Source organism: Zootoca vivipara, chromosome 9 (assembly GCF_963506605.1).
Source record: "Zootoca vivipara chromosome 9, rZooViv1.1, whole genome shotgun sequence".
NCBI lineage: Eukaryota > Metazoa > Chordata > Lepidosauria > Squamata > Lacertidae > Zootoca > Zootoca vivipara.
The window spans coordinates 66,708,507-66,780,595 of NC_083284.1; positions in this window are offsets into that span (position 1 = coordinate 66,708,507).

A 72,089-nucleotide genomic window follows, 5' to 3' on the forward strand; every position below is an offset into this window, starting at 1 on the left:
GAGGTATTGGGCAAGACAGATCAAGTCACATACCAGGGTTGGGGGGAATGACCTGAGGCCAGCAGTGATAACACCTGTAGGAAAAGTGTTATCTTGAGAAATGAATAAAATGATTAGAAATGGTTGGAAATGAGCATGCTCAGGGCCTGAGTTCTTGGGAGTGATTCCAAGATGGAGTCCAAACTAGAAACTGTGCAACATAAGCTGAAATTTTTAATAAAAAGTTGCTGTTCCCTTTGCTGGTGTAGCCTGTGTGTGTTACCAATTACAGATTCTGGTCCTGTTAGAATTTTTACCCTATTGCTTTACCGAAATTTCTCTGTATTTTTATCTTGTTCATGTTCTCATATTTCCTTTCTGTCTTCTGAATCCCATCACTTTCATTAGATGCTCTGCACATGTTCACATGTTCAGAAATGTGGGAATGCACCATAATGATAACTCGCAAAATGTCATCTGGTTCCCACTTTAGAAAACACACACACACACACAAAAGCAAATGCTTTAAGGAATATTTTTATTTTTATTTTCTGCTCACATAATTACAGTCTTTCCTTTGTTTTAGCATGTCCCGTATATGAATTTAAACCCATGACAACTGATTTGCACAAGCATTTCATCCCCTAATGTTACAGTCATCAAGCAACAAACATTGTGGGAACAAAACCACAGTATTCTAAGTTGTGAGTTGTTCTAGTTGATGGCCTACAGTTTCCCTCACCCATGCTGCCTGCGGCTGATGAGGGGAGTTGGCTTCCAATGTCTAGAGAGTCACTACTTCCTGGCTTCAGCATTAAGAACCAGCCAAGCACGTGTTGTGTGAATAGGCCCATAATATTCATAAATGCCTATTATTCGCCGCCACCTCGTCTCAAGGGCTACAGCTAATGCTGGAGGGTTGGGAAGGATCCCATTTAGGGGATATTTATTACTAAATGGCACCCTGATTTGCACAGACTATAATTCCTATGGTCGTATGGACAGAATTATTATTATTATTATTATTATTATTATTATTATTATTATTATTTATACCCCGCCCATCTGGCCGGGTTCCCCCAGCCACTCTGGGCGGCTTCCAACAAAATATTAAAATACAGAAATCCATAAAACATTAAAAAGGTTCCCTAAACAGGGCTGCCTTAAGATGCCTTCTAAAGATCTGGTAATTGCTGTTCTCTTTGACCTCTGGTGGGAGGGTAGTGGGTGCCACTACCGAGAAGGCCCTCTGCCTGGTTCCCTGTAACTTGGCTTCTTGTAGTGAGGGAACCGCCAGAAGGCCCTTGGCGCTGGACCTCAGTGTCCGGGCAGAACGATGGGGGTGGAATGAACCTCTCCGCCTGCAATCTGCTGTGTAGCTTCTTTCTTCCTCCCACACATGCAAATCCCTGATGTTGCTCATCTCAGAATTCTCCAGCCGCAAGCATGAAATCTGATGCCTTCTACCTTCCCATTTTCGAACAGTTTGTTGACAAAGACCTTTTTTCTGTATTATTTGAAACACCAAGATTTTGCTGCGTATCTTATTAGCTTTGTGCTCCATAAAGTGGAAACCCGGTACTGCCTCCTCGCTGAGCTTTTATTTTGGTCCCCATCACCTCCACATGTGGGACGAAGAGAGCAAGTTTATTAATAGAGGGAAGTTATTTGACTTAGCACCACACATCTTTACAACAATGATTTTGATTAGGTACTGTGTCATGCCTATGCTTTTGAATAAACTCACAAAATGGGAACAAAAAAAATCCAGTAAGTTGTTAATTAATTGTCAGGATTTTACAGTGATTTAATAGATTCTCCATTAACTTCCCATTAACAGAAGTCTACTTCACATTAATCTTACAGTGAAAAATGCTAGCATTGGGCTAATATGTATGATCCTCTTCCCGATGTTTCCAGTGTAAATATTTTTGGCAGTCACACTGGGCTGAAACTTCCCCCTGCCTGGATCAATGCAGGCAATCAATTAATGGCAAAACCCAGGCATAGTTGGTGATTATGACACCGTGAAACAACCCCCGAGAGTTGCTGCAAGAGCTCCTATTCTGAAACAGTGCACCCTGATCTTCTGGTTCAGGACCACAAGCTGTTCTCCCATCTATTGCAATGTGGCCAGAGCAGCTTCTGCACAGCCTGGAGGGTGTGTTTTTCAATGTGTGGTGCTGTGGTCTAAACCACTGTGCCTCTTGGGCTTGCCAATCAGAAGGTCGGCAGTTCGAATCCCCGTGATGGAGCGATCTCCTGTTGCTCTGTCCCAGCTTCTGCCAACCTAGCAATTTGAAAGCACGCCAGTGCAAGTAGATAAATAGGTTAGCCCAGAGATGGAAGGAAGGAGAAGTACCAACAAAAGAAGAATGGCAGGCGAAATTGATGGAGTATGCAGAGATGGTGATACTGATGGGGAAGATCAGAAACCAAGAAGATCAAGTATTTTTAAAAGACTGGAGTAAATTCTTTATTTATTTAAAAGACCCCTGACGACAGTTGAAATCATTGGCAGGGATGTAATGACACTTGTAATGTGGAATTAACTATGGTAACTATGGATATATAACAGATGGATAATGGTAAAAGTTGCAGAAAATCTAATCTTAAATATGGAACCCATGGAGGGATGGAAGGAGGTCCGAAGGTTCAAAAGAGCCTTTTACGTAAATAGGTACCGCTGCGGCGGGAAAGTAAACGGCGTGTCTATGAGCTCTGGTTTCCATCATGGTATTCCATTTTGCCAGAAGCAGCTTAGTCCTGCTGGCCACATGACCTGGGAAGCTGTCTGCTGACAAACACTGGCTCCCTCAGCCTGAAAGCGAGATGAGTGCCGCAACTCCATAGTCGCCTTTGACTGGACTTAACCATCAAGGGGTCCTTTAACTTTAACTTATATCTGAGATTTGGCAAAGGCATGAAGCCATAGAGGTGACAGCACAGGGCAGGTCGGCACTACACAGCAGGTTTGTGGATTGTGTTCCTATGTATTAACATGTTCATTGTTTCCCTTTGCCTATTCCATGGATAAGAGGACTGGCCTAGATCTGCCTGCAAATTCACCACCAAATTTGACTATTTCACACTTAGAAATGCAAGGAAATCAAGAGCTTTTGCCTTGTTGCACTGACAACCCCATCAAAGTAGATACGTCACAACAGGACTAGCAAGGGGAACACTTGAGAGGGGACGCATTCATTTTCAAATTAATAGATTTCTGGCAGTACTGTGTGGTTACTGACAACAATGGTGACTTTTTAAAAAAGCCCATCAAATTATCTTAGCAAAACAAGTCATACACCTCAATAAGTAACCGAGGCTTCAAACAAGCTGAACAATTTGATGACTTTTTTTTTTAGGAGACTTGTGCTTTATGTGCCATATAGTACATGTAAATGATATGCTTCTTTTCGGTGCTGCATGTAAAAAAGAAAACCAATCCACTCATATGGATGTCTCATTATCATCTTCCATGTTCACAGCCTACATTGAAAAGGAGGGCTCTTGAAGACCAGGAACTTTGATTGCTGAGAGAAGAGGATTGTGTAATATGATAATCTTGGTCAAGAAATCATCAACTTCAGGTTTACAGCTTTAGATAAGTTTCTGAGGGCTACTGTCATAAAGTTTCCCACCTGAGGTTAACCACAATAATGGAAAGTTGTGGGAGTCAGGTAATAAGACAGCTGTAGGAAATTAAAAACAAAGAGCAAAGGAGGGGGGGAATGGGAAGATGAGTCTGAGGAGAATGTCAGAGTAAATAACAAGGAACAATGCAGAGAGATACAGGGGGGGTCAGGTAATTCAAATGTGAAAAGATGAAAGTTAATTCAAAATAGCTAAATACAGAATAGTGACAGGTTTCTAGGGGGGAAAGGATATCAAACAATTGTGTGTGTCATTGAACATAAGGAATCACAAGGTAAAAAAGAGATTCTAAAAGATAATTTGGTTGCATGGCATTAAAAATGAATGGTAAGTAATAAGAAGAGAAAAGCAAAATATGTGTCTAACGTTCAAAACAAAGGAACATTAGGAACCAAGTAGGGCAAAAAGAACTCGGTACAATTTATTAATATCAACAAAATCTCAACAAAATCCCACAGATCACAAACTAACTACAAAGAGAAACAAAAGGAGGAAAAAATCCGCATGTAACTTTGGGGGTAAATATTAAGAAGACTGCAAATTCAGATGGGGATAAAGTGAATTTTTTACCCTCCTCAGCCCTCCACTCCTAACAATTACAAATGCTCCTGAGTTCAGGGAGATATTGTATAGAAGATTTTAAAATGTTTTGTTAGTGGTGGAACAGTGAAGTTGCTATTCTTCAAGTTCCGGGTTCCTTTTCCAGATGTGTAGCAAAGAATCCAGTGCATGGATAGCTCACTTAGCTAGAGCATGGTGCTGAAAAGGTTGCCTCTTCAATCGTATTATGGGACATCTGCATATTCCTGCATTTCAGGGCTTGGACTAGATGATCATCAGGGTCCCTTTCAACGCTACAGTTCTATGAATGGGAAGGTGATGTACCTTGTCTGTAGTAAAAGGTAAAGGTAAAGGATAAATGACCCCTGGACGGTTAAGTCCAGTCAAAGGCAACTATGGGGTTGAGGTGCTCATCTCGTTTTCAGACTCGTTTGTCCACAGACAGCTTTCCGGGTCATGTGGCCAGCACGACTAAACCGCTTCTGGCACACAGGGGACTGTGACAAGTGCCAGAGTGCATGGAAACACTGTTTACCTTCCCACTGCAGCAGTACCTATTTATCTACTTGTACTGGCGTGCTTTGAAACTGCTAGGTTGACAGGAGCTGGGACAGAGAAATGGGAGCTCACCCTGTCATGCGGATTTGAACTGCCAACCTTCCATTCGGCAAGCCCAAGAGGCTCGGTGGTTTAGACCACAGCACATGTGTGAACCCTAAGGTTCAAAACTGCAAGTTTCATAATATTGAACTGTTGGTTACTGTATATGTGTCAGGAGTATCGTGCTTTGCTAGTATTTAACTAAAAGAAAAACACACACTTTATGCTTTTAAATCAGTGCAGGACAGGCCGTTGAAGGCAGTGTTAAAGAATGCAACCTCCATATAGATCCAGCACGATGTGCAATGGGTGTGGGGAAGGAACTTGGATAATGAGAAGGAGGATGTACACAAAAAAGTGTTGCTTTTTCCCTTGCATGGGAAGGTATGCAGCTGAAATACGACTAAGATAAGAGGGTGAAATACGAGATAAAATTACGCTGAGAAAGCAATTTAGGCCCTAGGCCTTTCCAGCCTACCGTACTACAGTTGGCATGGCAAGGTCTGTCTAGAGCAGGCATTCAAAAGTATAAATCCCAGAGATATTCACTAGCAGACAGTTGAGCTGACCTTCACAGTCTGCTTCCCAGTCTCCCTCAGGGCACTGCCACTGCTAAATGAGTTACTGAAGAGCAGAGGGAGAGCGCAGTGCCAGGGAGTGTTCCTCCAGCAGATTGTACGATGCTACAGGATATTAACCGGAAGAGTGGGAGAATGGTGGCTGTCAGATGTGGAAGCGAATGTTATTTATTCATTCATTTGTATTCCACCTACTCTGTGGGGCTTGCGGCAGATTACATTATTTTTATTTATCCCATTTCTCCCCCCAGCCACACTCCGAGGAGTTCAGGCCGGTATACATTTCGGTTTTCCTATTTCGAGAGACAATGGCTAGCCCAAGATCACCCGCTGAGCTTTGTGACCAAGGAGAGTTTGAACTCGTGTGTCTTCCCAAAATTTGTCCCCAATACCATGTTGTTAAATGTACTGCATTGTTGCGACTTTTGAGATACATTGCAGTGCCACAATAACTCAAACTTGAAACAAGCAGTAACAAAAGTTATAGTCTTCTAAAAAATATCCTCTAATCACCACTGCTGGGTCTACAACAGCCTCCCAAAGACTGGAAAAGTCACTATTGATCAAAAACTATTAATAAAAAGTTACTACAGTGGTACTTCGGTTTATGAACTTAATTCGTTCCAGAAGTCTGTTCTTAAACCAAAGCCATTCTTAAACCAAGGCGTGCTTTCCCTAATGAGCCTCCCGCCGCTGGTGCCCTTCCACCTTTCGGCTTCCGTTCGTAGACCGAGGTAAAGTTCACTAACTGGAACACTACTTCCGGTTTTGTGGAGTTCAGTTCGTACAGTGGTACCTCTGGTTATGAACTTAATTCGTTCCGGAGGTCTGTTCTTAACCTGAAACTGTTCTTAACCTGAGGTACCACTTTAGCTAATGAGGCCTCCCACTGCCGCCACGCCACTGGCACACGATTTCTGTTCTCATCCTGAGGTAAAGTTCTTAAGCCGAGGTACTACTTCCGGGTTAGCAGAGTCTGTAACCCAAAGTGTTTGTAACCTGAGGTGTTTGTAACTCGAGGTACTACTGTATACCAAATAGTTCGTGAACAGAGCTGTTCTTAAACCGAGGTACCACTGTACTATTAAATTTATGGGAATTGCATACAAAAATATGTTCCTTGGTCTACACAGCCCTGAGATACTACCATGTTTCTACTCCCGTTCAGAAAATTCAAATAGTAAATTCTGTTTATTACACTTACTTGCTGCTCTCCTTCCCAGCACAGTTTTGATTTGATTCCCCATTCCCAGTCTCCCATCGAGACACTTTATGGGTCTAGTCTATTCCACTTCAGAAGCAGAAGTGCAACATGCTGTACTCTCAGTTCACTGTGCCAGCTCACCTCTTGGAAATGTCCTCAGCTGGACCATATCCATTCCCCAATATCCCTGCCAGCTAGTAATTAGAGGTTTGCAGAGCCAATTCAATCCAATGACGAGGTTAACACAGCTGCCAATGCTAATTGTGGTAGCAGAAATTCCAAGGCAGCAATCCTTTGTAATGTCTTTGAATTGAGGTCAACACATGTCAGCAAAATGTGGTGTTGGTGGAGGTGGTGGTGGTGGTAGAGGTGGGCATTTATACAGGTTGCTGCTTGCTCCGATTGAGCTTTAAAGAGCAGGTTTTCATGGGGAAATCTCTGGGCCAAAAATAAGGATGCTCGACATGGGGCTTTAAAGTACAGACCATGCCTGAAAAGAGCAGAGGAATGGTAAGTGTAGATAAGCCTTCGGTGTACCTGGGCAGTTATCTTTGTTCCAGTATTTGTCATACTCTTACATTGAACCTTGTTTGCCATTTTGTTGCCTATTTACTTGTTACTCTATCATCATCATCATCATCTAATTCACCCAATCTGAATCGTGCATACGGGGCTTTTGGAGCTCGTGGCAGTCTGCTTGATTTTTCACTGCCATGTATAATTCAGTGTTCTCAGCATGACCAGAGGTGCTTCCAGAACAGAGGCCCCTTGAGTTCCCCAGTCGTTGCTCTTTGGCTATAGACTCCAAGCAAAATTACAGTTGAATTTCTGTACTTCAAGAAGCACTTCAAGGGACATGATTCTCTCTCTCTCTCTCTCTCTCTCTCTCTCTCTCTCTCTCTCTCTCTCTCTCTCTCTCTCTCTCTCTCTCTCTGTTTGCATCCTACTGCACTCCATTCATATGTGTGCACACGTAGAAATATAGTTTAGCACACATTGAAAGGAAGCCACTGGAGGGGAATGGTGTCAGGTGGAATGTTAGCAGTGAAAATTTGTTGAAATAGATATGTGGTGGCATGGCTACCCTCTAAACACATCATCTCACACATCAGAACCATGCTTGTAATAAAAAAAAATATGATGGAAGAGTAGTTCCACAGCAGTGTGGAAACTGTGCCACTGTTTGATCCCCTCCCCCCAAACAAAGGGAAATAAAAAGAAACAGAGGAGAATTATTTGTTGATGACAATATGTAGGTGTCCCATTAAAAGTGAGTGAACACTTTTAGTGCTGAAATTCCAAGGAAGCAGAAAAGACTTTTTATGTATGCGATGACAGCTGCATGGATGGTGGTAGCCCAGAGATGGAAAGAAGATAAAGTCCCTAAAAGAGAAGAATGACAAATTTAATTGTTGGACTATGTCACAATGGCAAAGCTGACCTGAAAGCTCAGGAACCAGGAAGACCAAAACTTTAAAAAGGAATGGGGAAAATGTAGAATTTTCCTGTAAGCAGTTGAAAACACTAGCAGGACTAAAATAACGCTTTGAATGTAACCAGAACTATGGACATAATTGAATTATTATTATTATTATTATTATTATTATTATTATTATTATTATTATTAAAATGGATTATTGAAAAAAGATGCAGTAGAAAAGGTTTGACAACAGAATCCATGGAGGGGAAGTCCAGAGATTCGGAAGAATATTTTAACTGTGGGTGTGTTGTGGTATTATTATACAACAACAACAATCTTTATTACGGTCCATAGACCCATCAATTTGTTACAAAGTGATACCCAATAAGGACATCCTGCTTTCGGGTTTCAAAAACATTTTGTTCAAACTTAGAGTTGGAATCATTGATTCTTGCAACCACCGATAGAAACTTCGCCGCCGCTAATGTTCTAGCATTTGACCGGTCTTCCAATAGTAACTTGATATAATACTCCTCCGATTTTCCTGGGATCAGGGCTAGCAAGGGTAAAATTAATTCAGCCCTAGGTATTATTATAATTTTAAATTTGTAAAACCAAATAAAAATTATTTCAGAAAAAAGGAAGATGCAAAAAAAAAGTGAGTTAACAAAAGATGGGCATTACACAGTAAACACTGAGTGCTGAAGCAACCCATATTAAACAATGGTCCTCCCATGCCTCATCAAGGACTAACTGGTTCATCCTTTCTCATGTACCTGCACCCACAAGAGTATCTTACATCCGGGTCCTTAAGGAAAGGCTTGTTGGATGCTCAACTCTCGAAAGGGGGCTAGCTTTTAGCAAGCCCTGAGTAAGTGAAGCCAATACATTTTAGAGAAAATTACTGGAGAGACTGTTCTATGTATAAGGACAGGATGGCAGAAAGCACAAGTATGAAGAAGACAAATGGAGCAGTCAAAAGGTTCTCATCTGGGAAGGATGTAGGGCAGAGATTAAAAGCTCAGCAGCAGGAATGGTATTAAGCCCCATTGTTTTGTGTCTAGGTCAGTCCGTGTCCTATTGTTCATGTGGAACATTCTTTTTGCAATAATCAAAGTTCTCTTTAGGTATTTGTTTTGTTTTGTTTTCATGTTCAGTGCTCAACTAATTCCGAAACGTTAAAACCTTCCGTTCTGTATTCTTTATTTCAAAGGATATTGTGTACAGTACTACATTCCTTGGTGACAGCAACAATAGATTAGGGCAATTCTGCTCTAGTTGCTGAAGCTGACAATAATAAGTTGACTTAGGGACTGCTCCAGGCTTTTGGCATATATATATATTTTCTGCTGGGAACCATATCAAATGAGGGTTAAGAGTGCTTTTGGCCCCAAGCTGGGATATCTCAGTGTCACAAGGAGCCTTTGGGAAGGAATTGTCTGAGGGACTGAAAACAAATACATATATTAGGCAACACTTGAGTGGGGAGTCACAATCCCCCTTCAAGGGTCTAAAATATAGGCATATGGGCATATGGACTCTACAGTGAAGTCCCAGCAATCATACAAGAAACAAACTTTTCAATGACCTAGATTAATACATCATTTCCAATTCTGCATGTGACTGCCCAGCTTCTATGTGAGCCCTTATGGCAGGGAGCCATTGCATACATCAGCCCAGCAGCATGGAGGAAAATGCTACCCCCCCCCCAAAAAAAAAACCACTGGCTGGATACAGTTGGCCATTTATCAAATGGTGATTGCTTTAAAATGTCCCTGGTTTTCAAAGCAGATGTGGCTGTTTGGTCATTTTTGGTTCTCCATGTGAATGAGACCTGTTGATAGTGATTAACTGTCACTATCCACTGCATAGTGAGGGGTTTCTGTGCAATGTAGTTTCCACATAGGAGTTGGCATCCCATCATAGGTGTGCCTGGAATGAACTAGTTTGGTTTAATGAAGTTCCCTGAATAAGTTGAAAAATCTCTGGCGTTCACCTGCAAGGGGTAGCCCTAACTACCAGGTGAACATAACATGAGTTAAGTTCATTTTGAATGATTTCTAGTTCATCTTCATTCTCTCGCATGTACTTTTTTTTAAGCTTTAGACCAGTAGTTCCCAATTAGTGGTCTCCAGACTCCAGGGGCAATGACTCTGAAATGAAAATGAAATGGATAGAGGAATAATATGACTCAGAAGAAACCCAGTTCCCACCGCCCAGGTATTTATTTATTTTTGGGTGCCATTGCAGCATCCCTCAGGCTCTCGCACAATTAGCTAGAAGTATGGAATTGAGTTTAGGTACAGCCAGATAATAGGATGCGAGTGGCGCTGTGGTGTAAACCACTGAGTCTTGGGCTTGCCGATCAGAAGATTGGCGTTTCGAATCCCCACGATGGGGTGAGCTCCCATTGTTTGGTCCCAGCTCCTGCCAACCTAGCGGTTTGAAAGCATGTCAAAGTGCAAGCAGATAAATAGGTACCGCTCTGGCGGGAAGGTAAATGGCGTTTCCATGCGCTGATCTGCTTTTGCCAGAAGCAGCTTAGTCATGCTGGCCACATGACCTGGAAAAACTGTCTGCGGACAAACATCGCCTCCCTCAGCCAGGAAGGCGAGATGAGCGCCGCAACCCCAGAGTCATTTGTGACTGGACTTAACTGTCAGGGGTCCTTTACCTTTACAGCCACAGATATTTCTGGTCTACCTGTGTGTGAATTCTTCTACTTTCTGTCTTCTCCTGCCCTCCCAGTGGCAGAGCAGAGCACATACACAACCTTCAGATATGGCTGTTTTGGTAGCCTTGAGGGGAAAGCGGGGGTGGGGGGTGTTAGTCTATATGAAACTCATTGCACTATTTCAGCTACGCACAATGATAATCCAGCTTCCCTCAGCCTGGTGCCTTCCAAATAGTTTGGACCTCCACACACATAATCCCTGGCTATTGGTCATGTTGGTCATAGTTGATGGGAGTTGTGGTCCAAACCATTAGGAGAGCACTGGGCTGGGGAGCAGTAACAATTCTGTTAGTCACTGCCATTCGTAGCAAATATTTACTAGGCTTTTATCCGGAAAACCATCCCTGCATATGAAAAGCATGTAAAGTGAAGTGCTATATGCATCTGGGAAAGCAGTATTACTGATGGTGATAATTTTGTACTGTATCTTGAAAGAGAAGGTTAATTTGAGATGCAATTTCTATCTCAGCAAATCTGTCATAGTATCACTTATAACATAAAAATGCAAGGAAAACAATGCCATTTTTCAAGACATCCATTTACATAAGAAGCCCTGCCCCAGCAGGAGCTCCTTCCAGAGGAATGTTTTTAAAAATTAAGTCTGCCACCTCCTTGAACATTTTTATAGCAGCTCGTTTCACAAAAGAAGCCAAATAATAAGGCAATCATTTACTTATTAACATTTCCATAGGCATCAAAAATTCAACAAGGTTCCCGGCTTTAAAGGAGTGTGCTGAGGGGGGAGAAAAACCTAGAAAGTTGACATCACAAAAAAACATTATACAATGAGATACAAATAATTAGTGACTTCTCTGCTGAATAATGCAGTAGAAGTCACCATTAAAGTGACAGAAGAACGGGGAGATGTAATGAGAGATGATTTGTATTAGCAATGTCCGTTTCATATTAGTCATTCTGCTAGCCAATTAATGAATTTTATATATGTGCTATTAAAGGAACAACATCGCTGCCATAATTCATGAATGTCACAGAAAGTCATTAACGTGGTCGATCCGTTATAAGGAAGCAACGTTAGCTCCTTCATAACAGAAGGCATGTTGTACAGGCCCAGCACATCATTTACCAGGGAAACATAAGGATACATGATTGCAAAGATTCGTCAGTTGGGGAATTGGGAAATGTATTATGTATGTCCTGCCTAAAACCAGGCAAGGGGGCAGGTACTCACAACGGGAAGGTGCTGCGGAGAACACACTGATGGTGATGAAAAATGAATCATTTTCAGCCTCTTTCTGGACATTATAGTCACTTGCTTTTACAGCAAAGTTCCCCACGTAGTACCACATTGTTTCCTGGTTGTTTTTTTGGCCTGCCAGTTGCGGGAAAAAGAAAAAAGGCCAGGAATGGCTTCCACTTGGGAGAATTAGCCAATGCTGAAATGTGCATTTGATGGCCTTTTGCAAAACAACAACAACAACACAGTTTTAAAACCTACCAGTAATGCATGCCTCTGTCCATCATTCATTCCCATCTGCTCGATCTGATGCCTCTCTTTCTTCTTACAAGGGATGGTTAAATCTTTCCATTTTGCTTTCTCTGCATTTCTCACTCCTTAAATTCAGTTCTCCACATTTTCCACATCTGTTTGCATTTTTTTCAAGGCTTCACTAAAGCTCACCAGTCCATTTCTCCTAATGTACACATAAATGCATATGGATTTCCCTAATGTACGCATTTTTGCAAAGCAATTTCCCCTAATGTAATGCATTTTGTCTGCTGTTTAAATGGATATATGTGTATTTATGCACATGTCCCCCTATGATATGCATTTTCGTACACATTACTTGACCAGAGCACTGTGCTGCAAAATGATGGGTGTTTCAGTTCTTAGATTGCTTTGGGAAATTGCAAAATTAATTAGGTTCACCTTTAAATGTGAATTGAATCAAATTTCTTACCCTTCCTTACACAGCTCTTTCCAAAAATAGAAAAAGCATTTGGGTGCTTTTGTGGCCAACTTGTTTAAAGGGTATGATAATAAGCTATAGAAGCAGAGTAATATTATTTCAAATAAGTACTAATGGCCAAGGAATTGATAGTTGATAATCTTTTTGCTGATTAGCCCTGGCCCTTGAAACTGAACCCAGCATCAAGATTTGGCAGGATTATTTTTAGTACTGGGATTTTAAACATCTACATTTTAAAAAATGAGAATGAAATATTTCTTTGTTGTTGCTATTGCTGTTGTTGAGAGCCAACAAAAGGAACTCCTGGAATACGATCCATATCTATCCACAGTAGGCCTAGTGCAGGAGATGCTTCTCCCTGGTATAATTGCATGCTGCTCCACAAGCATGTTTTTCAAGGAACTCATGGGAAAGACCAATGGGATGATCATTTCCTATATCACCCAACTAAAGTGGTGTTTGTGAAGCAAAGAAGGGTGTCACAGCTTCCATCTCACCCTCTCCCCGTATTGTCGTTTATAGGAGTCCCATGGACTGCAAGAAGATCAAACCTATCCATTCTGAAGGAAATCAGCCCAGAACGCTCACTGGAAGAACATATCGTGAAGCTGAGGCTCCAATACTTTGGCCACCTCATGAGAAGAGAAAACTCCCTGGAAAAGACCCTGATGTTGGGAAAGACTGAGAGCACTAGGAGAAGGGGATGACAGAGGACGAGATGGTTGGACAGTGTTCTCGAAGCTACGAACATGAGTTTGACCAAACTGCGGGAGGCAGTGGAATACAGGAGTGCCTGGCGTGCTCTGGTCCATGGGGTCACGAAGAGTCAGACACGACTAAACAACTAAACAACAACAACAACAGGAATGATCAGATTTTCCCCTTTTGATTTTTCTTGTTGGCTTCCGGCTACGTTTTGCTTTGCATGCAATTCTTCCTGCATTTCTGTCTAACTTGGTTTCTTCCTAAATTTAGTTGCAGAATTAGCACATACACATTTGCTGCCACTTTCACTTTCTGCAGTTCTTTTTTTCTTATATGTTGCTGCTGGTGCACAGTGCAAGAGCAGTCACGTTGCTGAAACAGGCTCCCTCTGAAGGTGGTGGACTCTCTTCCTTGGAGGTTTTTAAGCCGAGGTTGGATGGCCACCTGTCTTGGATGCTTTAGTTGAGACTCGTGCAGTTTAGGGGGTTGGAGTAGATCAGAGACGTCCAATTCCCAAGAGACTGCAATCTACTCCCAGAACAAAAAAGTGGCAGTGATCTACCCTTTTCTTTAGGGGTTCAGGCCAAAGTAGTTGAACTTTTTTAGGGGGCAAGGTCCGAGTTGTGGAGCTTTTTCTGGCGGGGGAGGCGTGAAGCAGAGGTGATTATTTTAAGACGGGAGCGCCAAAAATCGCTCACCGTTACAAAAGCCGGACAGTGCTAACTCCGACTTCTGTTTTAGCGATTCGGCGCAACTGGAGGAAACAGTGTGGGGGCGGGGGCGGATGCATTCATTTTACAGCTCATCTTCCCAAGAGAACGGAAATGAGCTAGCGATCTATCACCCGGGGGTCGACCTGTCGTTTGCGGTCGACCGGTTGGACATTTGAAATCAGATGAAAACACCCATCAATGGAGGGTGTGTCCTCATCTGCCGGTGGTCATATGCCAAAAGTGCATTCGTCACTTCCTTCTTCATTCATCTGGGGGCATGTGCAGGGTGGAAAAAGCAAGACCAATTTAATCAATAGGAGGTTTTTCCAAATGTGTGTCAATTAACTACACACAGCCTTGTAGATGGCAGGATCTAGAATCAATCTAGCTTGAAACAGCATGTTGAGGAGGAGCGTAAATGACTCCAGATTAGTGTGCACACAGCCTGAGAACTGCAACAACATTCAGTGTGGATGTAAGCCCTTCTATCTATATGAACAAGAGTCCCTTTGAAATGTGTGCACAGACTTCCCTACCGTATGTCATACACCGTGGAACATTTTGTAGGACAAACCCTTTTTCTGGAGGGGCAGGGATGTTTGGGAGTCACTGGTTATTGGATTTAAAATTAATATGGCAATCCAACAGGGCAATAAGTGGGACTTACTTCCAAGTAAATATGCAAAGGATTAAGCTGCACTTCTAATTGAATTTCCTCGAAAATACTGGCATGTAAGGCAACAGTTATATGCACACTCCCTTGAAAGCAAGCCCCAAGTACATATACCACCTGTTTTTATTCCTCACAGATGTAAGCCCCCTTCACTCTAATCATGCAGGACCAATGACTTTCCCCAAATGTTGCTTACACAGGACACTGCAATAATGATTTTCTAATGAAGATTGTCAATCAACTTGCCATCCCAGCAATATTCAGCAAGAGGATATTCAGGACTCCGGTTCATATCTGGAGCTTTACAAAAAAGCAGGAAGCAATCATCGGAAAGCGAATGTGCTGGCAAAGCTTTGTACTGATGGCAGCGATGCTTTCTCTGTGCCAAACTGCTAAATTTATCCTCTGATCCACCCTTGCTGGCTTCTCATTTGAGGGTGGGAGATCCAAATCTCTTCTAGTGCTCCATGTAAAGGTACGTGTTAAAGCCACATCTCTGATAGAACACTTTAAAAACACATTTAAATATAAAACACTGTCTGGATTTAGATGCATTTTTTTTCTCCCCTGTGTGCATGAAATTCAGCATATTTCAGGCTATTTTAATTCATTTCCAACTTCCTTCTCTTTCTTAGTTTAAAGCCATCATTTGTGTTTTTAACTCAACGAAAGGTTGCTGAACATTAGCATCCATATGGATTTCATTCTCCCTGCCTCATCATTTTCTTGTTTCCGCCCATGGCTTAGCTGCTGGAGTTTAAGAACAGCCAGCTTTAAAGTCTGTGACTGACACATTTATGGTTTTGTGTTTTTTTTTTTTTTTTTGCTTACTTTAAAGCTTCCTCCCCCTTCCTCCCACCCTCCATCCTAACTTTTTCCTTCCCTAATATTCTTTCCTGCCCGTAATCACAAAGCTACATAAGCTCTTTTGTGGTTTAAATAAATATTGTCAACTTTTTAAAGCTCAACATGGTGTATTCTTCTTCAAAGGTAGCTATTAGGCATATAAAAAAGAAGTCTGCTTGGTTTTTAGGATCATTTTGAGAGCATTATTCCTGGTGCCGATATTCAAATGGGAAAAAGGAAATCCATTAAAGCTGTCAAAGAATTTTGCCCCATCTATAATTAAGTATAACCCTCCTGTGTTTAAATAGCACTGCAGTTGTGACACCTAACACAGAGAACCTCTCCATATGTGGAATTATTTGACATTCTACCCTCTATTCACAACCTTTGAGAAAGAAAGGGAAACCGAGAGATGCTGTGTGAGCAAAAAAGAGAATTGTTCACAGCTATTGCAGCAGGACAGCTAATTATGAAAACATATTTTTAAAAGTCTATGAAATGTGCTTGGATACACAGTGCACATCCATTATGATGGAAGCTTTGGTGCCCTGGAAATTAATTTTATTCCAAAAGGCAGATGGTAAAAGCAACATCTATAGTGGCGCTGTGGTCTAAACTACAGAGCCTATTGGGTTTGCTGATCGGAAGGTTGGCAGTTCAAATCCATGCAATGGGGGTAAGCTCCCATTGCTCTGTCCCAGCTCCTGACAACCAAGCAGTTCAAAAGCACACCAGTGCAAGTAGATAAATAGGTACTACTGCGGCAGGAAGGTGAACAGCATTTCTGTGAGATCTGGTTTCCCGTCACAGTGTTCCGTTGCACCAGAAGTGGTTTAGTCCATAGCTGCCAAGTTATCCCTTTTTTAAAGGGATTTTCCATTATGCTGAATAGGCTTCCTCGCGAGAAAAGGGAAAACTTGGCAGCTATGGTTTAGTCATGCTGGCCACATGACCCGGAAAGCTGTCTGTGAACAAATGCCGGCTCCCTTGACCTGAAGTGAGATGAGCTCCACAACCCCATAGTCACCCTTGACCATAGCTGCCAAGTTTTCGCTTTTCTCGCGAGGAAGCCTATTCAGCATAAGGGAAAATCCCTGTAAAAAAGGGATAACTTGGCAGCTATGCCCTTGACTGGACTTAACCATCTAGGGGTCCCTGCAATCTATGGCAAATGTATGCTAGTTTTGGGCCCCATGTAATCAGCTGGCCAGGGTTGAGTTTGCACATTTGAAATGAAATGCACCATATGCCATATATTTGGGGATTTGCCTCATTTCATTCACATTTTCGCAAATGTTGAAAAGTGCCTCTTTTTATCAGCATTCACAGCAAGCATTCTCAGGTTGCAACATTTTCCCTCTGTCGATAGCTACTACTAGCTTAACTATGCTCTGTCTCCACAATTTGAGACAGTAATGCTTCTGAATACCAGTTGCTGGAAGCCACAGAAGGGGGAAAGGTTCTTGTGCTCATGTTCTGCTCCTTAGTTTCCCACAGGCAACCAGAGGAAGTTTAAGGAGATGACAGAAATCACTGGCTTAAAGCTGACCAAAAGTCCAGAGGTAGCATTATTATCAATTTACGATGGGATAGAAGGTTCTCAGGCTATGAAGAACTTGCTCACAAATTTATTGACAGCTGCACAAATTATGATAGCTAGGAAGTGGAAGGGGCAAGCGGAATCTAAAATGGAAGAATGGTATAAAGAGCTGTGGGATATAGCTATTAATGATAAATCAACACATGCCATTAAGGTAAGATGGGGAATATGCAGGAGAAATAATTTTGAGGAGATATGAAGGGTGTTTGTAGAATTTGTACTATTAAAATGGGAAGGGGTCAAACCATCACAAGAGGGGTTGAAATTTTGGGAGGTTGGATAGTTACAATGGAATGATTTCAGTGGTGAGGTGCACATTTTTATTCTTATTTATTTATGACTAGCTGGCCTGGCCACACATTGCTGTGGCTCATCCCTGTGACTGCCCCCATCCTGTTCCGACCCATGCCCTATTCTGCCCCCTCCTCCCCCACCCCCGGCTCATCCCTGTGATTCCCCCCACTCTGTCCCGACCCATGACCTATTCTGTCCTGTCCCCCCCAGCCCCGGCTCATCCCTGTGAGTGGCCACACCCTGTCCTGAACCATGACCTATCCCACCCCCTTGGCCCAGTCTGCAAAGCTGAGCCGAGATGCTGTGGAGAAGGAAGTTTTCCTAGCTGCAGTACCAGTGTAGCTGTCACTAGAGGGTGCTGTTTTGCAACCTCTCCTGTGCTCCCAGCATCCCTGGCTGTCTGAGTTTTGTGTTCGGGAACAGTGGGTTTTACCTGCTTTACCTGCCATAGGTGTGACATCTATCTACGCAAACAGTATGCAAACCCTCGAACATCCTCTTCAACAGTCTGAAAAACCATCTATCAAATTGAATATCTGGTGCACTTTGAACACTTAACTCCAAATGAAAGAAAAATTACTTTTTTATTAGTTTCTGTCACAATAATAATAAAACTTGACAGCGTTGATCATAGGGATGTTTCACACTGCAGAGGTAATGTGTTCTTTAAAAGATAAAATAACAATTTTCTCAAACCACAGATTTCCCACATACACACACACTTCTATCCAAACAAGACATTTTGGAGATGTTTCTGGGCTGCCTTTTCAGAGTGTGTGAGGGGCCTACAGGAAGAAAGGAAAACCTCAAAAGCCCTAGTGCACACAGAGAAAGCTAGATTTCAGGAATAGCAATAACTACCGAAGTTATCAACACAGGACTGGTTCTTGGGAAAAATTGTGCCTGCTGGCATGTACAGTGGCCCACTTGTATTAGATAGAAGGACATGAGTGGCGCTGTGGTCTAAACCACTGACCCTCTTCGGCTTGCCGATCGGAAGGTCTGTGGTTCGAATTCCCACGAAGGGGTGAGCTCCCATTGCTCTGTCCCAGCTCCTGCCAGCCTAGCAGTTCAAAAGCATGCCAGTGCAAGTAGATAAATAGGTACCGCTGTGGTGGGAAGGTAAACAGCGTTTCCATGTGCTCTGGTTTCCGTCACGGTGTCCCGTTGCACCAGAAGCGGTTTATTCATGCTGGCCACATGACCTGGAAAGCCGGCTCCCTGTGCCTGAAAGCAAGATGAGTGCCACAACCCCATCATCGCCTTTGACTGGATATAACCATCCAGGGGTCCTTTACCCTTTTTATTCGCTAGAGCAAATATAATTCCCCAGTGCAATGGAACTCGTGAGCTGGCAATGAGATATAAATGAGGAATAACCAAATGTGGACATCTTCCCTTTCCCTAAATACCACAATTCTTGGCTTGGGATATTCCCCACAAATGCCAAGAGCCTTAAATTATGGAAGTGTTGGGAGTGCATCTGGAAACGTGGCAAAGATATGGGCAAGTCCTTCCTTAGTGAACAGCTACTTTGTACCCAAACACAGTCTTCTGGGATTATCTTTACAGACTGGTGGCATCTTCCCAGGGCTTCAGACGAGTGGATTTCCTAACTGCCCTTGGGGATGCCAAGTAGCGGACCTGGAACCTTCCGCATGCAAACAATTTGCTCTCTGACTGTGCTGCGAGCAATCGCTGATTTTCACTTAATTTTGCTGAAGCTCTGCGAGGGAATCTGGCAGCCCTGCCTGGCGAAAACAGCTGGCTTCTGGTTCTCCGTGTTTGACTCGCTGGCATCCATAAAAACAGATGTGATTACTGGAGATGGCAGGCTATCAATGAAATGAGCGCAAATCCAAAATTATAGGATTGCATATAAATGATAGGACTGATGAGTAAAATTGGTATTTAGCAGCACTCTGGGGGGGAAGGGGCATTAAATATTTAGGGTTCTTAGCAGAACCAGATAACAAGATGTAGGGACGGCTGCCAACCTGGAAGGTTTTAAAAAGGGATTAGACAAATACAGGGGGTGAGAGGGGACAAGGCTATCCATTGCAATCAGTATTGGCTGTATATTGTCTCCAGTAAATCTCATTGGGAACAAGAGCGGGAGAAGGTTATTGTGCTGATGTTCTGCACAAGTGCTTCTCATTGGCATCTTGTTGGTCACTGTGAGAACAGAATGCTAGAATTTATTGATTGATTGATTGATTGATTGAATGAATGATTGATTGATATACCACCCTATACCCAGGGGTCTCAGGGCAGTTCACAGAATAAAATCAAGATATAAAACCACAAAGTACATAATAATAATAAAAAATAACAACCCAATAACGCCCCCTCCTCCAAAACAACAACAAAAACACATTTTAAAAGGGCATAGGATGTAAATCAGATCAGCCAAAGGCCTGGTTAAAAAGGGACGCTTTTGCCTGGCACCTAAAGGTGTGTAATGAAGGTGCCAGGTGAACTTCCCTGGGGAGAGCCTTCCACAGACAGGGAGCCACTGCAGAGAAGGCCCATCCTCGTGTTGCCACCCTCCAGACCTCTCTAAAAGGAGGCACATGAAGGAGGACCTCGGAAGATGATCTTGGGGTCTGGGTAGGTTCATATGGAAAGAGGCAGTCCTTGAGGTATTGCGACCCTGAACCATTTAAGGCTTTATAGGTCAAAAACAGCCCTTTGAATTGGGCTTGGAAACTAATTGGTAGCCAGCGCAGTTGGCTCAATGTAATATGCTCAAACCGTCTTGAGCAACCTGGCCGCTGAATTCTACACCAGCTGAAGTTTCCCAACTGTCTTCAGACTAGGAAGGCCTGTGGTCTGACTGATCCAAAAATTAGTCATGTCCCGTGCTATTTTTCTAGAAAAAGAGGTGCTGGAACTCACCATGAACTCACCCTTGTTCTCTTGTAATGCAAATGGCACCACCCGAGATGCGCCGGAACTGAGTTGCAAAGAGTTCTGGCTGGGGGAAAAGGCCTGTTCATGTCCATGATCCACAAGTCCTGCTGGTTTCAGTAGAACATCTTCAATCTTGCATGGTCCCCAATCATCTGAAAACACCTTGAGCAGGAGAAATAAACAATGAATTGTGCCCCAAGTTTTTATGCTGAAATACTTGGGTGAAAAAGGATCTGAATAACAAGCACAGTCATAGTTGTACAATACAGTCTTCAGGAGGCGATTCGAACGTACCTGTAATTTTGCTCCCTGAAAGTATCGGGGCATGATTTATCTCATTGTCACAACTGGATTCAGACGTGGATGTAAATCGCTGAAGAAGCGGTTTATGAGCTGGGCTTATTCCCATTAGGGAGTCCTGTTTCATAATGAGTAATTGGGGAAACAAGCTTTATTTATTTTTTAATGTATGATAGTGCAACTAATGTACCTTTCTCTGCTTCAGAATTACAGATCTGCACCTTATGAACATGCAGACGTTAACTGATTTGGCTGTGTAAGCCATTTACTAAGGTTTTATGCTCAAACGATGTAGAATTAATCATGCTCGTAACAATGTTTAAAATGCTTAGGCTGCAGTTCCACACACTGCTAGGGAGCGAGCTCATCCCGCTGGTTTTAGTGGGATTTACGTGTGCATAACTGTAGGCAGGAATACAGCCATGGAGTTTAAACTGTATCTGTTTTTATGCTGCTGCTGCTAAAGTAATGTTTTCCTCATTTCATGGATTGTAGCCATTCAGGCTTGTCTGGTGTTAGGACTTGAGCTGAGTAGAGGCGGCAATTCAGCATGTATCATCATCATGCTCTGGCCAAAGGAGAGAACTACAGGGAAGCCAGAAGTGTTCAGTCCCTTCACTTTGTATCATGCACTGACACCCCCCCCAAAAAAAAAAACCTTATTGATGTGATTGCACACGATTGCATCAAGTGTGTCATTTCACCAATGCTCAGGGCACATGTGTGCTTTGCAGAAAACAGAATATTGCTGCGATTGCATCAATATTTGTTTTGCATTGGCCTGAATATAAGCCACGCCCAAATATAAGTTGCACCTTTAAAAAGGTAAGTATTCCAATTTTCAGATGTTGTTTTTGGAAGCCGAATGTCCAATGCTGTTGTCGGCTATTGTTTCTGGGGCGCCTGCACCAATTGGAAGCTGTGCCTTGGTCTTTGAACATTTCAGAAGTCAAACAGACTTCCAGAATGGATTAAGTTTGGCGCTCCCCCCCCCCACTTATTTTGCATTTTTGGTTTTGAGGCTTTTTCGGTTAATTTGTTTATGTGACTGTGTGGATGCTAATTTTTATCATCTACAATACTGTCATATTTATTTTATAGTACAGTACATTGATTACAATTACAAGGAGAAGGGGACGACAGAGGATGAGATGGTTGGACAGTGTTCTCGAAGCTACCAACATGTGTCTGACCAAACTGCGGGAGGCAATGGAAGACAGGAGTGCCTGGCGTGCTCTGGTCCATGGGGTCACGAAGAGTCGGACACGACTAAACGACTAAACAACAAAATCATTGATTATTGTTTTCATTTTATGGATAAATGGTCTCATTAGGTAGTAAAATTCATGTTAAATTGCTGTTTTAGGGGTTGTTTTTAAAAGTCTGGAACGGACTAATCCATTTTGCATTACTTTCTATGGGAAAGCATGCCTTGGTTTTGGAACGCTTGGGTTTTGGAATGGACTTCTGGAACTCATTAAGTTTGAGAACCAAGGTACCACTGTACATAGATACATTTATCAGTGAATTGTTACATTTGGTAATGTGCAGCAGAGGTCCTTTGAATAGAGATGGGGGAAACTGTGTGATGAAATGTTTTGTGGGGACATTTCCAGGAGTGCTTGTGTTGATTTTGGCAGCCAGAGAGGGGTGTATGATGTCTGCTGGAGGGGCACCCCCCCACACACACACCTTTCCATGAATTCCAGTAATAGTTTGAGCATAAACCGCTAGTGTGGACGCATCAATATACATTTCAGAAGCATAAAAAGGAACGCACAGAGCAATGGATTCAAACTTGAAGAAAGAAGATTCCACCTAAACATTAGGAAGAACTTCCTGACAGTAAGAGCTGTTCGGCAGTGGAATTTTCTACCAAGGAGTGTGGTGGAGTCTCCTTCCCTGGAGGTCTTTAAGCAGAGGCTTGACAGGCATATGTCAAGAATGGTTTGATGGTGTTTCCTGCTTGGCAGGGGGTTGGACTGGATGGCCCTTGTGGTCTCTTCCAACTCTATGATTCTATGATTCTATGAAAGCACTTGTGTATGGAGGAAGGCATGCAAACACACACATAGCCTAGGAATCTGCAGTGGTACAGCCCAGAAATAGGTTTATCGTTTTGGTGAGAACAAAGCCCATCCAAAGGGGAATTATGGTTGTCCTTCTAGGCTGCTTCCTGGTCTTCGAGTGAAAGATCGGATAAAATGATCAAATCAACAGAAAATATAATTTTAAAAATGACATGAGCTTCCCATGCTACTGTGCTATGAAAGCACATAATAAAGGGCTTCTTCCTTCTGCTTTGTGTTTGGTGTTTGCAGACTCCAGCATCACTATGTTGCCTGACAGCAACAGAGTGCTTTTTCTATAACCAAAGGGAAAGCGGGGGGGGGGGGAGCACTTGCAAGCAACATCTAAGAAGCAACGGACAAAGGAGTGCAAGGTAAACTTCTGTCAGTGAAACATGGAGGTATAACAAGTTTATGGCCACTGATAAATGGTGTTTAGCAGTAAGCTTAACTTACTGTTGATACCTACGTTTTCTGCAGCATTGTTGTGTTTGTGAATACTCTGTGAAAAATAGCAGCTGTAGCCAAACATTCAGCGCCTATGCAGAAAGCATATTGTGCACTGTGTAAAATCCATACTGTTGAGCATTTAGTTCCATCTCCTCTATGTACCGCTACCCTTGTTTCTGCTGAACAGTTCGGCTGCTTATCTCAAATTTTCTCCCATTTGTTTACTGAATTTCCAGGCAGCTTGCTCAGGAGATTCTTAAGCCAGAGCAGGCTGCCTAGAAATTCAGTAAATAAAGGAAAGGGCTGGGGGGAGGAGAGAGAGAGAGAGAGAGAGAGAGAGAGAGAGAGAGAGAGAGAGAGAGAGAGAGAGAGAGAGAGAGAGAGAGAATCAATGTCCAGCACTAACAAGAATTTCACAGCACAAAGGCAGAGAAATAACTTGGGAAAAGAAGCACGTACAGAACGGCAGCAGAAATAGTGTGCGCATTCCACGTGGGCAATAAATAGCCATATACGTAGGGTGCTGTGTGCTTTGCACATAAAATACCATTAAATCCCATGGCAAGGATGCAGAAGAGAAGAATTTGATGGAATGCGTAAATTATGCAGATTAGCGCTGTAGTTCTTCGTTCTGCAGAATTTCTTCACGAGCACATTGTTGCCCATGGAAACCTCACTTCTGGGCAACTTGGAATTTCTCACACACTTTTCCCACATCTGTACTCAGAGGTGCTGAGTTCTGCATGATATTGGGGGCAGGGCTTGTTTTGTGTGTGTGATATCACATGTGACACACACCTGTGACGTCATGGTCAGGAGGAGGCAGCAAGCAAGGCCCTCCACCACCACAGAGAGGCTGGCAGAGGCCTGGACTCTCAAGATTGGGGGGGCGGCGGCTAAGCCCCATCCCCACATTCTTTGGGGGGCTAAGCTGTCCTCAGCACCATTGAGTTAGTGCCTATGTCTGTATCACATGTGCAAAGAATGTTTAGAGAATCGTGGGAACACCATCCAGTACATTGAACGTGGGTTTGAATCCCACGGTGGGTGAATCTAGATGGCCCTTGCGGTCCTTTCCAACTCTACGATTCTATGATTCTAAGCAGCCCTACCTGTATGAGTCCCACCACCACTCAAACTGCCATTGCCAGCACTGAGCCTCTTGGGCTTGCCTATCAGGTTGACGGTTTGAATTCCGTGATGGGGTGAGCTCCCATTGCGCTGTCTCAGGTCCTGCCAACCTAGCAGTTCAAAAGCACGCCAGTGCAAGTAGATAAACAGGCTCCGCTGTGGCAGGAAGGTAAACGACGTTTCCGTGCACTCTGGTTTCCATCACAGTGACCCCATAGTCACCTTTGACTGGACCTAACTGTCCAGGGGTCCTGAAGGAGCCCCCAGCGTTCAGCCCAGACACTGAGGTCTAGCCCGGATTCTGAGGACCTTCTTGCAGTTCCCTCACTGTGAGAAGTGAGGTTACAGGGAGCCAGGCATGAGGCCTTCTCAGTAGTGGCGCCCACCCTGGGGAACGCCCTCCCATCAGATGTCAAGGAAATAAACAACTATCTGACTTTTTGAAGATACCTGAAGGCAGTCCTGTTTAAGGAAGTTTTTAATGTTTGATTGTGTTTTTAATATTCTGTTGGGAGCCGCTCAGAGTGGCTGGGGAAACCCAGCTAGATGGGCGGGGTATAAATTATTATTCTTATTATTCTTATTATTATTACTACAAATAAAATCCAACTGTGGATTTTGCTTATCGAGGACCTCTCCATAGGATTGCTCTGGTATTAGTCGGATAAAGAGTGGGACATAAATATTTTAACATAAATGAGATGAGTCGGATTTCACTAGCAGCAATTACCCTGTGAGGTTGGCTAGCCTGAGAGGCAGTGACTGGCCCAAGGTCACCCAGTGAGCTTCATGGCCAGGTGGGGATTGGAAGCCTGGCCTCCCAGGTCTAATCACTAGAGCACACTGGTATTGCATCACACTCCTGACCAGTTTACACTAGCAAAGCAGGGAGTGGTGTGGAAAGGCAGGAAATGATGTGCTGAGTGAAAAGGCCCTTTTCCGCACCTTTCACTTGCCATCTCGCAAAAGTGCATTGCTTGCATTAGTGCACACGCGTACACACACACCCAAAAAAGGAAGCAAGTCCAACTGCACATAAATGACAAAAACAAAAAACAAAAACGTATCATGTAGTGACTCTTTTAGGCGTGTCCTTCTAAGGAAGAAGAAAACCAGGGGTGATGATACGCCTCCCGCAATACCTTTCCGCACATTGATGCGTTTGAAATGTGGGTGAGCATTCTGGAATGTTCGCAAGAAAAATAACTTCTGCATGGAACTACAATTACCATCCTGATTCCAGTTGCTTGTTACAGAAGAACATGACTGCATGGCACTGAAAGCTCCATGTATGAAGCATTTACAGTTAGAAAACAATACCCTGATTTATCCGCAGAAATGCTCCATATAACCAAAATGTAGATGCACGCTTTCTTCTTCTTCTTCTTCCTTTTTTCAAGACAGCACAATAGACTCCTCTCATCTTTCCCTCCGGGGGCTGCGGCAAGCCGGCAACAGCTTATTACTAAAATATTTGGAGGCTACAGAATAGGTTTCAGTTGTCAAGCACATGACAATGAATTCACGAGGATGGAGGAGTGCGCGCTTATTTATAGGTCTGTTTGCTATAGATCTGTTTGCTATGGATTTTATGCGTTGGAGATGCATGAGCCCTGACGTTCTCTGGATCATTTTGATACAACCCAAAAGGGGGTCGGGGGTGTGTGTGTGATGCTGCTCTTTCCTTCGCAGAGGGAGGGGGCAGGTTGTGGAGGCTTCGCGAAACGGCAAACTTCCTCACGCCTCCATTAATGGGAGTTATGACCCTGAGATATGGGAGCCATGTTGAAGGTAAACATTTTAAAGCTTTTGCTAGGCCTATTATTTTTACTTATGACACAGCCACCTATGCGTTAACAGCCTCATCAGTCAGGAAACGAAGGCCTGCAGTCTGCCGGCTGGATAGTCTATGGATTCATTACATGCATTATTAAGAACCCCTCTTTTTTGTAATTTTCAAGATGTGGCTCCTCAACTCCGGGAGGGATGTAATGCCACGTACAAAATTTGAAGGTGCTTCCCTCCCCCCCCTTTAAAAATTGTATTTTGGGAGAGGGGAGAAAAGATAAGGATTTATCTTTCTCCTCCGCCCCCCAAATTCCCTTCTTTCCTTTCAAGAAGTGGGAGAATGGAATGCAATTAACTTGATAGGTCTGCAGCAGACATAATGACATTACCATTACCGACTGGCCAGCTCAGCGATATGTTTTTAGCGTTTTTACAGTACCGCAACATGGAGAGAGATCACCTTCCATCGGACTGAGTCAGCTGAACAAGCCAGAGAACGGCGAGAAGCAGACACACAGCATTAAGAAGGTTTAATGCCGAAATCAATGTGATGTGCCTTTCCCCTTATAAAGGGTGGTGGTGGTTAAGAGACCCGCTTTGCCCATTTTCATTCATGGAATCTCTATTAAACTAAAGATATATCTTTACGCCAGCCTCATGATTTGGCAGAGGTATCTATGCTGTGACATTCTCATGAATACCAAATGAATGTATTAGGTTATAATGAATACAAATGAATTAGTGATGAGGTGGGAATTATGAATACCATTTACAGTGCCTTAGACACAATAATCTTTTTTTAAAATAAAAAAAAAAGAAACACCTTGTACCACACCTCCTTATAGAATGCCCATCAGTGAACAGCCCTAAAAGATGAAGTGGTACCTTCCAGTACATCAGCTCCATCTACTGCATCTTGATAGAACATAAGTCTTTACTCTTATAAACCCAAGTTGGGTGCTAGGGCCCAGCGCCTGCTGCCTTGTGTACGTGGTTAAGAAACACGGGACACCGCTCTTGGATCAAAACAGGTCGCAACTTTATTGACTACAGATAATATAATAATAAATAATAATAATTTTTTATTTATACCCCGCCCTCCCCAGTCAAAACCGGGCTCAGGGCGACTAACACCAATAACATTACAATAAGACATAAAAGAAAAGAAAATAAATAATTAAAATACAGATTAAAATACAATATTAAAATTCAAAGTTTAAAATGCAGCCTCATTTTAAGTAGTCCATAAATCGAAACCACGAGGGAGGAAAACACAGGGGTCAGACTGAATCCAACCCAAAGGCAAGGCAGAACAGCCTTGTCTTGCAGGGCCTGCGGAAAGATGACAAATCCCGCAGGGGCCTGGTCTCCTTTGAAAGAGCATTCCACCAAGTTGGGGCCAATACTGAATAGGCCCTGGCCCTAGTTGAGGCCAATCAAGCCACCTTATGGCTCGGAATCTCCAGAATATTGTAGTTTGTGGACCTTAAGGTCCTCCACGGGGCATATCAGGAGAGGCGGTCCCGTAGATACGAGGGTCCCAAGCTGCATAGTGGCTCAGGCACTGGGTGATTTCCCACTTCGTCTGCCTGCCTGCTGATAGGAGGTGCAATTCTGGGATAGGATTGCCCTATGATTTACAACAAATAGGACCAACCCAGCGGAATCGTTGACTTGGGAGTGCTATGGCCTTCAGCTGCTGCCTGGGCCTATGGACAAAATCATCTCCCCTAGGCAGGGGCGTAGCGTGGGGAGGGTTGATGTCAGGGACTGGCCTGAGGAGGAATGGTGGGGACCGCCCCCCCTCCTCCTGAACCTTCCTGAGAAGAGGAAGTTAGTATAGATTTACAACAGTGGTTTGCAGAAGGTCATAGTTCAGAGGCAGCAGAAGGGGGAAATATTGGGGGGCAGCAGGAAGAAGAAGAAGCACTAGGGGAGAGACAGCTAAGTGTCTTTAGAATGCATTCCTGACCCCCTCCCCCTCTCCCAGGACCTGGTGTGCATTGAGGGTAGTAGAACAGAAAGCTCAGAGGCAGAAAGGTCAGATTAGCCAACACAGGTGTGACGTAGAATAGGATAGACGTTTTTTGGGGGGACTTTACTTGGAGCTTTGCCATTATCTGAGAAAGATGGCATTTCTGCATCTCTCTCTGTGAATATTGAATAAAGACTTGGTAAGAATTCTTCTTATTTATCTGCTTCTTGGCTGCCACCGTGAGAGGGAGCGAATTCCCTGGAGCCTGACAGCCAGGGGGGCATAGCCCTGGGTGCATGGTTGTCAGGGGGTGTGAGCCAGGCACCCCCATGCAGGGATCTCCATCCTGCCTGCCGCTGGGGGTCTCACATCACCAGGGGCAGCTGGCCTGCTCATCAAAGGCCATGTCGGTTGGCTGGGCTCCCCCTGAATGGTTGGGCAGGCAGGCCATGCAGCATGATACCATGAACCGTCTGTGCCCTGGGCCTGCCTGGCAGCAGCAGAAAGAGTTTGGCTGGCATGGCAAGTTTTATTCACCATCAGGCCCAGTCCTACCTTGTGTGCATGCACCCTGGAGACCAATAAAGGATGCAATGCTGTTGCCCCTAGGATCCTTTTAATGGGATACCCCACTTTCTGGAAGAGTAAGGCAAAGCCATACAACTTTCCTACTTCCGATTAACTACCATGGATCCTACCCAATTCCTTAAATGCCATCTAAGCTGAACCCTTCTTGCCTGACTCACCGCCCAACCACTCACATGTGCAACCACCTCTTCAAGCTATTGCACAAGTCTGATAGCCATGGTTCATTACCCATGGGGGGGGGGGTAACATAATGTTGTGAACACGCCAACCCAAAGCCAAGATGTACTGCCTGAAATAGAAGGCAGACGCAGAGAGAGCAGAGAGGTTTGCATACTTCTCAGACAGTTGAAACAGGGCAGTTGTCAACCCCTCCTCTTTCAGGAGCTGGCAGGAATGAAGCTTATCTGCTTTGGCAGAGTGGGCTGGAGAGCAGCCAGCTCTCGCAAAAAGCACAGTCATGCCCAGCACAAAGGAGAGTGAGAAGTTCCTCATAGAAAGAGGAGGCAACTAACACCATTAGTCTCAAAACTAGGTGAATAGGGAAAGTCCTAGAAAGAAAACAAGCCCCAAAACATAAGGGTCAGACGTTCAGGATATTCTGCAGAAACCGGAAGGACTCTTCAGAAGGGTCAACTTGACTGTGATGAATGAACTCTCCCAAAGAGCAGTCAGAGACTAATTGCTGCTTGCAATAAATCTACCAGTTAATTACGTCTTGTGTGCTGTTATCAAGCCAGCTGCTGGCCCACACCTGACACATAAGTCTTTACTCTGATAAAAGTTCTAGGTGCTACAGCCCCTGTTGAAATTTCCATCCTGTGGGTGTTATGAAGCAAAAGCTGCACATGCACAGCATACAGGCATTCTGATTAAAGCAACAGGTTTCAGAAAACTGACTCTAGATCCGCTGGGGAAATTTGCTTTTAAAAAGTGCTCCCTTGCTGTGCAATATGTTTTTCGATTAAGGCAGCTGCACAGAATGGCAAAGGACATCACAGCATTTCTGTCTTTGGGCAACCGGCCAGCATCGTGCATGGTAGCAAGCCAGGCAGATTTTCCATGGGAAAAGATGCAGACTTAGCCTACAAATCAAACAAACAATTTTTAAAGAAGTCTGCCCTTGCAATCATTGCATATATGTTTTGCACATAAATGTCCCAAACATGACACTTTTCAGAATGGCAGAAACGGCTACAGAAACAACGAGAAAAGGTTTCACACAGATCTAGTTTATACTGAAACCATCATTGTTTTCTTAAAATAAAAAGGCATTGTAACTAAACAACCTTTATGCCCCTTGCCCTCTCTGATATTAAAAAAGCACCTCGTTTTTATTGGATGTTTTGAGAAATACATCCAATATGGATCACATTGCACACACTTGCCCCCTAATTTCTCACCATACTTAATTTTTAAATTTTAATAATTAAAAGTTTAATGCCCATCTTCTCACTTAAAAGCCATCTATTCACTGAAATAATTTATATGCTGCCTTTCAGGGAAAACCTTTGCAATGAGACTTACAAAAAGTAATTAAAGCCACAAAAATGAATTTTAAAACAAATAGAATGGTCAAATTACGTATGTTTACTTTTTTAATAGAATGCACTTTGAAGCACAATAGGTAAAGGTACAGGACCCCTGGACAGTTAAGTCCAGTCAAAGGCGACTATGGGGTTGCAGCGCTCATCTTGCTTTCAGGCTGGGGGAGCCGGCGTTTGTCCACAGACAATTTTCTCGGTCACGTAGCCAGCAGGACTAAACCGCTTCTGGAGCAAAAAGACACCATGATGGAAACCAGAGCGCACAGAAACACTGTCTACCTTCCCGCCGCAGCGGTACCTATTTATCTACTTGTACTGGCGTGCTTTTGAACTGTTAGGTTAGCAGGAGCTGGGTCAGAGAAAAAGGAGCTCATCCTGTTGCGGGGATTTGAACTGCCAACCTTCTGATTGGCAAGCTCAAGAGGCTCAGTGCTTTAGACCACAACACCACCCACATCCCTGAAGCACAATACAGTGGTACCTCAGTTTGCAAACACAATTGGTTTCGGAAGTCTGTACTTAACCTGAAGCGTACTTAACCTGAAGTGAACTTTCCCATTGAAAGTAATGGAAAGTGGATTGATCCGTTCCAAATGGTCCGCGGAGTACTTAAACTGAAGCGTACTTAACCTGAAGCGAACCTTCCCATTGAAAGTAATGGAAAGTGGATTACAGTGGTACCTCGGTTTATGAACACAATTGGTTCCGGAAGTCTGTTCATAAACTGAAGCGTTCATAAACTGAAGCGAACTTTTCCATTGAAAGTAATGGAAAGTGGATTAATCCGTTCCAGAGTACTTAAACTGAAGCATTCATAAACTGAAGCTAACTTTCCCATTGAAAGTAATGGAAAATGAATTAATCCGTTCCAGATGGGTCCACGGTGTTCATAAACCGAAAATTCATAAACCGAGATGTTCATAAACCGAGGTTCCACTGTAATCCGTTCCAGACGGGTCCGCGAAGTACTTAAACCGAAAGTACTCAAACCGAAGCGTACTTAAACTGAGGTATGACTGTATCAGCAATTAGAACAATAAAGATAATAACAAACAAACCACCAGATGCTTCAAAGAATGAAAACATCTTAATGATGGGAGCAAGTGGCCCTTCGAGTTTCCTGATCCTAGGCTGCTTAGGGCTGTGTAGGTTGCCAAGAATGTGGGAGAGACCATTTTATTCTATTTTCTTCTGTGTTTGACCCTCTTGTCCAGTCTGAGCTCACACTGGGTGCCAATGGTAGCATAGAATCCCTCTGCCAATCTCTTGGTCCTTAGACTGAGGATGATCCTACGGTTCATTAGTAAACAGATCCATTCAAAGGATGAAAAAGCTCACCCAATAGGATAATAACCACAGGGGGGGAAATCTCTCTTGTCCGGTCAATGAATCACTTATAGTAATCACCCAACAACTAGCTGAAAATAATATACGTTGCACTGACAGTGTGTCAGGCACTCGAGTACTTAGCTAGCAAGTACTTAGGAGAGAAAGACTAGCAGCAGAACAGCAAGCATATGGAAGAAGAGCAGGTAGATGACAGGCTAGTCAGTGACAGGTAAGTAATGTTTGTCTGGCAATATGATAGTCTTCTAAGCAACACATTGCACAAGCTGTGAGAAAGCTGCCGATCTGGGAGCTGAGCTCTGTAAAACATAGAGTCATTGAAAATTGATATCTGGTGTCACCTGGTTTGCAAGACCAGGAGGAGTCTGGCCTTTGGGACCTGAAGTTCCCTTCTATGACCAGCACTCTCACTTGTGCAGGGAAAAGGGTCTTCTTTCTTCTTTGGTGATCACTCGTAGCTGAGTAAGATTGTCTTCCATAAACACGGTTTTAACAATGGGTCTGTAAGTGACTGTGGAGACCAATTCTGGATCCACACGTCCTTCCACAGGACATTGGTTTCCAGGCGGGAGCTGATCACAGTGTGGATTTGCCAAATGTGTCTTCCTCTCAGCATATTTGTCCCTTTCATCCTGAGTTTGAGCGGGTGTGGGGGACTCCCTGGTCCTGAATGGGATAACGGTGCCCTTGGAGGACCAGGTGCGCAGCCTGGGAGTCATTTTGGACTCACAGCTGTCCATGGAGGTGCAGGTCAATTCTGTGTCCAGGGCGATTGTCTACCACTCCATCTGGTACGCAGGCTGAGACCCTACCTGCCCACAGACTGTCTCATCAGAGTGGTGCATGCTCTAGTTATCTCCCACTTGGACTACTGCAATGCGCTCTACGTAGGGCTACCTTTGAAGGTGACCCGGAAACGGCAATTAATCCAGAATGCGGCAGCTAGACTAGTGACTGGGAGTGGCCGCCGAGACCACATAACACTGGTCCTAAGAGACCTACATTGGCTCCCAGTACGTTTCCAAGCACAATTCAAAGTGTTAGTGCTGACCTTTAAAGCCCTAAACGGCCTCGGTCCTATATACCCGAAAGAGCGTCTCCACCCCCATTGTTCAGCCCGGACACTGAGATCCAGCGCCGAGGGCCTTCTGGCGGTTCCCTCACTGCGAGAAACAAAGCTACAGGGAACCAGGCAGAGGGCCTTCTCGGTAGTGGTGCCTGCCCTGTGGAATGCCCTTCCATCAGAGGTCAGGGAGATGAACAACTACCTGACATTTAGAAAACACCTAAAGACAACCCTGTTTAGGGAAGTTTTTAATCTGTGATTTTAATGTATTTTTGTATTTGTTGGAAGCTGCCCAGAGTGGCGGGGGGAAACCCAGCCAGATGGACGGGGTATAAATAATAAATAATAATAATAATTCAAAGCCCATGACACCTTTGGTAAAGGCTGTTCTCCAATTGGAGTGCTCGCAGGCAAATGTTTCCCAATTGTTGATGTTTAAACCTCTTTTGTTGACCACCAGCATTATGCTTTCCATTTTTATGTTCGGAATAGAGTAGTTGCTTTTGAAGACGATAATCAGGTATCCAACACAACACAACCAGTCCAATGATGTTGATGAATCATTGTTTTGACACCGGTGATCTTTGCTTCTTCCAGTACACTGGTATTAGTTTGCCTGTCTTCCCAAGTGATGTGTAAAACTTTTTGGGAACAGAGTACCCAACACTCAACTCTCCTTGTGTGAACTCCACAGGGCCTGTCATATCTAAATGGTACACTGGAAAGCTGAAGGGCTGTCATAAGGAGGATGGAGGAAGCTTGTTTTGGCCTGCTCTGGAGGCTAGGACCCAAAGCAATGACTTCAAGGTACAAGAAAGGAGGTTCTGGCTAAACATCAGGAAAAACCTTTCTGAAAGTAAAAACTGCTCAATGTGGAATAGACTCCCTCAGAATGTGGTGGACTCTCCTTCCTTGGAAGTTTTTAAGCAGAGATTGGATGGCCCCCCAAAAGTTCAACAACTCTGAGCTGCCCCCCTAAAAAAGCTCAACAAATTTGGCCTGCCCCCCATTCAAACTCTACTATTCAATTATCCAGCATACTTAAAGGCAGCAGATTTGGGTCAGAGTTCAGTTTTGGAATCAGATTTCATGTCGTAGCCTGTTGCTCGTTCTTTTTACTCGGGAACCCAATAGTAGAACACACTAAATTCTAGGGCAGGGAAGAGTTGTTTTTAATCTGGATTTCCATTTAAGAAAATTGGTTACATAAGCAGCAGGTTAACAAAAGCTATGTTGCTAAGGAACGAGACTCTGAGGTCAGGGCAAGCTTAATGCCGTATGGCAAGAAACACTATAATTACCTACAAGAGACAAACAAACAAAACAAAACCCACAGTTGGATAAATAGTATTGTCTTTGCATGGAAAATGCTGTCATTTCTCTGAAAACAAGGGCTCTCAGCAGATTAAATAAGTTTTAGACCATTTATCGTGCACATGATGAATTTGTATATTATTCATTCAGTCATTTTATTTTGTATGCTGCTTTTCCACAAAAAGAAATCATGTTCAATATGGCTTAGAACAAAGAAACAGAGATGCATTTCAAGCAACCGCAAAAACAATTTCATAATAACATAGCAAAACAAAAATGCAAAAAGAGACCAAAAAAACCCCACATTCCAATATTATAACAGGATTACTTAAAAACAACATGCAGCATCCAAAAGCAAAATAATAATAATAAGGGAGACAATGATAACAAGATACAATGGGGGAAATGAGAAAACTGGAGACAAATGTCACTCATTGTTAGAAATGCCTTTTTTTTTTATTCCCCCTTTCAGTTTCACAAAACTCAAGAAAATAATCAGCTCCACCAATTAAAATTGAACCCTACTGATTCATGAAGTAAGGCTGAAATCCTAAACCCCACAGGGATGGGATTTCTCAATCTTCAATTCAGTCCTATGCATATCAACATATCCATATATCCACTTCAGTTTGCAATGTTTCTTTTAAAGTGCTAATGATAATTCCTCAGCGTTTTAGTGGAAATTTCAACTCATACACACATTTTTTGAAAAAGCAGCATTCCCCTTCTGAATTTCAAAAGATGGCTGTTTCAGTGCACAGATTGTTACAGAAAGAGCAAGTTAGGTAGAATAGCCTTTAAACACAAACTCAAATTCTCCTCCATCCCCAGCCCTATTGAATGCCACAGGACTTACTTCTGAGTAGACATGGCTGGGATTGATTTGTAAAGCTTTAGTTGATTAATCTACTAATTAGATTAAAGTTCACAACCGAGTTACACTTTGTTGCCTAGAGATTTTTAAAGTTGCCCTCTGTTCTTTCAGACAGAATGTTCTTGTGCCACCCTGAATGCTGCTAGCACATCCTGTCCCACAAATTAAATATTATAACAGCAGCTACCCCCCAACTGCTCGAAGACAAGAGACTATAAACAGGGAAAGCTACTTCTGTCTCCTTCAAATATACAAGCAATTCATGGTTGCCCTTTTCCCAAGTATGTATGCAAGTAGGGAAAGATAATTTTTGATGAGAACTTTTTTATTATTAAACAGCACACATTTGTCTTTGTTCTAGTCGCAAAGTTGCGGCACGGAACATTTAATTCTTTTTCAGTAATATGTCCTTCACAGTCTCCCCTACAGTTTTCTGAAACTTAATATATTCCCTTCTTCTGCCTTCCAACTCTGCTCTTTTACCTGTCCATCAACCCTCCAGACTACAGATCCAAGTACTACTTTTTCCCCATCTCTCTCTCTCTCTCTCCCCCTCCCCCTCATTTCTCTAGACAAAAAGGAACTTCTCCGTTTGATCCTTTCATGGCAGAAAAGAGAAGTGGGAGTTGTAATGGTTTTAATAAAACCTTCACCCAATGTTAAGCAATCCTTTCCATGAAATTACACTTCCCGGGGATGAAAACGTATGCCTTGCATAAAGAATGTTTCTTCCTACATTTCAGCCCACAGCTGCTTTCTAAAGCCTGTTCATATTCCCTTAATTTGGGGTGTCAGTAAATATAGGAAAGAGAATGGAACTGTGAATAAATTGTTTGCATTATGTAATCTTGGCTTGAAGGTAGAAGGGGGGAAATTCTCCCAGAATTCATAAAAGCTAAATCCAAAATGGTGGTGTGGGGACCCCACTGGTATTCTGGGAGACACTCGAGAATTTGTGACCCTCCCAGCATCCCCCCCAAAAAAAGGTTCCACTAGCTTATCAACATATATGTTTATTTCCCTGTTGTTATTGTTTAGTCGTTTAGTCGTGTCCGACTCTTTGTGACCCCATGGACCATAGCACGCCAGGCACTCCTGTCTTGCACTGCCTCCCGCAGTTTGGTCAAACTCATGTTCGTAGCTTCGAGAACACTGTCCAACCATCTCGTCCTCTGCCGTCCCCTTCTCCTAGTGCCCTCAATCTTTCCCAATATCAGGGTCTTTTCCAGGGAGTCTTCTCTTCTCATGAGGTGGCCAAAGAATTGGAGCCTCAGCTTCACGATCTGTCCTTCCAGGGAGCACTCAGGGCTGATTTCCTTAAGAATGGATAGGTTTGATCTTCTTGCAGTCCATGGGACTCTCAAGAGTCTCCTCCAGCACCATATTTATTTCCCTAGGGCATAGACAAAGCCAAAGGAACCTGTACATTTGCTGTGAATGTTGCATTAGGAGAAATCTAGTGACAGAAATCTAGTGATATGGTTTGGACTACATGAGAGCACAGAGGCCACCATCTTGCCCCCCCCCCAGTGCTTTTTGGGCATCTCAAAATGTATTTTGTGGTGCCAAAAAAGTACATCTTTTAGGCTTCATTATCTCACAAGGGTCACCTGACTCACATGGCAGCACAGCCAAGAAGTTGCATGTCCTAGTTTCGGAACTCAACATGCCATACCCTCCAGCATTTCTCCAGTGGAAATAGGGACGTCCCATTCCATAATGATAATTTTACTATTTATACCCCACATATCTTACTGGGTTGCCCCAGTACTCTGAGCAGCTCCCAGCATATATAAAAAAACATAATAAAACATTAAACTTTTTTTAAAAAAAAAAACTTCCCTCTACTGGATTGCTCAGGAGTTAGGTAACTCCATACCCTCCAACATTTATCCAGTGAAAATAGGGACTTGCTACCATACCCTCCAACATTTCTCAAATGAAATAGGGGCATCCTAAGGAATCAAATCAGAAACCAGGATGGCTTCTCTAAATCAGGGATGTCCCTGGAAAATAGGGACACTTGGAGGGTCTAACATGTTGGAGGGTATGCTACCTGGATAAAAGTTGCGAAATAAGGTGGCACAATTATTCTATAGCCAGTTAACAAATGGAAATAGAAATAACACAGGAAACTGCCTTCTACAGAGTGAGACCACTGCTCCTTCTAGCCCCTTCCTGTCTACGTTGACGCAGCCATTCTCCAGGATTTCAGACAGAATTCTTTTCAACCTTACCTGTAGGGGATCGAACCTCTGCCCTTCCTTCTACATGAGCTGCGACTTCTCAGAAACAAAATCCGCCTATTGAGAACGTTGCTCCATGAAAACCTCTTAAACTGCAAGGACATTGTGGCACAAGTATTTATGGGTGATCTACATCCTTCAACAAATGCAGTTTGCAAAGAAATGACTTTTGCTCTGAAACTCTGAGACATGTAACTACCCCAAGAAAAGTGGGCCCACAGATGTAATTTACTCAGGAACTAGGACAGTTTTTGCATCCTTCTGCCAGAGGAAGAAGAAACAATTGCCTACAGCCAGTCAGGCAGCTATAATTCTTAATTACACTGCAGACATTTAAAAACGTTGCTCTTATTAGGACTATTAGAACTCACTTAGCTGTAGTTGCAACTTATAATTTCAGCCCTCATGAAAGGAATGTAACCATTAACATTGGCTAAATCCTGATTTGGTTTGCTAGTAAATTTACAGAGTGGTAGCGTGAGACTAATATGAGCAGTGACAGAATCCTCTACTGAGACCATGTAAATTACCAGTTGAAGGGGACAGGGAATGCTTTTTACAGGGAATTTGCCTCTTTTTTTTGCTACTTTTTAGATGAAGAACAGAAGACTGAACTTTTGCCTGTAGGTTCATCTTAAATATACAAGTCAGTTGCCAGGGTTTCAACATATTCTTGTGTCCCTACCAAGTGGAAATAAGGAATTTGGGAAAGGGTAATGGATATGGTCCCATGGACTGCAAGAAAATCAAACCTATCAATTCTTAAGGAAATCAGCCCTGAGTGCACCCTGGAAGGACAGATCGTGAAGCTGAGGCTCCAATACTTTGGCCACCTCATGAGAAGAGAAGAATCCTTGGAAAAGACCCTGATGTTGGGAAAGATTGAGGGCACTAGGAGAAGGGGACGACAGAGGACAAGATGGTTGGACAGTGTTCTCGAAGCTACGAACATGAGTTTGACCAAACTGCGGGAGGCAGTGCAAGACAGGAGTGCCTGGCGTGCTATGGTCCATGGGGTCACGAAGAGTCGGACACGACTAAACGACTAAACAACAACAACAATGGATATGGAGGGATCAAGCATACCAGGTGGATTTTTATTTTATTTTTATTTGGAAAAGAGAATTGCGTCAACTTCCGCCCCAGCTAGCTCTTCTCAAATTCCAAATCTACAGTATATCTTGTAGAGTTGTGTGTGTGTTTGTATTTGAATGGTTTTAGCACACCAATAAAACCTTTGCTCCTAATAGCTGAAAATGTTCTGTGATATTTGGGATTTGTGACCAGAATCTCTGGGTAGATTGCATTATAATCTAAAGGACAGCCCCAGAAGTTTCCATGTATACATTTGCTGACTATTCCAATGCTCTACTGAAGGAGGGGCCATATCACTAGACAATGTTTTATCCTTCCTGAAAGAAGCATGGTGTACAAGCAAATAGGATGTGAGAAAGAAACAGCCAGTTGGGCATGGACCCCCTTGCACAGATGGGTCTGGAGGGTATTCTCAGGCACAGGGTTTAATCCTTGGCGCATGTGGGTTTCCCCTTCAGAAATGCAACCATACTGTGGCCACCAAATCTTCCTGGTTGCTAATGAACCTTTTCCTTGATCCACCTCTGTAATATCTCCTCAAATAACTCATCGAAATTGGTTGATCTATAGCAGGTTTAATAGCTTAGAAGTCCTCCTCCACCTATTCTGTTTCATTCACCCATCACTAGCTTTGCTTAAAAAGAGTAAATAAAATACACAAAGGTCCCCTTGGTAAAGCAAACAAAAAACAACCAGGTTCTTTATTTACAGTTTCTTCATATTTGGATGACTTTGGATTCACGGCTGCTTCATGCAGGAGAGAGAGGGGGGAAGGGGGGGAAGCTTGGGATTTTGGCAAAAAACCCAAAAGTGTATTTTCCCTATCTGTTTATCTCAGTGGGTCCCCAAACTAAGGCCCGGGGGCCAGATGCGGCCCAATCGCCTTCTAAATCCGGCCCGCGGACGGTCCGGGAATCAGCATGTTTTTACATGAGTAGAATGTGTCCTTTTATTTAAAATGCATCTCTGGGTTATTTGTGGGGCATAGGAATTCGTTCATTATTTTTTTTCAAAATATAGTCCGGCCCTTCACAAGGTCTGAGGGGCAGTGGACTGAAAAAGTTTGCTGACCCCTGTTTTATCTCAACCCTGCCTTCTGCTGACCGGAGGCATGTCAGGTTGCTTATTGGCAACAGTTATCTGCCCATCACAGAGATTTCATTTCTGGAAACCTAGGAGAAAAACCTAAAGACTAGCAACTGAAGGTCTCCAGAAATGAAATTTCTTTGTTGGGCAGATAATTGTTGGCGATAAGCAACATTACATGGCTCCAGTCAGCAGAAGGCAGGGTTGAGATAAATTATGGTGTATTTTGGTGATGGGTCCTCGCACAATTATGGTGTGTTTTTCTCTGCAACATCTTCCGGTAAGGCAAAAGTGTGACAACTTTTTTTAAAAAATATTGTTGCAGAGAAAAATACACACACACACACACACACACAAGAATAGAGTTGGATGGTAAAGGCTCACTTTGACTCTCAAAATATGAACAGGCTTCTACAAAGTAATTATGGTGAAGGTCTTCCCATTTCTGGGACACCAATTAGGCAAGAAGCCTTCACTATTGTTTGTGGTTATTAACAAAAACCCAACCCTGAATTTACGAACCCTGGTTCACTCTAGTATTCCTCTTACCTCTTTTCCTGAGTTACAAAAACGTAGCGGGTGATGATTGCCGGAAGAAATATCAACAACCTCAGATATGCAGATGACACAACCTTGATGGCAGAAAGTGAGGAGGAATTAAAGAACCTTTTAATGAGGGTGAAAGAGGAGAGCGCAAAATATGGTCTGAAGCTCAACATCAAAAAAACCAAGATCATGGCCACTGGTCCCATCACCTCCTGGCAAATAGAAGGGGAAGAAATGGAGGCAGTGAGAGATTTTACTTTCTTGGGCTCCTTGATCACTGCAGATGGTGACAGCAGTCACGAAATTAAAAGACACCTGCTTCTTGGGAGAAAAGCAATGACAAACCTAGACAGCATCTTAAAAAGCAGAGACATCACCTTGCCGACAAAGGTCCGTATAGTTAAAGCTATGGTTTTCCCAGTAGTGATGTATGGAAGTGAGAGCTGGACCATAAAGAAGGCTGATCGCCGAAGAATTGATGCTTTTGAATTATGGTGCTGGAGGAGACTCTTGAGAGTCCCATGGACTGCTAGAAGATCAAACCTATCAATTCTTAAGGAAATCAGCCCTGAGTGCTCCCTGGAAGGACAGATCGTGAAGCTGAGGCTCCAATACTTTGGCCACCTCATGAGAAGAGAAGAATCCTTGGAAAAGACTCTGATGTTGGGAAAGATTGAGGGCACTAGGAGAAGGGGACGACAGAGGACGAGATGGTTGGACAGTGTTCTCGAAGCTACGAACATGAGTTTGACCAAACTACGGGAGGCAGTGCAAGACAGGAGTGCCTGGCGTGCTCTGGTCCATGGGGTCACAAAGAGTCGGACACGACTAAACGACTAAACAACAACAAAGCGGGTGAAGATCTTCTTGACAGTTATCTCTATGGAAGGAAAAGCTCCAACATCTACAGTTCTGTGTGTCAAGGGGGGAGGGGCGGAAATAGCAACCCCAGAAAAGACTCATCAGGAGAGTTTCCAAACAACAATAATTCACGTCATTTTTTGATCTAATTAACTTTTAGAAAGCAACCACGGGAACGAAGAAAACCTCAAACAAAATAACTGCAAACAGCCTGTTCTGGGGATACCAAGTCAATCTGATTCCTTCAGGACATTTAACAATAGGATTGAGATAGACACAGATACTTTGGGAGCAATGCTTATGCAGAGATATATGTCTGTGTGCGGAAAGTTTGAGTTTAAGTGAGACATTAAGATTACAGCATACTCTACAATTGATTAATGGAACAATGAATGTTAGATGAAGCTATTTATAATTCTGTTGCAGGTACATTACAATGAGGTGTGAATAAATTGTGATCCAGGAAATCAAATGACTGTTCCTTATGGAATATTCATTGGTACAATCTCTAGCGCACAATAACCAAAGTGCCCCTACTTAACATTTATGTTTTAATTGCTTTGTTAAAAATAGCTATTGTGGCCACAACGCATACATCGTTCCTACAAAATCTTAGCAAAAATATTTAGATGGTGGGGAAATTCTCAATCTGAGAGAGTGGTCAAACAAAGTAAGTTCCAGAATAGTCAATAGATAAGACAGATGGCTTGACCTTCTCTCAAGCAACTTCCTGTGTTACACCACAGGTAATATTCACAAACTGTGTTAATATTCCGTTCAGCAACACTTTATTTCACTTTAAATATGAAGCAATTATTTGGGAAATGTTGGGGCCCTGCCAACAACCCATAACTCTGTTTGATGGGATAGAATCAACATCAGGCACAATCAGCTAGAGCTGAAATACATTTGCCCCAAACAATTCAGCTATGTAAATCTTGATGGCAAATATACTCTGAATGTTCTAGGGATGTGTGTATATTCAGCAAATATTTGATATTCAGCATCAGCTTCTGACATACGACAATATTTGATTTCAATATTTGATTGATATTGACAGCTGGCATCAGACAGCATTTGACAGTGGCATGGTGCAATTATGTTTTATAGTGATTTGCCAGCTCCCCACAGCTCAGTTCAGAATTGGACTCAGTAAACCGAGATTTGCTCCCAAAACGTTGGAATATAGCTCTCCTTCATTTTTAAGTGCACTTCCAAAATTTTGAACCACTTACAAAATAACAAAAACTTCTTGAAAGTAAACAAATAATAAACCTAGAAAAAATATAGAGCATCAGGAATAAAGGTTCTCAATCACCCCCTTTCTTGTTTCCATAGTTTTCTACTCACAAGGAGAATTTTTAAATGCGAGGAGACATTCAAAAATACAAGTTTCTCCCCTGCAGTCTGAAGATGTATGGTCTATTTTACAACCTCAAAACCACACCACATTCTGCTGCATTTGCGGATCAGGCCCAGCTCTCTATTTTACAATTCAATGCTTTGCACAGTTACTCAGAAGTAAGTCCTAGTGGACAATCTCCAGGTAAGTGTGCATAGAACTCCAGTCTTTGAGCGTACTTTTTATTTTATTTTTATTTGGAACATTTCTTTGCCACTTTTTAGCAGCTATTTCAAGTTGCATGCCAGGTTCATTCATGTAATGGAGCAGGGTCTGGGACCAGTGCTGACAAAGAGACAAGAATGTGGGTTAAACGTGGTCACAACTTTATTGCTAAAATCACATCCTTGATTTGGTGCAGCACAGGATCCTGGCTGCTGTCTGATGTCACCCCAATATGGCTGGCTCAATTATTGGAGGAATTACCAGGCAGGTCGGTTTCACCATATAGGGCAGGGGTCCCCAAACTAAGGCCCGGGGGCCGGATGCGGCCCAATCGCCTTCTAAATCCGGCCCGCGGACGGTCCGGGAATCAGCATGTTTTTACATGAGTAGAATGTGTCCTTTTATTTAAAATGCATCTCTGGGTTATTTGTGGGGCCTGCCTGCTGTTTTTACATGAGTAGAATGTCCTTTTATTTAAAATGCATCTCTGGGTTATTTGTGGGGCATAGGAATTCATTCGTATTTTTTTTCAAAATATAGTCCGGCCCCCCACAAGGTCTGAGGGACAGTGGACCGGCCCCCTGCTGAAAAAGTTTGCTGGCCCCTGATATAGGGCATGTCATTTTAGGGGATGGAACTAAATTTTTGCAAATTTCCTCAGTGAGGGGTCTTAAAAATATGTTTACGAGTGTGATAAATTCACACCTGCTCTTATTTTTGTGACTGGACAACATTTCACTTGGTAAGCCTACAATTTGATGAAGAAGCCAGCAAACTACTTTTGAAAAAGCAAATGACTTTTATTTTACCTTCCGAAAATGTCAGGTAATGCTAAATAAGTAAGTAATATAACTGCAAGTACTTGGCAATCATTTTTAACGATTTCTCTGCAATTTTATAAACATTTTAACTTACGAAGCAAAACTAAATGACATTAATTTAAGAAAAATATCTTTTTGAATTCCCAGGTCATGTTACAACTTTTTAGCACTCCTCATTTGGGAAATTCAACAGGCCCTAAGTGCAGCTTGATTGTGTGCTAGCAATCTGAGTGTGTTGTTGTTGACATGCATCTGTTTTGGGAGACAGTGGGGCCATGTGCCTCTGGGGATGAAGTCAAGCTATTGGAAGGTTGCAGCACCTGGTGTGGCTGTAGAAACCGATATGGGAGAGACATGTTTTGTTGCAGCTGGGGCAGATGAAGGCATCTGGTTGTGCTACTGCAGATGCACCATGGCATTTCTCCTGCGTTCCTCCCAGCTACCAATCGTTCTCTGATCTCTGCTGTGGATACACAGCCTATCTGTCTCCAGGCGCTGTGGCCATCTGCAAGGGATTCCTACATGGTGGGGTTCATGTTACCAGCCTTCATGTCAAATTTGCAGACATCCTTGTAATACAAAGTTGGTTTGCCAAAGTTGGTTTGCCAATAGGTCTGATTGCTGAACCCAGTTCCCCATAGAGCACGTCCTTAGGGATCCTGCCATCTTCCATTCTGTGGACATGAACAGGCCAGCGATTTCAGCTTAATTTTTATGGCAAAATTCCAATGGGATATGTGAATATCATTGTTGTTGTGTTGTTGTTGTTTAAAAAACACACCTTCATTTCAGCTTTACCACCAATGAATATGTTGATCTACTGAAAGTATGGGATTTCACAACTCCAGAAGGTATACAATAAACGAGCATACAAAATCTAGGACCGGGGGGGGGGGGTGAGTAGTAATTATTCCCAGGAATCTTTAATCATGCTGTAATTGTAACTTTCCTTCTTGTAACAATAATAAACGTTTAAATTTAGACATAATGGAAATCTCACCTTTATCTACTTGGATTTCCAGATGGTTGCACTGAAGGCAGCGAAAATCGGGAGTGAGTCACCTAGACATCAAAGCACAGTAAAAACCCAATAAAGGCAAGATCTTCAAATAACTAAAGCCTATGATACAATCAGAGAGAGCCTCTCCAAGTTGCCAGGAACCAGTAGATTCTGCTTCGGAATAAGCATCTGATGATTTCAGTTTATATCTATATAAGAGGCAAAGACCCAGCAGAGAAATTGACAATGAGTTTCGAAATGCATTTCCTTAATGTGTTGGTCTCTCATGCAGCTTTGCTGAAGATGCAGTTTTCCTAGCTGGAGTCAACATAAATGGATGAGGGTTCATATACAGTACGTTATTGGAAAAATGCCCATTCAAGTATTTGGGCTGCTGGCCAAGCAATTTTTCTCCCACCCAGCATCAGTCATACAATCTTTTTTCCCATTATTGATTTCTATTTTTATCTGTTGTGTTTTTTTTAGGAAGTCCATCTTCCTAAGAATGCATCAAGGCTCAAATGAGACTAATAATGCCTTGTAAATTATTTTATAAACCAATTTTGAGTCAATACAGTGGCTTGCTTTATACATCACTGTGAGCCAAACCACAGGGACCACAGGAGGTCTGCAGCCACTTCATTCCTCTCTGGTATATATTTTTTTACTCTTGCAGTATGCTGAGCTAAGTCAAGATATGGTTTAAAGTGCCATCTAAATCTGGGCTTGTGGTTAAATTCTCTTCACTAACCATAAAGTATAACTAAGTTTGGATTACCGGAAAAATGTGAACTAGGCCAATATCAGTGACATCGTATTCACCGTAGACCTCTGTGGACTTCAGAATTTAGATTTTATTATTCAGGTAGAAAACTATGGGCAAGAAAGGTGAAATATTACCAGCATTTAGCCATAGGTAGCCAAGACAAGTTTGGATATCTATAAGGTGGGGAAGGAAACTTCAAGAAGGAAACTTCAAGCTGTTGACCCAAACTTCATTCAAAAACAGACAGTGTGGAGACTAAATCATTCACTGCCTGGGGTCAAACAAGATATGTTGAGTAGACTGAAGGCGGTATAAATGAAAATAGCAAGCCAGGGAGGCAAGTCCTAAATCTGACAGTTGTTTGCTGGCCTGGAAATATTTATAGTCAATTCAAGTCAGGAAGAACCAGCAGTGGTGGAGCTAAGATTATCCCCCTTTCTACTCAGGGCCAACCTTTCCATTAGGTAAGCTGGATAAACTGCCTTAGGTGGCAGGTTCTGGGGCAACTGATTGATAGTACACCACTGCATCTCCAACCCCCATCTTTTTGTCACTGCTCCTATGACAGCAAAAATGGTTTCCACAGCCCATTTTGCCTCATTTTGCCTCATCACCAAGAGCCCTATCACATAACCCAGCAGATCCCCAATTCAAGACTGGTTGATCCTGAGACATGTTGTTTTCTCTTTTATTTCTTCCCCTCTCCAAGAAACAAAAGGCCACCTTCACACTAAAGGTAAAGGTAAAGGACCCCTGGATGGTGTATTCTAGAATTTAGATAGAAAGGCCACAGACCTCCTAACCCAATGAATGGAAGAAGGATTCATCAGCCTTAAATAAGTTTATCTTACGTCGTCCGATTCCACTCCATTTATGTATTGCATACCTGGTTATCATCCCTCACTTCCACAAAAAAACCCTGCAATGATCTGTCTGTCCCAAAATAAGCCTGAGAATGGGTGGCAAAGACCCTGGATGGGAGGAGTCCTAGAGGGCACTGAGAAGGTGGGGACCTTCAGTCCTCACAACTGCTTCATTGGGGCAAGACCTTCTAGAAAGGGTTGCTAAGAGCACTATGCTGGAGCTGTGGATTGTTTTCTTGAATAAGGTAAAGGTAAAGTCCAGTCAAAGGTGACTATGGGGTCATGGTGTTCATCTCGCTTTCAGGCTGAGGGAGCCTATTTATCTATTTCAGGCATGTCCAAAGTCCGTTTCAGGGGCCTAATCCGACCCGCCAGCCAGTTTAATGGCCCCTGTGGCAGTTTATTTCCTGGGGTAAAATCCTAAAAAAAAAAAGCTCAACAACTTTGGTCGGTCCTCACACATGTTCAATTCATCAAATCTGGTCCTCTTTGAAAAAAGTTTGGACACCCCTAATCTACTTGCACTGGTGTGCTTTTGAGCTGCTAGGTTGGCAGGAGCTGCGGCAGAGCAACGGGAGCTCACTCCGTCACGGGGATTCGAACTGACGACCTTCTGATTGGCAAGCCCAAGAGGCTCAGTGGTTTAGACCATAGCGCCACCCATATCTCTTCACACTAACCAACTGACAACCAGCTGATATAGTGATATTACATGGGGCCACTTGAATCAACAATTTATGTAGCAGCCGCATCAAGTTCTATTTTCACTAAAAATAAAAATGCTGTCTCTTAAACACCAGATATGAAAAATCTAAAGTTGTTTTTAATTAAAGTGTTGTGTCTCTATGTTTAGGTTAACTTGGAAGGTACTGTGCATGCTTGGGTGAAGTATCTGATAAGTATCAAGGGAAGTTAAAGGGGTTCCCAATTAGATTAGCAAAGATTTACAGAGTACAGTGGAGGGGCTCCCTTCCTGAGACCCACAGAAACATTAATGTAAGTTATCAGTTAAGCTGGTTTGACAGTGTTATCAGCCCCATCTGGAGTCCAGGACTGCAGAAGAAAATCTCCACTCACTGCTCAAAGATGCCATCAGATTTCACGGAAAATGACATTTCAAGGCCACATCGGGGTCCCTGCTCAAAAGAAACAATGGATTGTTAGACTTATATGTTTTGTTAATGCCAATGCAATTTCACACATCCATAAGATCGGTTTAAAATTATGACATTTTTTTAACATCAGAAAAACAATTATTATTAATAATGGTTGCTGTTTATATATGATCTGCTACGATGCAAATGGGAAAAAATAACCAGCCAAATGGGAAGTGAAAATATAGCCTAGCCTTTCCAGTGAATTTCTCCTCTCTACCCCTTCAAATACCAAGTTTGAAAATGGTACCAGGCTAGTGGTATCATCACTAAATGGAACGTGAGCCTACTGGGACATTGATTATTGATGAACTGTCCTATTTTGCAGAAAGGAAACACAGCCTGAGGATGCGTGATTTCATCAGTGCTGAAGGCAACATCTCTAATGTAGGATTATCATATCTACATTACGTACAGAAGTTAAATGAGTTTGAAACCTGTTTAACTCGGTCTTTATGATTTGCGCAAATGGAAGTATAGTTTTTGCTCTTGACACTCAGTTTATTTGGATAATTTGTTTTATTTATTTGGACTGCTTGTATACCACTTAAACATGATATATTTGGACTGCGTGTATACCACTTAAACATAATATATGGTTGGGGTGTATACAGAGAGCCCATTCAACACACCAGTGGAGTGTGGCAGTGGAACAGAAAAACACCAGACAGTTCTAGTTGGGATCAGTCCCTTTATTGACAGTATAATGCAGTTCCACAGCTTATAGGTGACAAACAATTGTAATATACTGTCTTTCCAGTAGCACACAGTCTCCTTGCAGTGTTACGACAGAGACTAGGTAAAAAAAAAAATCCTTCCAGTAGCACCTTAGAGACCAACTAAGTTTGCCGTTGGTATGAGCTTTCGTGTGCATGCACACTTCTTCAGATGCACTGAAACAGAAGTCTCCAGACCCTTATACTGTATATATAATGAGAGGGTGGGGAGGGGTATTCTCAGAAGGGTGGTGGGAATGGGTGTTTGACTGATAGGTGTGGAAACTCGTTGATGACTGTTAACAACTGCAATTTGTAACAACTGCAATTTGTCTTACAGGAAAAAGCAAGGGGTGGACATAAAGCGTGTCCTCCCTCAAAGAGGGCACGTGTTGCGGTGAGACCTGGCAACCAAACCCTTGTGTTGTGGGTGGGTACGATTGGAAAGCCACGACACCCGATTGGTAGGTCTCTTTTTGCTGGGTTTAATCGGACCAATGGGACGCTAGCCAAATGGATCAAGGGACCTATATATGTCATTGCGCATGACCCTGAGCTTTCTCTCTTGGTCAGTGTATCGGAACACCCGCCCACCTCTCCCTATATTTAGGGCTTGCGCGCTTGACCTTGCTATGCCGTCGTCTGTCGTTGGGACAGGGACATGGCAGGAATTTTCCCCACTTGGCTGATTGGCTGGTCCCATTTTGGTTTCACCTACCGTGTAGTTAAATCATCACAACTTGTAAGGTTGCGGATAGGCTCTGGTTCAGGTGATAGGGACGGGGAAATGCTCTTGCCATCCCTATGCGAAGGGGTATTCCGTTAAAGGAATCCAGGGACTCAATGGTTTGGTCAACCCTGTGAGGGGTTGTGCCCGTGCCTGAGTCCAGGAGGACATCTGGGTAGTGGACATAGCATGTCCCTGGCTTTCCGCCATTCCAGCTGTTCACCCTTGGCTGACCTATGATAGAGCTCTGGGTCAGCACTACCTGCAACGGTGCAGGGAGCCAGTCGAACCAGAGCCCATGCAACCACCCACTTGTTGTAATCAATAAAGTTGTGGCCTAAATTCTGCCAAAAACCAAACCAAAATTTTGAGTCTTGTGTGAATTTATTGAAAGGGTGGGGTTTAAAGGTCTGAACACGCAAACTTAGTTTCAACTGCATCATACTAGTGTTGGCCTATATCAAATTCCACCACTAGAGACATAGTACACACACACACCCACACAAACACACCCACCCCAGTTTTAGAGGAAAGTGCTAATATCTACTTACCACTTAAGTCTGAAAGCTAATTACTGCAGCTTCACAACATATGTTTACTGAACCCTGAAATCCCTGTTTCTCAACTTAATCTTGATAACTATGTGAGGTCTTCATATATGCCTGATTGTGGTGACTTTTGCGGAAAGAATTGTCACTTGTCTCTATTTAAACTGGGTTCTGAAAGGCTATGTGAAACAGCATACCTGATAATTGGCTGTGTTATAAAGACCTGGGATGGCAGATTTTCCAAGAAAGGGGGGTGGGGGGGGAGCTAACTGCTTCTTGCTAGCTCCTAAGCCAAAACTGCACGGCAGTGCTTCAGCAGTGGCACAAATTTCAATTCTAATTGCATGTACTAAATCCAATTATATATAACATAATGCAGGTGCCCCAACCCTGGAGTTCAGAGTATATGTTCTAACTGCCACAGTGCCACTGTGGAGACTTCATATGAAGACTCGCAATTTAGTAATGATAAATGCTTCTGGAGCTGTACTCAAACACAAAAGCTATCTTTACAATTTCGGTGTTGTCCTTCTGCTGGAGAGGCTGCTTTCCCCACGTGACGGGCAGATTGCTGGAACACATCTAAAGATTTTGTGCACAGTGACAACGGTCAGAAAACACGGCTGGCTTGCAGTTAGCCCCTGCTCGATCATTTTAAAACTCTGTGGAACTGCTGTTTCCTCTTGAGCAGCCTTTTAAGAAGAGGATCTGCTGAACAGTCACTTTCTGCCGACTGGACATCAGGCTCCCAACTGACCACAGGAGGACTTGGGTTGGCTGGTCAATGCCATTCAACTCCGGCTGCCCCACAACTTTGATAGGCATCCATACAGTATTAGTTCCTGGACAATTAACTAATGCTCTTCCCCTCTTACATTTCTCCTCATCCGCCACCCACCCCCTCCACCGTACCAATTTTGAATAATGCATTCAGAAATACACCCCACGGCAGCTTGAACATTGGGGTAAACCAATTATCATGATAGCCCAACCTAGACGTACCCAATTAAGTTTAATTAGCCAGGCTCTTTCTTCCTCTATCATCTTGCTTCAGGGAAATCCTGCTATTGTGTTTTTTTAAAAAAATAAAAAAACTAGCTGGAAATGCCAAGCACCTTCCTCATAGATTAGACCTTCAGAGCCAGCCTTTTGGCACTGAAGTAGTCGGGAGAAATTGAGGCCACTCTCAGAAGATGGAGTCCTGAAGCCTGTGTTCCTAATGAACTCCCAGCTTCCTGAGACTCGAGCACTGCCAGGGGGCAAAACAACTAATCACATTGCTAAGGATGGCACTTTTCTGACATGGGTGCAGAGTGATGCTTAGAAATTAGACCCAGAAACAAAGTTTACTTCCATAGGAAGTGCCATCTTATTTGATGACCTGCTCGCTGGTGGGCTTGACTATCTGACTTCGCGATGGTTTGCTGGTTGGCTTTTACTTGAGGGCTTGTCGCTTTAGGACTACCTGAATTTAAATGTGTTGTGGCTGAGGCCCTATGATACGTAGATGCAATCACCGTGAGTGGCATTTGTAGCAGCTTGTTGGCACAGGGACTAATTTACTCACATGGGCATGGATTCATTTAAGCAAAACTATCATAACTGCCAGGGGACAGAGGTGGTGCTGTGGGCTAAACCACTGAGCCTAGGGCTTGCTGATCAGAAGGTCAGCGGTTCGAATCCCTGTGACAGGGTGAGCTCCCGTTGCTTGGTCCTAGCTCCTGCCAACCTAGCAGTTCGAAAGCACTTCAAAATGCAAGTAGATAAATAGGAACCGCTACAGCGGGAAGGTAAACGGGGTTTCCATGTGCTGCTCTGGTTTGCCAGAAGCGGCTTTGTCATGCTGGCCACATGACCTGGAAGCTATACGCCGGCTCCCTCGGCCAATAATGTGAGATGAGCGTGCAACCCCAGAGTCGGTCACGACTGGACCTAATGGTCAGGGGTCCCTTTTTATCATAACTGCCAATGGTACTGTCATTTATGGTGTTATAGATTTAGGGTAGAAATCAATGTGCCAGGGTTTTGATTAAGTGGGATATGGATTAAAGTGCAAAACTGTGCCAGACAGGGAATTCGGGGAATTCCTGGGCTGGCTTAGGCAAACCAGCCTGGCTAAGCTAAGGGGACAACAGAGAACCATTGAGGGTCATTGCCAATGCAAGAGAACTTCCCTCCTGCCCTGAGGGAAGGAGACAGGGATTTGAGGGGTTGCCAAGGTGATGGGGTGTGTTTCTGAGCAGGGGTTTCTGGGAGACAGAAGGAGGGAGAAGGGTGAGATCCATCTTTGGAGAGTGCTGGCTGCAGGCAACTGGTGCTGGTGCGTCTTGGAATGACTATGCCATAAGATCTGAACTAACTCCATGCAGCCTGAAGGTGTAAATAAGTGAATAAACCATATTTCTTAAAGCATGACAGTCTCCCCCATGCCTTCTATTCTCCAAAGGGACACAGACCCTATGGGGTCTAGCCACTACTCGGCAGAGAGAGGAACAGGCACCCGGCTTTTGTAACAATATTGTTTCTAGAATTTAAATAGAAAGGTCATAGACCTCCTAACCCAATGAATGGAGGAAGGATTCACCAGCCTTAAATAAGTTTATCCTACCCCTTTCGACTCCACTCCAATTATGCATTGCTTTTTTTTTATCCTGCCCCTCCCAAGGTGGCATACCTGGTTATCATCCCACACTTTTACAATAACCCTGCAAAGAAGGTTAAGCTAATGATCTGTCTGTCCCAAAATAAGCCTGAGAATGGGTGGCAAAGACCCTGGATAGGAGGAGGCAGGGACCTTCATTCTTCGCAACTGCTTCACTGGGGCAAGACCTCCTAGAAAGAGTTGCTGAGAGCATTAAGTTGGAGCTGTGAATTGTTTTCTTGAATAAGGACCCCTGGACGGTTAAGTCCAGACAAAGGTAACTATGGGGTTGCGGCATTCACCTCGCTTTCAGGCTGAGTGAGACAGCATTTGTCCACAGACAGCTTTCCGGGTCATGTGGCCAGCATGACTAAACCGCTTCTGGCGCAATGGGACACCGTGACAGAAGCCAGAGTGCACGGAAACGCCTTTTACCTTCCCGCCACAGCGGTACCTATTTAACTACTTGCACTGGCGTGCCTTTGAACTGCTAGGTTGGCAGAAGTTGGGACAGAGCAACGGGAGCTCACCCCGTCCCAGGGATTCGAACCGCCAACCTTCTGATCGGCAAGCCCAAGAGCCACAGTGGTTTAGACCACAGCGCCAAAGAGTTAATGTCACTGGCCTCGGGTGATTTATTGTTTTGTTGCCGACCTATGCCCGAGTCCAGCCCTGACACTATATCAGGAAGCTTTCACGAAATATGACACTACACTGAAGTAGCATTGTCCAGAGAACTGGACCATCTCTGTTCACTGCCTCCTCTTTCACTGTGGTTTCTAAAGCAGGGGTAGGCAACCTAAGGCCCGTGGGCCGGATGCGGCCCAATTGCCTTCTAAATCCGGCTCGCGGACCGTCTGGGAATCAGTGTGTTTTTACATGAGTAGAATGTGTCCTTTTATTTAAAATGCATCTCTGGGTTATTTGTGGGGCATAGGAATGCGTTCATTCCCCCCCCCCCAAAATAGTTCGGCCCCCACACATGGTCTGAGGGATGGTGGACCGGCCCACAACTGAAAAAGGTTGCTGACCCCTTTTCTAAAGCTACAGTAGTTGGTGAGAGAGGAGAGAGGTATGTGGCATTCTCTCCTCCCACCCCCATCCCACCCCACATCTGATCCAAGGGACCTCAAGTCACTTTCTAGCCAGCCTTCTCCTCTCTGCACTGATGCCGGCATTTCCAAGCACCCCCCTGTGGAAGGCTCTAAGTACAACCCATTTCCTACCTTGCCCCCTTTCCTAACAATATTAGGAACAAAATAACTGTGTGCAAACGTCATTAGAATTAGCAATCGCAGTTGTAAAAGAATGACAATTGAGAAAGAATTAATGAAGCCCACTGGGAATATGCTTTATCTGTGCTTTATTTTTATCTCGCCTCTCTTTCATAGTGTACTAAAAGTGAGAGAAACTTGCCTGGAATATGAATTTGTTACAATTTTTTAAAAAAAGACTTTGTCAAGTACATGCCTTGGGTACAGTTCATATGAAATAAATCTATGTATATCATCAAGGCTATTATATGTGATGTCCTGTATATATATATCTTTCTCTCTCTCCCTATCTGTATATGATAAACCTGCTCATTAGCCATGTCTTTCACACAGCACTGCTCAAACTTCTTCTGAGCTTTAAAAACTGGGGCTTGAGGTGGGGGAGAGAAGAGTCCACACTTTGCTGAAGAAACAAATGAATGTGTATGCCATACGGTCACACATTTGAAACCTGCTATTTTCAATAATAACATGCTAGAGAAGCATTCATTACAGACTCAAAATAACTTATTCCGACAGTTTGCAATTGTGGAGTTCTTGCTGAGCACTAAGATGCTGACAACAAACAAAAAGACAGTAAATACAACTGGCTCCTTGCCAGCAGAAGCCCTCCACCAAACACATTGGCTATGTCTCACTAAGGCGCTCTATTATTTATTCTCAAACAGCGAGTCCATGGTAGCATCTTAAGATCAGAAAGAGTTGCATGAAACAACACCCAACTCTCCACCTCCATGACTAATCTTACCTATTTCTGTCCATTTGTGTTTTTTTCAAAAAAAAGAATGAAAAAAAATTCACTTTATTCATCACACACTGGAATCAAATAGACTTAATTTCAAATACACACAGGAGATGCATTTAGCAATGACCCCCAATTTAATGTGAGGCACTCTCTCTATGTGTGTGTTGCAAATCTACATGATTGACATGTCACCTAGGCATAGCTGCAGCATCAAAAGTCACTTCTGAGCATGCTCCGCCCAGTTCCAAAATGGCGGCAGCGCTACTTCCGGCCTGCTACTTCCGGCCTGGTCCCTTATTTCTCCGACAGCAACTTGGCAGGTATGCACCTAGGCGATTATCCCTACGACACATAATGGATGCTTTATCACTTAATTCAGTTTATATCATGCTTTTTGACTGACAGGTTCACGGAATGTGTGTGTGCACGCATGCACAAGCAAATGAAATTCAAGATGAAAATGATCAGTTTGTTCGAAAAGAAAGCATTTGTTTCACCCGTGCACCATAAAAAGTAAGCTAAGGTGCCTCCCTTGACTTCAACACCATGTAAGCAATAAACATGTTCTGCAAATCTCACATACGGCTCTTGCTTGCACCTCAGCTTCCATGCACCCCGCACTCAATTTCCCCTGGTCTTTCAGCCTGCCTTTTTCTTCTGTAGTCTGGAAGTAACAGTCGAGTTCGTGATGAGGGCATTTTGACTATTTATCTGAATACTGACTTCCTGCTTTCTGTTTATGGATTTATTTGGTTAGAGAGCATGACATAAATCAGCTGTGACAGTTTGTATACAGAGAAGGGGGGGGGGGAGGTTAGTAGATGGAAGATGCAGAGATAGACACAAGACAGGTGACACAGAAACCAGCATAAAGGTGGAGCTAAGTCTCAAATTTACAGGAAACAAGTTGGGCTTTCTAATATGTTGGCTATGTTCAAAATGAAAAATGTGGGCAAGTTTATCCTCTATGAATACACCAGCATGGGTAATTTTAGAAATGATTTAGCTAGCACCCCTCCTATGATGTATAGCTTTGGAAGTCCAATAAAATATTTGAAATTTACTGTCTGCATGGGTGGACTGCTGAAAAGGCCTAATTAAAGCATAATGTTTGGCTACATCCAGTGATGTATTCCTTTTGTTCCGAAGCTGTTGCAATATCAATTTTGCACTGGCAAAACCTTTGATATTTGCAGACGTCCATGAACCTACGGTGTAGAAATTAACAGCAGGACAACAAAAGTGGATGTTGTGAGTCCTTATGGTTGCCAAGAGGCTTATACTTCCAGCCTGGAAGGATAATTGCCCACCCACCCTTCATTATGTAATAGTCTGAGGACCTCGACACCCTTCCCACTATTTGAACATGTATTTTATCAAAGCTGATTCCATGTGAATACCTGTTTGGATATCTGGAGGCTTATATTGACTTATATTTTTAATTTCAAAGGGAAACACCAATAGCTATTGTATTCTCGATGTGAGATGATGGTGCATATTGTTGTGGTCGTTTTTTCCTTTCCTTTTTTTTTTTAAAAAAAGTTTTTGTTTTTTATGGAACAACTGATTGGTTCAAACTTAGGAAAGGAGTACAACAAGGCTGTATATTGTCTCCCTGCTTATTTAACTTATATGCAGGATTCATCATGCAAAAGGCTGGACTGGATGAATCCCAAGCCACAATTAAGATTGCCACAAGGAAATAACAACAATCTCAGATATGCTGATGACACAACCTTGGTGGCAGAAAGTGAGGAGGAATGAAAGAACCTTTTAATGAGGGTGAAAGAGGAGAGCGCAAGATATCTTCTGAAGCTCAAAATCAAAAAAATTAAGATCATGGCCACTGGTCCCATCATCTCCTGGCAAATAGAAGGGGAAGAAATTGAGGCAATGAGAGATTTTACTTTCTTGGGCTCCTTGATCATTGCAGATGGTGACAGCAGTCATGAAATTAAAAGACGCCTGCTTCTTGGCAGAAAAGCAATGACAAACCTAGACAGCATCTTAAAAAGCAGAGACATCACCTTGCCAACAAAGGTCCAGATAGTTAAAGCTATGGTTTCCCCAGTAGTGATGTATGGAAGTGAGAGCTGGACCACAAAGAAGGTTGATTGCTGAAGAATTGATGCTTTTGAAATATGGTGCTGGAGGAGACTCTTGAGAGTCCCATGGACTGCAAGAAGATCAAACCTATCCATTCTGAAGGAAATCAGCCCTGAGTGCTCATTGGAAGGACAGATCCTGAAGCGGAGGCTCCGGTACTTTGGCTACCTCATGAGAAGAGAAGACTCCCTGGAAAAGACCCTGATGTTGGGAAAGACTGAGGGCTCAAAGAGAAGGGGACAACAGAGGATGAGATGGTTGGACAGTGTTCTCGAAGCTACAAACATGAGTTTGACCAAACTGCGGGAGGCAGTGGAAGACAGGAGTGCCTGGCATACTCTGATCCATGGGGTCACGAAGAGTCGGACAAGACTATACAACAACAACAAAATTACTACTACTACTACTACTACTATTACAATGAATGCATGGAAAGGATCATATGTGCTAAATAACGACTAAACAACAACAACAAAGTTTCTGTTTAAATGAATTATATCATAATTCATAAGCAGATCAATGCAGATCTCCCAATCTGATATTATGACGGTTTTTGAATACTTCGTTGGTTTCAACTTTTGCATGAGGCAGCAGAACAAAAAATGTCCTTTTTTAAAAGGGAATCACGGCTGCTACAGTGGAATAACTGATTCCAAACCTTGGAGCAAATTTCACCCCTTCCTCCCTACAAAATCACCAAGGAAGCCCCCCCCCCCTCCAATTGCTGTCTGCAAAGCGTAAGACAATTTTTGACTTGGATGCCATTTCTTGTCAGTTCTGCTTAAGCCGCAGTTTTCTTTATGTTAATTGCTGCATCAACATAAAATAGCTCTTATGTCATTAAATGAGAATTTTCACTCTGAATTTTCAGCACTTCCTTCCTTCTCCCTTTTAAAAATAGCCTTATTTTTTTGTGTGTGCCACCTTCACATCCACAGTCCCCCAAACCTTTGAAAGATAGTGCTCCTCTACCATTCAGTTCAATTGGAATCTGACACACACCAGTTTGAGAGTGGTTGAAACACCAGAAACCGCCAATCCCTTTACTGTATCCATGGAATACAGTAATCCATGAAAAACAAAGGACCACAGTTTTAGAGGGTATCTTTTTTTACCCACCTTTGGGGTCGGATACGACTCTGAAAGAATATGATGATCGAGCAGCCATGAGATTACCAGCGCATGAACAACTGTGGTCAAGCTAAATAAATAAGTTTGTTCATCCATTCATTTAAAAAATTTATTAAATGTCTGAAATATACGCGGAGTTGAGTGTTGATTTCACTGAGTAAGTGCTTTCCCCAAAAACCTCTGGCTATATATACATTATTTACACAATGGGCCCCGTATGATTGGCTGCTTCAACTCCCCTCCTGGAGCCTGATTGGACTGTTCCTGCAAGGCCAATCAGTTTGCTGATTCACTTCCTCATGGAGCCGGATTGGGTGGCTCCTGGAGACCAATCAGGTTGCTTCCCTCTAGGATCCTACCTGCCTGTTGTTCTAGGATCCAAGCTCAGTACATAGCAATGCCCTTCTTCAGAAATTCCAGGGGCATGTATAAAACTAGAGTTCTTTGCACTCCGCTTGGGTTTTCTGCTAATATTTAGACTTGAAAAGGATCCTCAAAATCATCTGGAATGTCATAATAGGTCAAAATTGGTTGCAACCCTCTTAAAAGAAATCATCCACTGTATCTTAAACATTACATGAACCAAAAGAAATATAGTTTATTTCCAAAGAGTTTGCAGCGGCCACCTGAATATGCTGTTTCTGATTTGTAAGGTCCCCCCCCCTAATGTAAATAGTTAGCGGTAGAGGCACATACGTAGTCAGAATCATAGGGCCAGATCTTCGCCAGAGTCCCTCTTTGAAACCAATGAAGCAGTAGCAATTTAAACCAGTTGACGATCTGGCCGCATGTGTTAATTTCCTCTGTTCTGTAACAGAGCATTAGCCCATATCTTTGTTGAACAGCTTATCCTTTGGGAAAGAGAATTAATTGGGACAATCACTCCCAGATGAGATATTTAAGCGGAGTCAGAAGTTCAGAGGAGGAGGAAGGGAGGGAGCAGGGTCTGGCTTGCTCTCTCTGAGAACGAAAAGCACACAGGAGTATTACATCAGAGAAACCCCTGCTGGAAAAGTTGAGAAGCGGGGCGGAAATGTGTGTTGTGGAGTTAGAGAGCAAGAATGCTCACTGAAGGAAATTTCCCATCCTGCTGGTTTGACTTAAAACCAGCTTGAAAGGGGTGATTCACACACGAAACCAATTTTAGAGATGTCATATCACTCACCGTAGTGTAACATGTATGAATATGAGAAGAGAACAGAGAGTGCAATCCTACTGTGCCCCATGTTGGAGGGTTTGAATGGTTAAGATGGTGGAAATGAACAGATTAAATCCGTAATGATACACTGGGCAAAGGATTTGGGGCATAGCATTCAGACTGCAGATTGGGAAAGGTTATGGAAAACAGATCTGAAATTTATGGCATGCTGTACGCTGAAATTATATGGAAATGATGTACCGGTGGTATTTGATTCCTAGCAAGCTCGCAAAACTGTATAGAATGAGTACAAAGACCTGCTGGAGATGTAAAGAAAAAGAAACTACCTTTTGTCATATGTGGTGGTCATGTAAAGTAATAAAGGCTTTCTGGGAAATGATATATAATGAACTGAAAAAATGTTTAAAATAACTTTTGTTAAAAAAAAACCAGTAAAAAAAACAGAAGCCTTCTTATGAGGAATTGTAGATATTGACATACCAAAGGAACAGAAAATTTGTTCCTTTGTGAACGCGACAACAGCAGCATCAGGGCCAACTTACCCATAGGCGCTAGGAGTAGGGGGCACCTGGGCGCCAGGCTCTCAGGGGCGCCAGGCCGAGAGACCTGGGCCTGAGAATTGAGTCTGGGAAAGAGCCCACCTGTCAGTCGGAGCTCCGCGAGCGGGTGGCTCTGTGCCACGAGTTCGGGGGTGACTGAGCCAGTGAGATACTGAGGCGGCCAGCAGGCTCCGCCCTCCTGCGCACCTGGGACTACAGCTCCCATCATCCTTGACCACCAGTCCTGCTAGCTGGGGATTATGGGAGTTGTAGTCCAGCCACATCTGGAGACCCAGGTTTGAGAAACGCTGCTATGTAAATGTTTTATGACAAGGGTGGGTGACTTGATGTGCTTCAGATGTTGCAAGACCACAGTTCCCATCGTCCCTGAAGCTCCAGTTCTGCTGGCTGGAGCTGATGAATGTCGGAGTCCAACACCACCAGCACAGGTTAGCCCCTCCCAGCAGAAGGAGTGGTCAGTTCCTGACATAAAGTAGTCTTTTAGAATTTAATTTAGACATTTTTTTAGAAAACTGTTTGCCACGTTACGCTCCGTAAGCTTTGTATTTTTAAAATACATTACCACAAAGAAAGCACAGAGTGGAAGTAATTCAGTAATACAGATTTAATTATTTAAGTAATGTAAACATATTCCGAGAAAGCTTGGGGGTAAGTAAGCATACTGTACTGAAATTATACTACCATATGTAAGTTGCCCTTTTTGGGGTTTTGTTGGTACATTCTGGAAGCTTTTAAGCAGGTCGGCTGTGTAGAATGGAACTTGTGCTAATTGAAACAACTAAGAACCAGGCCCAGCACGTTTAATTACCATGATGCACAGTTATTTGTGTCCACAATTATACTCATTAGAGTTCTAATTACTTCATTTATAAATGCAGTGAGATAATTTGCCTCCAAATGGATGCAGTTGAAGATGGATAAATAGATGTGTCTGGAGTTTATCCCCCCAGTTCCCCATGTTTAATATGGAATAAAATTATAAGCAGGGTATTGGAGAAACATTTATTTTTTTTAAACATAATTTTTATTGATTTTACAAATTACAAAAGATGGTACATACATATACACCTTTTCCACCTTCTTCCCACCCCCCTCCATGGGTCCTCCCCTGCCACAGAAGTATCCCACGCAGGTGAACAGTCAGAAGTGGTCCATTTTATGATTGGGTTTCTGTCCTCCTCCCCCTCCCCTGCCCCCGAAGCCCCCCCCTGCCACCAGGGAGCTCCAGTGAACCAGGGCAGTACGCAGGAGTTCATCCATCCAACCATCTATTGTCATACCAAAAAAAAAAGAAAATACAAAAAGAGAAAAAGAGAAAAAAGAGAAGAAAAAAAAAGACAAAAAGGAAAAAAGACAAAAAAAAATTCATCATAATTGTTAAATTCATAATTGTTAAACCATATTTTGTGGGCTTCCCCACCCTCCCCCCTTCCCCGGTTTTCCTCCCTTATTTATCATCTTCAACAGTTTCATAGTTCATATTTTATAACATACACCTTTATATCTTGTACCACTTTTAAACTAACTATTATCATTTTCGCCTATTGTCCAATCACTGAGAAATCAAACTCCCATTTTTTCTTCCCGTGCCTAATTTTTACCCCTCTATAGGCCTCCATATTTTCACCTTTTTCCAGAATCAATTCACTTTTTAAACCTATAATTATTCCCAAACTAACCTTACACCCCCCCCGAGTACTGGCTCCACCCCACCAATCCAGCAAGTTCCATAGTCAGCAGTCCAGTTATAGTCCTATTAACCCATCCTTACAATCACAACTTCACTTTCCCTTCACCCCACCCCCTGTTTACAGTCTTTTGCCATCCAGGCCTCCATATCAGACCCCTGAGCTTCTTCTCTTCTCTGCTTAATTTTTCCTTCTTCCCTGTGGTCATTCTGGAGTTCCAGTAAGTCCAATCGTGCCCCCCTCGAAGGGGAGGCACTCCATCCAACTTTTTGTAGAGTAAAATCATCATTTTTTTCGTGATGGGCTTCATTTTGTGTTAAGTCATCACAGTCCTCATCATTGTCATTCTCACATTCGTCTTCTTCAGTTTCAAAAGCTTCATCTTCTAAGAAATCATATTCTGCCATCATCATCTGGAATTGTTGCTGTAACACTTGCCGTTGTGTCTCCTCTTGACATAGTTCTATTCTTGCTTCCCACATTAAGGTCAAAACAGTCCGCTGAAACTCAGGCGGGTACCTTTTTGTTGACATAGTTCAGTCCTGTCAAGGTCAAAACTTGTCACATGGGGTGGAATATAATCGCAGTCTATTTTCTCGACTCCATTTTAACAAGCTGGCTGCATTCTTAAAAATAAAGTTCGAACTCACATTTCAAAAGTATATAAACCAAAAAAGAATTTCCAAAAAGTCCAGAGATAAAGATAGAAATAGAATTTAACTATAAATCCTGATCAACTCACTGGATTGTCTGGGCTGCCGGCTCCCGAGGAACAGAAAGGTCTTTCTTAGTCTTAACTTCTTTCTGCAGGGCAATCACAACCACAGTCTCTCTCCCCTTTTACCCTGCATTTAGGGGAGATTCTCTTTGATGCCTTTGAGGAATCCTTTTAAGTTGAAATCTTCTGTTTACGGCTTCGGGTTTCTGTTTACTGTCTCTTATGTTACCGTAGGGGGGGGGGGTGGCTTCCTCTTTTCCCCTCTCTCCCAGGTCCAAATTGTTGCCTTAATTTACATTCCAAAGAATCCAAATTACTCACAGTCTATTCATTTGCTGAATGTTCTTTGAAGAATTGGCCACCTCCACTTCCCAGACTCGCAGCTTCGCACTCTCAGAGCAGCAATGTCAGCCTGTCCGCCGCGGTTCACCTCCTCGCTCTCGGGGGCTTAAACAAAGCCGATCCGGGGAGGAGAGAGCCCGCTTTTGGCGCCGCCAGGCAAAATCTGTCCCCAAAAAGCTCGATTTGGGGCTTTTAAGGAGGTTTCGCTTCGCTGGAACGATTCCCTCCACCTCTGAAGCGCCGAGGTCCGCTCCGCTGTGCGGACCCCCGTCTGAGCAAGATGGCGTGGTCAACCGGAAGCCCATCGGGTATTGGAGAAACATTTAGGACTAGTGGAGAAAAGAATAAAAGGTGGTGGTTGATGTTTTCAAGGCAGCTTGTCATGAAAGGAGTGTGCGGCATGTGCTTTTAAACCCCTGCCTTTCTCTGTAGATCATAGGTAGGACCCACTGGGAAGGATTCTGAAGCTATCCTGGCTGAAATGCACAAGTACATTCATCCATTTGATAAAGTAATCATCATAAATAAGAATAAAAATGTGCACCCCACCCTGAGACCATTCCATTGTGACTATCCAACCTCCCAAAATTTCAACACCTCTTCCGATGGTTTGACCCCCTTTCCATTTTAACAGTACAAATTCTACAAACACCTTCCATATCTCCTCAAAATCATTTCTCCTCCATATTCCCCATTTTACCTTAATGGTGCATGTTAGTTTATCATTAATAGCTATATCCCATATATCTTTATGCCATTCTTCCATTTTATATTCTGCTTGCCCCTTCCACTTCCTGGCTATATAATAATTTGTGCAGCTGTCAATAAATTTGTGACCAAGTTCTTCATAGCCTGAGAACCTTCCAGCCCATCGTAAATTGATAATAAAGCTACCTCTGGACTTTTGGTCAGCTTTAACCCAGTGATTTCTGTCATCTCCTTAAACACCCTTTGCCAATTTTAAAAACATATTTGCACTCCCACCACATGTGAACATAATTCCATGTTTCCTGGCATCCCCTCCAACATAACACCAAATATTCCTTGTTTATTTGATTTTATCTGACTACATTCCTAAGAAGGTTTCTGAAGTAACTCAGAGATTGGGTTTGGTCATTCTTTTTGAATAGCTGAAGATGCATTCTAAGTGACTTACAGAATTCAAACAATTAAAATCAAAGCATTAACCAAATTGTTGTGACACCCTGGGGTACCCTATCTCCTCTACCCTGGACAAAAGGCAAAAGAGTAAAGGACCCCTGGATGCTTAAGTCCAGTCAAAGGCCACTATGGGGTTGTGGCGCTCATCTCACTTTCAGGCCGAGGGAGCCAGTGTTTGTTCACAGACAGCTTTCCGGGTCATGTGGCCAGCATGACTAAACCGCTACTGACGCACAGAGGATTGTGAATAGTACCAGAGCACACGGAAATGCCGTTTACCTTCCCGCCGTAGCAGTACCTATTTATCTACTTGCACTGGCATGCTTTCGAACTGCTAGGTTGGCAGGAGCTGGGACAGAGCAACGGGAACTCGCCTCATCATGGAGATTCGAACCGCCGACCTTCTGATCAGCAAACCCAAGAGGCTCAGTAGTTTAGACCATAGCACCAAATGTGGAGTTGAACTGAGGTTATACCTCAGAGTGCCCCCAACAGGAAAGAAGCAGAAGATCACTGGCAGATGGGTCTATTAATGGCCTGGACCCTAAAAGTACAAACCCATCATGTCCTGCTGCCAGCCTTGGGACAGTGTGATCACTTTTTGTTTGAAGTAATGAACCAGAAGAAGAAGAAGAAGAAGAAGAAGAAGAAGAAGAAGAAGAAGAAGAAGAAGAAGAAGAAGAAGAAGAAGAGAGAGAAAGAAAAAGAAAGAAGTGAAAAGATGAAGAGAAGAAGAAGAGGCTAGTGTGGTCCAATGTACATTTGTTTGGGAGGCAGAGCAACACACATGTATACTGTTGGTCTTCTATTTGTTGTTTGCAAGGATGACCATGAGAGAAGCGTACTGAATTCCAAAAATGGTCCCCAGTTACATCTTAAAAACCTGCAAAATGTCACACTCTGCATCAATAGCAGTCTGGGCCTACTACTAAGATTCTCTAAGCCACTCTTCAATTACGATCACATTATCCCTGCCAATATTTCCCTGTTAAACTACTATGAAAAGTGGCTGGCAATTGTCTGATAATAGAACAGAAAGCATCAGCATGTTTCAGTGCTCTGAGTCGTTTAAACTCAAAATGCTAATAGCCAAGCATCGTTCTACAAACATGGCCACATATTCAGGTAGGAAACCATCACCTTAAAACACAAATGCAATGATAATCTAAGGGAATTATCTAAGGCAAAACAGCACGTTCCCTCCTGGTGAAACAGCATCCTCAACTTGCTGCAGACCCATCAACATTTTCACTAGTTTTGTCCTTAGGTCACTGTATATACACATGGTTGGCATCCATCTGTATCTGGTAACAATGGAGGAGGGTGCCTCTGGGGTCAACTGTCAGAGATTACAGCACCTGCTGTGGCTGTGAGACTGATACAAGAGGGACAATTTTTGTTGCAGCCGGTCTGATGAAGGCATCTGTTTGGGCTGCTGCAGATACACCATCATGTTTCTTCTCACTGTGCTCCTCCCAGTGGCCTGACTGTCTGTCCGTTAAGTATAATTGTTTAATTGTACATGGAAATGGAACAAAACTCTGTATATGCTAAAGGAGCCTGGTAAATTCCAATGAAACTTAGAAGGGCTCTCTAAGTGCCTAAACAGTTGGTAATTATCTTGGGATGTTCTCTGCTGGCTCTCACACATGGTGCTTAACTTTAGATCACATGGAAGAGTTATTCAACTGCAAATCACCATTTTGAGGAAGTATTTTGTTCCCTGGCTACCATAGGACAAAGGTGTGCTAACAATGCCTCTACTGGAGAGAAAACAGCTCCAGGCTGGAGTCTGTGTGCTGAGAAATACATTTGAGTTCAGGTCTGTTTGGAGTTATTTCATATTTGTAAGAAGCTGAGCCTATGCTTGGACAAGCATAATACATTATGAAACTATCTGGAGGCATCGTTATTTGTTTTATGTTCTGTTTTTAAAGAAAGTTCTATTAGTTATGCTTTGAAACCATGTTTTGGGATTGGACCATTTTTATTCCAAGAGGAGTCAGTTTTTATTTATCAGATTGCTTCAAGCTGTGCAATATTAATATCTGCAATAACTGTCTCCAGGCTCTGCAAGGGATTCCCACAGGGCGGGGTTGATATTGCCAGCCCATAGCTGCCAAGTTTTCCCTTTTCTTGTGAGGAAGCCTATTCAGCATAAGGGAATTTCCCTTTTAAAAAAGGGAGAAGTTGACAGCTATGTGCCAGCCTTCATGTCATGCTTGCAGACATCTTTGTAACACAGAATTGGTCAGCCAATGGGCTTGGTTCCCTGCAGAGCACATCCTTGGGGATCCTGCCATCTTCCATTCTGTGGGCATGACCAAGCCAGCATGGATGTCACTGAGACAGGAGTGCGAGACTATGCATATATATCTTGAGTGGGGGTCTCTTGATATGGAGCAAGGCTGTTGGACTCTATCAAGAGGATTTCCCTCTGTCCATCCCTTCAACCCCAATCACGACACTGCTTCTTGCAACGAATGTTTCCTTCCCTCCTTTGCTACAACAAAATAACTTTTTTTTCAACATGCACACATTATATGTGCATTATATATAAATAGATATGCAAATTGTTTTGCAATGAACATTATTTACATATTAATTTATGCCTAATTTGCTGCTGTCCTGACAGGTGCCTCATTGCTTTTCTTTTATGAAGTGTCATTTGTTGATTGTCTAAGTTGTTTGTTGCCTATATGCACTAGGGCTGCAATCCTAGCCATGTCTACTCAGAAGTAAGTCCTGTGGAATTCAATGGGACTTGTTATCAGGTAGGTGGGGTTAGAAAAGTGACCTTGCAACCAAATCTCATGGTTTTTTTTAATTCAGTTGGAACAGATAAGTCATTATTGTTCTTTTACACCTGTCAGGAATGCATTGGTACAAAAGGGGTTTGAAAGCTGTCAAACACAAAATTATGTTTACTGCAAATATTTAAAATGTAAATTAACTTGAGCATTATGTTTCAGTAGAAACACATAGACACAACAATTTTCTCTGTAATATACACATTTATGGAAAAACTGTTGAAATAAAAAAGGACTTATATGTGTTTAAGTGAGCAAGATATGCTGCAGTTCTAACCCCACAGAATTGAATCGCTCTTATATCTGAGTAGATATGGTTAGAACTGCAGCTATAAATGGCTTGAACCAGTTCTTACCTTTGTGTTTAAGTTCCCACAAGACTCTTTCTGTAAGGGTTGTTAGTGTTTTCTAATGACTTTTTGGCACCTGCTAAAGATGTTCCTCTTTCAATAAACCTTTTAAAATCTTTATCGAAGTTGGTATCCGTCTTGGATCCGAACAGATTTTATGCTATCTGTTGTTGTTCTAAAAAAAATTATATTTATATTTACAGTTACAGTCGGGTTAAGAACTTAATTCATTCTGGAGGTCCGTTCTTAACCTGAAACTGTCCTTAACCTGAGGTAACACTTTACTTAATGGGGCCTCCCGCTGCCACAGCGCAATTTCTGTTCTTATCCTGAAGCAAAGTTCTTAACCTGAGGTACTACTTCTGGGTTAGCGGAGTCTGTAACCTGAAGCGTCTGTAACCTGAAGTGTCTGTAACCTGAAGCGTCTGTAACCCGAGCTACCACTGTATAGTTGTTTCTGAAAGCTGTTTAACGTACAATTGCTTTTGACTGTTTTTATATACGTCGCTATATTGCAAATTGCTTCATGATGCTTCATGGGAAACAACCCATGAATGAAATTAATACCCGGGTGGCGCTGTGGGTTAAACCACAGAGTCTAGGGCTTGCTGATCAGAAGGTCGGCGGTTTGAATCCCTGCAACGGGGTGAGCTCCCGTTGCTCGGTCCCAGCTCCTGCCCACCTAGCAGTTCGAAAGCACATCAAAGTGCAAGTAGATAAATAGGAACCGCTCCAGCGGGAAGGTAAACGGCGTTTCCGTGCGCTGCTCTGGTTCGCCAGAAGCAGCTTTGTCATGCTGGCCACATGACCCAGAAGCTGTCTGCGGACAAACGCCGGCTCCCTCAGCCTATAGAGCGAGATGAGCGCCGCAACCCCAGAGTCAGACACGACTGGACCTGATGGTCAAGGGCCCCTTTACCTTTACTAATAATAATAACCAATCAATCACTTCATAATATCGTTTGGAACCCCTTTCATAAGGAAATTGTCCTTTGTTGTGTTGCAGGAATTTATGTAAAGGTGCGGGGGGGGGGTGCCCCTCCAGCAGACATCATACACACACACCCCGACTACCAAACTCAACACAATCACTCCTGCAAATGTCCCCACAAAACACTTCATCACAGTTTTTTTCACTCTCTATTGAAAGGGCGTCCGCTGCACGTTACCAAATGCAACACTTCACTGATAAACTTCACTGGGAAAACTTTAGAAAGTAATATAAAATTGTTCCAGTATGGATTTGTGCCATACCAACTTTGTTCTGTTCAGGAGAGGAATGGCTACCAAGGGATGTGGGCAGCCATAATCCCTGAAATCTGGGATCATGTACACAGCAGCCTCTTGCACAAGAGATAATCACTGGCATCCTGACAAATGGGTGCCAGGCAGGCAGTCATCCCACGGACAATGGCAAACCATCCAGGAATGGATTAGTCAGGGGTCAGCAAACTTTTTCAGCAGGGGCTCGGTCCACTGTCCCTCAGACCTTGTGGGGGGCCAGACTATATTTTGGAAAAAATAATGAACAAATTCCTATGCCCCACAAATAACCCAGAGATGCATTTTAAATAAAAGGACACATTCTACTCATGTAAAAACGCACTGATCCCCTGACCGTCTGCGGGCCGGATTTAGAAGGTGATTGGGCCGGATCCAGGCCCCGGGCCTTAGTTTGCCTAGCCAGGGATTAGGTCCTAGGTCAGGACAAAGGAGTGTGATTAACTGACTGGAAAACCAGGAACTTGTAAATATTCCTATTGTATCACTTGATGGGTGTATGGTGGTGGGCAAGGGACGTTGGGGGCAATCATGATGAACCAGTTTCTGCCAGAAAACCCCTCCCTGTTTGTGACATATGTACGACGTATCTATGATGTATGCATGATGCTTCACCAAAGGTGTTGTGGGGGAAAGGGAAAATTTATAAAAGTAAGAGCGTCCTTTTGTTCAGGGCTTCTTCCTGCTTCTCCCATGTGGTGGGTGGAAGTTCTGTTGCAAGAGTCTTTTGAATAAAAGGTCAAGCCTATTGGCTGCTGTTTCGCTCCTATTTTCTTGGCTGGTGTCTTTCTTTGGCAATCCAAGTGAGCCCAGGGATTTTCCTGTTTCAGTTGAAGACCACCTTACTTCCTTGCAAGGTCATGGGAGGGAGCAAAGAGGTTTGCTTCAACAAAAGTTTCCCAGTTTGATCCCACCCCTTTTCACCCTAAAAAGGTGAATGCACACCCCTCACTTGCATGGAGAACGATAATATGGGGGGCATCTCCTGTCTCTCAGGGCTCTTGTGAGAAAGCAGAAATAGCCAAGGAAATAATAATAATAATAATAATAATAATAATAATAATAATAATAATAATAATAATAACAATATATTATTTATACCCCGCCCATCTGGCTGGGTTTCCCCAGCCACTCTGGGCGGCTTCCAACAGAAAAATAAAACACCGTAATCTATTAAACATTAAAAGCCTCCCTGAACAGGGCTGCCTTCAGATGTCTTCTAAAAGTCTGGTAGTTATTTTCCTCTTTGACATCTGTTGGGAGGGCGTTCCACAGGGCAGGCGCCGCCACTGAGAAGGCCTTCTGCCTAGTTCCCTGCAACTTAGCTTCTCGCAACGAGGGAACCGCCAGAAGGCCCTCGGTGCTGGACCTCAGTGTCCGGGCAGAATGATGGAGGTGGAGATGCTCCTTCAGGTATACTGGACCGAGGCCATTTAGGGCTTTAAAGGTCAGCACCAACACTTTGAATTGAAATAAAAGGATAGTTCACACACACACACACACACACACACACACACACACACACAAACACTCCTACCTGTAATGGCATTAATCAGATGGTGCTACTACAATTGCTCCAACTGTAAAAAGGAGGCTCTATGCGCTATTCAAAACATTTGCAAATGCCTTATTCTAGCTTTAAAGTGCATATTTGAGCAAGTACAACCAGGGAGGAGAAAGCTTTTCAGTCTCAGCATTTTAAAAGCAGCTGCTGGGATTTGTTCCCCTTTGGAGACATATCTAAAACGGCAGGCAGATTTTATAGCTTCGGTGGGAGCAGGGCTGAGTCCTGATTTGTCTCTGGGGCCCTCTGCATTTCACAGCTGAAAGAGCTGTAATTGGTTCTCTTGTTTATTTGCTGACCATTCTTTTCTGAACATTTCAGCAAATGCCTATAATGGAGGAAAAGTAGAAAGCCAGCCAGTCAACATGGGGGGAAAGTGCAGAAAGGTGCAATGCCTTACAGCTTATATAAAATAACGCTAGCTGTACCAGAGGATCTGTGATCATTTATGTTTGACATTTTACAGCCACCCAAGAAAACTTAAAAGCTGAAGCGACTGGAGTCATTTTCAGAGCATTGAAAATATGTTGCTTTCTGACAAGGCAGTTGCCAGGCCACATGAAGGCCCAAACAATTTGCGGTTTACCAAGCCAAATGCAAGGCCACCAGCCACTATGGTTTGCCAGGAATCCAATCAACCTCCTGCTATTTCTACCAGGATTACAAAACGAGAGAGATCGTCAATCACTTAGTAGTGAAAATGCACAGGCATGTAGACACTGTTCAGTTGGGCAAGCTGCTATTCGAGCAGGTCTGCAATACAAATTATCACACTTGAGGATTCCAAAGCATTTATGGAAAGAAAATCCAGGTTTCGCTCTATCCACTTGCTGACTGCTCTGGGGAAAGGAAGGTACCACATGAATCGAACTGAACAGAACTTAATTTTTGTGATTGGCTTCATGATTGCCATCGGATTTGCCTCTACTTGTAAGTTCAAGTTTCTGCAAGCGGCTCCATGATAGATAGCACTGTCTTCAAACAAGTCACTGAGTATTATTTTTTTTCATGCTAAGGTATTTTTTCTCTCAGCATTCAGACAATCCTTCTTGTAACTTGAGCAGTGGGTGACAGTCCCACTGAAGTCTATACAGTGGTAACTTGGTACTCAAACTTAATTCATTCCGGAAGTCCGTTCCAAAACCAATGCGTTCCAAAACCAAGGCGCGCTTTCCCGTAGAAAGTAATGCAAAACAGATCAATCTGTTCCTGACTTTTAAAAACAACCCCTAAAACAGCAATTTAACATGAATCTGTGATGCATAAAATGAAAGCAATAAACAATGTACTGCAGTCACACAATCAATCAATCAGTAGCTGAACTGGGTTCCACACATTCACAAAAAAGAGCTGCAAAAACAAAAATATAAAATCAGTAACAAAAACAAATCTCAACAAAACACTCAAAATGGAAGTGTGGCACTCAAAATGGAAGAGTGGCACTCAAAACGGAAGTGTAACACTCAAAACGGAACACGGTCGGATTCTGAAAAAAGTTCAAAAACCGGAACACTTACTTCTGTGTTTGCAGTGTTTGGGTTCCAAGTTGTTTGAGTACCAAGGCATTTGAGATCCAAGGTGCCACTGTATTGGTACTTATTGGCACTGAACTTATTGGCCACTGTAATTAACAATGCAAGACATATGTGGCTTTCAACAATGAGATACCAGAATTGGCGTGCCAGGCAACTTCCACAGAGAATAACGACCAGTTGCAACTTTCAAGTTTAATACCAGTCGATGTGTTGCTTGAGAGTTTTCTTATCTCTACACAACTCTCAATAGAGGCAGAACTAGTGCATATCTGTTTTGATTACTAAACAGTAGACATGAATGCTAACAGAAGATAAAACCCTTAAGAAAGGATGCCATCTATTTAACTGAGTAGCTCTATTCAACTCATGGGGGGGGGGGACAAGCATCCCAACTTGTAAGGGAAAGGAGAGAGAAAGCTTGCTCCTTTAGCCCCATGGAAGATATATATTTTCTGCTGCTTTTAGATCAGGGAAGTGTGTACGGTAATTTCTCTTGCCATTCAAACCCAAAATGTTCATTGATTGCAGCACTGGAGTGACATCACAACCTGTCTTCTCATCAGGAAAGCAGAACACTGCAATAAAGGATCACCAGAAGGGGAGATGTGATAAAAGTATATTGAAATTATGGTATCGTCTTTAATGGATGGAATATAGGTAGGAGATTGAGAATTCTGATGAATTTAGTTGATATTGTTATTGATTGTTTCTGGATGAGAGTGACGAGATAAATGTATGTTCTTTTTTCTTTCTTTTTTCTTTTTCTTTTTTCTCTTTTTTCTTTTTTCTTTTTCTATGTTTTGGAAGATAATTTCTTTCTCTTCCTTTTTTTCTTCTCTTTCTATTATTACATGATTTATATGAGTTTGCACATTATGATTTCTATGAGTTTGTATATTATGATTTCTATGATTTTGTGTATATGAATCTGTGTTTGTTTTGGTAAGATTGCGAGTTTTGAGTATGTATGGTTTGTATTTTAACTTTGATTCTTAATAAAGTTTATTTTAAAAAAAGAAATTATGGTATCGACATGAAAGATCTACACATCTGCACTAACGTATCTTACAGTGCAATGTTATAATGTGTCTACTCAGAAGTAAGCCCACCAACCTTAGCAGAACTTACTCTCATGCAACTGTACATAGGATTACAGCCTCGTGGTATTAATGTACAACCATCTGTAGAAGGCAAGTTGCAGTCTGATTTGCACACACATAAATAAATTCAATGCATTCCTATGGGATTCGCTAGATGAATTTTTCGTTATACGAATTGACCCGTGGAACGAATTAAATTCGTCTAGCGAGGCACCCTGTACCAAGGACTGGTGAGATGGCTGCAACTCATCTTTTAATACAAGTTTGCAAGAAGGAAAGCAGTGACGTCAGGGCTATTTTTCTTGAAAAATAGGTGCCAGAACTCACCATGATCGCCTCCCTTGTTTTCTTATCATGGCAATGGCGCCCACCTGAGAGGTGCTGGAACTGTTCCAGCAGGTTCCAGCTGGAAAAAAGCCGTGTGCAGCATAATTGTGTGATACCTGCTCACACCAACACAGGAAGGCTGCTCAGGTAGAATGATATATTCTGATTGCTGACAACTAGGATTTACTCAAGGGGTTTATGTGCAGTGTTTTTTTCAGTGTGCACACACATGGACTGATGAAACACCACACAAAAGAATCTTAATTCAACCGTACACACAATAACATCCAGATTGCTTTTTTTGTGGTGTTTATCAATTCATGCAAGTGTATACGCACATTAGTAGAACCCCCTACGAATGAATCTTGATGAAATGGTGTGTTCAATTGCTTGAAAAATGTATATGGAGAGAGAGAGAAAGATAACCCAGTAGAACTGAAAGTTGTGGGGAAACTGCAGATTTACAACAATCCTAACAACTGAGATTTTCTAAATCATTCATTTCATTTTCATAAACATATACAAGACCAGATAATTCAGAACTCCATAATCCAGGGAGACATTTGGAAGAAGGAAATTTCAAAAGCACACTAATTACTAGATAACAGAGCCATCTTCAACATTTTCCTTTTCATTTCCTATTCCAGTAACACATTCATTTCAAAAAGCAAACATGTTAAATTCAGCTTTATGCCTACTGATTAAAATATGTGTGCATCAATTAAACATTTCTCCTGTGAGTTAATCTACCAA